Genomic DNA, 64,543 nt, shown 5'->3' with positions numbered 1-64,543 from the left:
GGAGGGGGAGGGATAGAGCCAAGAGCTGGCCAGGTGATTGGCAAAAGGGGATACAAGAGGATCATGGGACAGGAGGCCTAAGGAGAAAGAAAAGGGGGAGGGGGGAAAACCCAGAGGATGGGCAAGGGGTATAGTGAGAGGGACAGAGGGAGAAAAAGGAGAGTGAGAGAAAGAATGTGTGTATATAAATAAATAACGGATGGGGTACGAGGGGGAGGTGGGGCATTAGCGGAAGTTTGAGAAGTCAATGTTCATGCCATCAGGTTGGAGGCTACCCAGACGGAATATAAATGCCCCACCTTCCCCTCGTACCCCATCCATTATTTATTTATATACACACATTCTCTCTCTCTCTCCCTCTCTCTCTCTCTCTCTCTCCTTTTTCTCCCTCTGTCCCTCTCACTATACCCCTTGCCCATCCTCTGGTTTTTCCCCCCCTTCCCCTTTTCTTTCTCCCTAGGCCTCCTGTCCCATGATCCTCTCATATCCCTTTTGCCAATCAACTGTCCAGCTCTTGCCTCCATCCCTCCCCCTCCTGTCTTCTCCTATCATTTTGGATCTCCCCCTCCCCTCCCACTTTCAAATCTCTTACTAGCTCTTCTTTCAGTTAGTCCTGACGAGGGGTCTCGGCCCGAAGCGTCAACTGTACCTCTTCCTAGAGATGCTGCCTGGCCTGCTGCATTCACTAGCAACTTTGATGTGTGTTGCTTGAATTTCCAGCATCTGCAGAATTCCTCGTGTTTGCGGTTTTAAAATCTGCAGATGCTGGAAACCTCAGCAACACACACAAAAGTCCTGCCAAAGGGTTTTGACCTGAAATGTCGACTGTACTTTTTCCCATCGATGCTGCCTGGCCTGATGAGTTCCTCCAGCATTTTGTGTGTATTGTCCGGTAGATTCAAGCCTGTTTAGCCTTCCCTCATGTTATTGGTCAGCTGTCGCGTAGCAGTTAGTGCAATGCTATTACAGCTCGGAGAGTTGGAGTTCAATTTCAATGTCACCTGTAAGGAGGCTGTATGTCTTCCCCATGGAATGCACAGGTTTTCTCTGGGTGCTTCAGTTTCCTCCCATAGCCCCAAAATGTACTGGTTAGTAGATTAATTGGTAATCGTAAATTGTCCCGTGATTAGGCTGGGGTAAATTGATGGTTGCTAGGCAGCCCACCTCAAAGGGTTGGAAGGGCCTATTCCACGCTGTATCTCTTTCTTTTTCAATCTTTTTATTAAGTTTCAAGATTAATAAATGTAACAATAATAGTAATGATACATAGAGATTGGGATTACAATAATAACAGTTAACATGTACAAGCATGATTCCAAGTAATAAATATAGTTTCACCTCCCAATCTCATAGTAACTGACCGTGAAAAAGGTATTTTATAAAGAAAGAAAAAAGAAACCCCCTAAAACTAAAAAGAAAAAAGTAAACTAAAAAAAAGAGAAACAAAGCTTGGGCTGTCATATTACATCGGCTAAAATTATTATGTGTTGTTAACTCCGCTCCTCTATACTTGAACAAAAAATTACTACAAAGGATTTAGAAAGGGTCAACTTACATCATCTGAAAATATTGCATAAATGGCCTCCAAGTTTCTTCAAATTTAACCGAAGGATCCATAGCACCACTCCTAATTTTTTCCAAGTTTAGGCATGCTAACATTTGGGAAAACCATTGAAATGTAGTGGGGGGATTAGAATCTTTCCATTTATATAAAATGGATCTTCGAGCTATTAATGTAACAAATGCAATTTTAGACGACAAGCTGACAAGAATAAATGACTAGAGTCTTTCACTGGCAGTCCAAAAATTGCAGTAATAGGATGAGGTTGAAGATCAATATGCAGAACTGCTGAAATAATATCAAAAATATCTTTCCAATATTTTTCTAGAAGAGGACAAGTCCAGAACATACGTGTCAAGGAAGCTACCTCAGAATTTCATCTACCACAAACAGGATTTATATGGTAATAAAAGAGAGCGAACTTATCCTTGGACATATGAGCCCTGTGAACCACCTTAAATTGTATCAAGGCGTGTCTGGCACACATTGAGGAAGTATTGACTAATTGAAGAATTTTTTCCCATTTCTCTGTAGATAAAAATATTTGAAGTTCTCTTTCCCATTCTTACTTAATTTTATCAGATGTACCTAGAAGTATTTCTGTAATCAGATCATAAATAATTGCTATTAAGCTCTTCTGATAGGGATTTAAACCTAAAATTTTTTCTGTAACTTCAATTTGATGCGATATCGGAAAGGTAGATAAAGTAGCATTCAAAAAGTTTCTAATCTGTAAATATCAAAGGGTTGGAAGGGCCTATTCCATGCTGTATCTCAATAAGTAAATAAATACATTTGCTCTGACTTGTTCCTATCCTTTGTTAAATAAGGAAACCAATATTGTGCTTAGTAATCCAGATTTAGCTTAATCAATGTCCTATTTGAATGCAGCATAACCTCCCTGGGTTTTAGAATTTCCCTAGCAATGAACTATAACACTCCTTTAACTCTCCTAATTGCATATTGTATTTACATGTTATATTTTTGCATATTTTTGGATATTGGTTAAATACGGGCAGCAGGGACTAGCGTAGATGGGCATGTTGATTAGCATTGTTTGAGTTGGGCCAAAGGTCCTGGTTCTGAGCTGTGTGAATCTATGGCTCTAAAAACACTTAAAATTCCCGAAGAAGGGTCTCAGCCCGAAACATCGACTGTTTATACATTTCCATAGAAGTTCCTTCAGCATTTTGTATGAGTTGCTTTGGATTTCCAGCATCTACAGAATTTTCCTTTCTGTCTGACAGAGATTTGTATCCTTTATTTTGGTGAGTACAGGCACCAATTATTATTTTGTGCCGTCATCTAAATAAGTTTCAATAGAAATTGAACATAGTTGTGACTTATTTGCATGTCTGCTCATTCCCTCCATTATTCATGGTCAAATCTGTACCATGCCTCATTTGACTCCTTTGTCAATTCCACCCCACCTCCTGCAATACCATAACCACATTAATCTTTTGTTACCTTGTGTGGCACACAAGTTCAAAGGCTTAATGCTGTAACAGTCACAAGAAACCGAGAAGCCCTCAAATAATGTCTAGGCCTCAGATAATAGACAGTACAAACTCTGTAAAGCCCTGACCAGAATTCCCTGAGGGCCTTTAGAGAGCTTGTCCTGTCAAAGGAAAAAGAAGTTGCTGGAGGAACTCCACAGCATGTGGGGAGGAAATGCTGACATTTCAGGTCAAGACCCTACGACAGGACTGAGAGTGAAGAGAAAACAGTGGAGAGGAGAGGGATGAGACAGAGGACCAAGGAGAGGTGAAGGATGATGGACAGATGGAGCTGTCAAATTTCTTCTTAGATCTTTGAATATATTTCAAATAACCGAAGGCTTGTTAAAAATGATGAAATTGATATAAATTAAAATGATCAACTTTTAAAAATTAACACTTAATTAATTAACCTCTTAATTAATTAAAATCATTAGAATTAAGTAAAAGAAGGACTTATTGTAGGAGCCATCCAATTGCACTTATCTTTTCAATCCAGGTTAGTGACCCTGCATAAATGAATGAGGTCATTCTTCAGGGACCAGCCACGGATGGAAGTCAAGGAGCAGAATACACTCAGCATGTCTGAGCTCTGCCTCGAATGTAGTGTTGAGACCAGAGAAAGAGCGGAAAGTTGGAGGTGTTGGCGTCTGACCTGTAGCCCATTCTTAACTTCAACGCAACTATGTAAGAATGTGCTGACTTATGCAGGGGCATTAGCCAGTAGTTTTGTCAGACTTTAAAATTTTACACTGTCGCCATACAGTTCATGAAAATTTCAGCCTTTTCTGTTCAGTTCCTCATTCTGGATACTGTCCCACAGCAAGACCCGTATCATTATCTTCTCACTCTGAACAATAATGAAAGAAAAGCTTCAACAGTTATAATCACATTAAAAGCAGCAAGATGTCAGTAATATGAACTGAAACTCCTTTGTCTTGCTCTATTATGATCTACTTAAAAAAAACATACTGAGCAATTCTATCCAAAGCTTTTCAGGAACATTATGTGGAACAAACTAATTAAATACAAAGATTTTGGTGTAATCTGTTCACTAATAATAGATTCAAATGAAAAATAGTTAGTTAAAATAGCTAGGAGCTTAGAACGTGGTTCTTTAACCATTTCATAAACTTGTGAAAGTGAAATCTCTTGGGCCACAGCATAGTTGTGCAGAATCAGAATAAGTCTTCAATTCAACATGAAACTGTGCCTTCTAATTGTGATTCTGGTTGATAAATTGTCAGGAAGGAAGTACTGAAAATCTTAAACCCCAGCTCTGTCTGCTGTGTGCACAAACACCAAGTTGGACTTTTCAGGGGATTTCCCCTCATCTGAGGCGGTCTATTCATATTCTTATGAGATTAGCTCATGAATTTGTGTTTTAAGAACACTTACTGTTAATGCTGTCAGGGAGTGCTAAATTGCATAATCCTCTCTAGAGTTTGAATAGCTTTCCAACTAGCTGTCAAGATTTACAAATTACACTGTGTCACCTAAAACTGAATTTTTAAAAAACTTTTCTCCAAACACTATTTTCTTTGTTTTGAAGCATAGGGCTGGGAATTTCCATGAAGCTGCTCCTGCTCCACCAGTGCAACTTGCCCACTGCAATTGTAACTGACCCTGGAATTGCATCTCACCTAAAAATCCTGTGAAAAGCATGTTCCAGACTAACGGAGTGCTCTGTGCATCCCAGTCATCCGTACGTCTGATTCACTGACACGTTATGGATCCTGGGCAATCACAAAAAACGTTCAAGTGCATGCAAGGTTGCCTGTTCAGTGATTTCTCATAGCACATGTAACCCACAGCTGGTGTAGACAACTCGTAGAAAAACAGGCCTGTAATGGGCATAGGAGAGTTCTCAAGCTATTCAGCCATGCACTCAAAACCTACATTAGGGTGGACATTTTAAATTAAAAACTTACTCATTGCAACCGTCTGCCTTAATGCCACTGAACTGCCCACCTTGTGCTACTCCACTAAAACTGAACATTATCCTTACTTTCCCATTCCACCCTGCAGCTTATTGCCCGACACCAACTGTTGAGATCCTAACTATCCTCACCCGACAGAGAGAACGATCCCAGAAATGAGAGGGTTAGCACAAGATGCCTCTGCGCCAGTACTCACTGGAGTTTAGAAGAATTGGGGGGGGGGGGATGACATTGAAAGCTATCAAATATTGAAAGGCCTAGATAGAGTGTATGTGGAGAAGGTATTTCCTTAGTGGGGGACTCTAGGACCAGAGGGCACTGTCTCAGACTACAAGGACATTGCTTTAGAACAGAGATAAGGAGGAATTTCTTTAGCCGGAGTTGGGGGGGGGGTTGAATCTGTGGAATTCATTGCCACCAACAGCTGTGAAAGCCAAGTCATTGGATATACTTAAAGTGGAGGTTGATAGATTCTTGATTAGTAAGTGCATCAAACGTTATGGGGAGAAAGCAGGAGAATGGAGTTGAGAGGGACAAGATCGCAGCCATGATGGAATGGCAGAGCTGACGCGATGGGCTGAATTCTGCTCCAAGGCTTATTGTATTATGGACAGGTGCCCAGACGTCTCTACTCCTAACTTCATTCCCAGGTAATCCAACTTCCCATGACCCAGAACATGATCTAACCGTTTCCTCGGTGCATTATGTAATGACAATGTTGAGTTCATTGTCATATACAAAAGTACATGAATGCAGAGGTGCAATGAAAGCTTACTTGCAGCTACAAAGGTAATGTGTCTACAAGAAGGCCTTATTGTAAGAGACTGATATTATGGTGCATGATTCCTGGCACTTCAATAAAAACTTGCAGCTGAAGGCCCTCTCCAGGCATCTTCTACTTAATGTACCTCTCCAGTCCCCAAAGAATTTCTCAGTCACAGATCCTCCAGCAATGTAGTGCTATAGACATGGCCCAAAAACAGAGCATTAGTTGAATATGTTTGATAATTTCTTTAAAATATCTAGACGAATGAATTCACTAGAATAACACCCACCAAATTGGATGTAAGCTCATTAAGCAGTACACCATGTGAGAAAATGAAACTCAATGTGGATGCTTTTCCCAAATTCAAAACACAATAGTCATAGTCATAGTCATAGTCATACTTTTTTAATCCCGAGGGAAATTGGGTTTCGTTACAGTTGCACCAACCAAGAATAGAGTATAAATATAGCAATATAAAACTATAAATAATTAAATAATAATTTGTAAATTATGCCAGATGGAAGTAAGTCCAGGACCAGCCTATTGGCTCAGGGTGTCTGACCCTCCAAGGGAGGAGTTGTAAAGTTTGATGGCCACAGGCAGGAATGACCTCCTATGACGCTCTGTGTTGCATCTCGGTGGAATGAGTCTCTGGCTGAATGTACTCCTGTGCTTAACCAGACCATTATGTAGTGGATGGGAGACATTGTCCAAGATGGCAGGCAACTTGGACAGCATTCTCTTTTTAGACACCACCGTCAGAGAGTCCAGTTCCATCCCCACAACATCACTGGCCTTACGAATGAGTTTGTTGATTCTGTTGGTGTTGATTCTGTTGGTGTGCCCCAGCACACTACAGCAAACATGATAGCACTGTCCACCACAGACTCAATGCTCAAAATCTTCAATCTAAATAGAAATCTCTGCAATGATTCAGAAGATCAGGCAGCGCGGGAAGATATCTTTGCTTCTGTGCTATCATCCCATCTCAGTATATGATTATCAGTCTAATTTCAAAATAAAGACAGGATAACACTATTCAACTTTGGTTGAGTTCACACAGTAAAAGAGCTGCTATATAAGACTGAATATCTTGTGTCATTTCCATTCAAGCACTTATCTCACCAATCAAGTTGGTTTTTCAAAAGTGAACAAGAAAATCCTTCACTATACTTCCTAAAGGACCCAATAGAGTCAAAATGCTAATGCTATGTATTTGGGATTATTTTCTTAAAATAGGTCTAATAATAATAAACTTTGTAAATAATTTTACTTCACTCTTTTCCCCTAACATTTTGAAATGCATGTTTCTTCTTCTCAGGACATTTCTCTGGTCCAGTTCTGAATATAATAACTTATGATTTGACAGCAGGAATGGGACATCTGGGCGTTCAAGCTTGCTCTGCCATTTATCAAGTTAGAAATATAGAAACATAGAAAAACTACAGCACAATACAGGCCCTTCGGCCCACAAATTTGTGCCGAACATGTCCCTACCTTAGACCTACCTAGCCTTTATCCATAGCCCTCTATTTTCCTAAGCTCCATGTACCTATCGAAAAGTCTCTTAAAAGACCCTATCGTATCCACCTCCACCACCGTTGCTGGCAGCCCATTCCACGAACTCACCACTCTCTGAGTAAAAAACTTACCCCTGGCATCTCCTCTGTACCTACTCCCCAGCACCTTAAACCTGTGTCCTCTTGTGGCAACCATTTCAGCCCTGGGAAAAAGCCTCTGAGTATCCACATGATCAATGCCTCTCATCATCTTATACACGTCTATCAGGTCAGCTCTCACCCTCCGTCGCTCCAAGGAGAAGAGGCCGAGTTCACTCAACCTATTCTCATAAGGCATGCTCCCCAATCCGGGAAACTTCGTAGTAAATCTCCTCTGCACCCTTTCTATGGCTTCCACATCCTTCCTGTAGTGAGGTGACCAGATCTGAGCACGGTACTCCAAGTGGGGTCTGACCAGGGTCCTATATAGCTGTAACATTACCTCTCAGCTCCTAATGCAATTCCATGATTGATGAAGGCCAATACACCGTACACCTTTTTAACCACAGAGTCAACCTGCGCAGCTGCTTTGAGCGTCCTATGGACTTGGACCCCCAGATCCCTCTGATCTTCCACTCTACCAAGAGTCTTACCATTAATACTATATTCTGCCATCATACTTGATCTACCAAAATGAACCACTTCACGCTTATCTGGGTTGAACTCCATCTGCCGCTTCTCAGCCCAGTTTTGCATCCTATCAATGTCCCGCTGTAACCTCTGACACTATCCACAACACCTCCATTCTTTGTGTCATCATCAAACTTACTAATCCATCCCTCCACTTCCTCATCCAGGTCATTTATAAAAATCACCAAGAGTAAGGGTCCCAGAACAGATCCCTGAGGCACACCACTGGTGACCGACCTCAATGCAGAATATGACCTGTCTACAACCACTCTTTGCCTTCTGTGGGCAAGCCAGTTCTGGATCCACAAAGCAATGTCCCCTTTGATCCCATGCCTCCTTACTTTCTCAATAAGCCTTGCATGGTGTACCTTATCAATGCCTTGCTGAAATCCATGTACACTACATCTACTGCTCTTCCTTCAAAAATACCTCTCCAAATGTTCATAAATCCTGCCTCTCAGGATCTTTTCCATCAACTTACCAACCACTGAGGTAAGATCCACTGGTCTATAATTTCCTGGGCTATCTCTACTCCCTTTCTTGAATAAAGGAACAACATCCACAACCCTCCAATCCTCCGGAACATCTCCTGTCCCCATTGATGATGCAAAGATCATCGCTAGAGGCTCAGCAATCTCCTCCCTTGCCTCTCACAGTAGCCTGGGGTACATCTTATCCGGTCCCGGCGACTTATCCAACTTGATGCTTTGCAAAAGCTCCAGCACATGCTCTTTCTTAATACCTACATGCTCAAGCTTTTCAGTCTGCTGCAAGTCATCACTACAATCACCAAGATCCTTTTCCATAGTGAATACTGAAGTAAAGTATTCATAAAGTACCCCTGCTATTTCCTCCGGTTCCATACACACTTCCCCACTGTCACAATTGATAGGCCCTATTCTCTCACGGCATATCCTCTTGCTCTTCACATACTTGTAGAATGCCTTCGGGTTTTCCTTAATCCTGCCCACCAAGGCCTTCTCATGGCCCCTTCTGGCCCTCCTAATTTCCTTCTTAAGCTCCTTCCTATTAGCCTTATAATCTTCTAGATCTCTAACATTACCAAGCTCTCTGAACCTTTTGTAAGCTTTTCTTTTCTTCTTGACTACATTTATCACAATCTTTGTACACCACAGTTCCTGTACCCTACCATAACTTCCCTGTCTCATTGGAACATACCTATGCAGAACTCCACACAAACATTCCCTGAACATTTGCCACATTTCTTCTGTACTTTTCCCTGAGAACATCTGTTTCCAATTTAAGCTTCCAATTTCCTGCCTGATAGCCTCATAATTCCCCTTACTCCAATTAAATGCTCTTCTAACTTGTCTGTTCCTATCTCTCTCCAATGCTATTGTAAAGGAGATAGAATTATGATCACTATCTCCAAAATGCTCTCCCACTGAGAGATCTGACACCTGACCAGGTTCATTTCCCAATTCCGAACCAAGTACAGCCTCTCCTCTTGTAGGTTTATCTACATATTGTGTCAAAAAACCTTACTGAACACACCTAACAAACTCCACCCCATCTAAACCCCTTGCTCTAGGGAGATTCCAATCGATATTTGGGAAATTAAAATCTCCCATCACGACAACTCTGTTATTATTACACCTTTCCAGGATCTGCTTTCCTATCTGCTCCTCGATATCCCTGTTACTATTGGGTGGCCTATAAAAAACACCCAGTAAAGTTATTGACCCCCTCCTGTTCCTAACCTCCACCCATAGAGACTCTGTAGACAATCTCTCCATGGTGTCCATTTTTTCTGCAGCCATGACTCTATCTCTGATCAACAGTGCCACGCCCCCACCTCTTTTGCCTTCTTCCCTGTCCTTTCTGAAACATCCAAAACCCGACACTTGAAGTAACCATTCCTGCCCCTGAGCCATCCAAGTCTCTGTAATGGCCACCTCATCATATCTCCAAGTACTGATCCACGCTCTAAGATCATCCACTTTGTTCACAACACTCCTTGCGTTAAAATAGACGCCTCAGACCTTTGGTCTGAGCGTGTCTCTTCTCTATCACTTGCCTATCCTCCCTCTCGCACTGTCCACAAGCTTTCTTTATTTGGGAGCCAACCTCCTCTTCCCCAGTCTCTTCAGTTCAGTTCCCACCCCCCAACTATTCTAGTTTAAACTCTCTCCAGTAGCCTTCGTAAACCTCCCCACCAGGATGTCGATCCCCCTGGGATTCAACTGCAACCCGTCCTTTTTGTACAGGTCACACCTGCCCCAAAAGAGGTCCCAATGATCCAGAAATCCGAATCCCTGCCCCCTGCTCCAATCCCTCAGCCATACATTTATCCTCCACCTCATCCTATTCCTATTCTCACTATCGTGTGGCACAGGCAGTAATCTTGAGATTACTACCTTTGCGGTCCTGCTTCTCAACTTCCTTCCTAACTCCCTGTACTCTTTTTTCAGGACCTCTTCCCTTTTCCTACCTGTCATTGGTACCAATATGTACCACGACCTCTGGCTGTTCTCCCTCCCACTGCAGGATATCTTGGACACGATCTGAAACATCCCGGACCCTGGCACCTGGGAGGCAAACTACCATCCGAGTTTCTTTCCTGCGTCCCCAGAATCGCCTGTCTGACCCCTAACTATAGAGTCCCCAATCACTACTGCCTTCCTCTTCCTTTCCCTACCTTTCAGAGTCACAGGGCCAGACTCTGTGCCAGAGGCACAGCACCTTTCACAGCAATAGACACTTGCTCAGTCTAAGCAGCCACTTCTATTAGTCCTATGGTGACAATGGATGGGTTATCGATAGTAGTAGGATCAATACTGACCTAGATCCAGTCCTGGCATAACACTGATGTACTTCCACTTCCCAACAGGGATTCTTTGACAGAAATCTTACTATGTCTTTTTATCCCACTCAAGCCAAAAAAAGTACTTTCTCTCTACCCTAACTACAGTTAACCAGTTTAACAGGGATTTGGAGTGAAACTTTGGCTCTTCTCTACCTCTTTTCCACATTGACAAAAATCTGTAAAAGTCCATCAATGAAAATTTAAATAATCACAATATTTTACCACTTTTCTTTCGAAGAATTTGTTATGCTTTCGTAAAGTTGCATCATTGTGAAGAAAATTTCTGTCTGCAGCTCACGTGTCAAAGTTGCTTTCAATCATGAGGGAAACCTCAACTAGTAATTTAATCAATGTGAAACAGCATTCTAATTCAAGTGATAAGGAAACAAATTTGTTAACGTTCTGATCTGAACATTGCACCCACAACATTTGACATAAGATTCAATAACAAGGGCATCAAGAAGAGACCTCTCACTATAGTCATTGTGTGAACAGCCTTCAATAACAGCCAGTATCTTATTCTGAAAAGTGGAATGCTTTAAATGGGAAATATTCAGGCAATGACGTGTGAACAAAAACAATTCTGTACTGTATTGATCACTGGTGCACCAGCACAAACTGAAAATCAATTCAAGTTACGTTTATTGCTGATTGATGGGAAGATCAGTCCCCTTGCAATAGACCGTGAAGTAATGTATTTTTGCTGGTCCTTATTTAAAGAGGTGGGGGAAGGAGGGACACTCAACAATCAGGTTCTGCACTCATAACTTTTAGCTATTTTTCCCTCAAACTTCAGTATCATACCTCTTATCACTAGATATCACTGTGGTAGAGATATTATACCTCTCAACCCTGACCTAGCTCTACTCGTAGGGATGCCACTTGTACTGAAGGAATGCAGGTTGGGCATTCATCTTCCATAAAAAACAGATCCAAAGAGATCAGGCTTCCCAAATCAAACTAACACCAGAGATTAAGTCAATATTGAATAAACTATCCAAATGTCAAAACTATCTTGGGATCCACCTACAGTTGGAACTTACAACTGAAAGTTGTCTGCTTAGACATTTTAAACCAGCAGAATTCAAGTTTGCAGTGTCATGGTGAGGTGATACAAATACCTTCGATGCCTTAAAGCTGGGATGAAGATCAGCAGGTGTTTGTGTTCTTCATTGCTATGCTCTACGTGGCAGATGACTTTAACTTTTGTCAATGGTATAAAATTAGGGATTTTTGGGTGGATTATATATTGAAATGAAATGAATGTTATATATGGGTTTATAATGGAAATATTTTTGATTTTTTATTGGAATTAGACTATAAAGTATTCCATAATCAAAAAGTCATTGGCTGGGCTAGTTGAGTAAGGCACCAGAAGTTCGCTGATCTCCTGTATCATAACCCAGTTTAAAATGTAAGTTCAGGACAAATAAAGGCATGGCATTTATCTGGGGTTGGGGAATGTTTAGGCAGGGGTAGAAAAAAAATGTTAGGAAAAGTTTTAAACTATGCAAAGGAAGATCAATTATTTGTTTGTGTCCTTGACCACATTCCTTTTGGCCTTATAAATATTGATTTTACCTCTGGATCCTAGGTCACCATCACTAGCAAAGCATATTGTAAAACCCATATCTGGGAATCACCCTTGTACATTCAAAGATTCAAAGCACATTTATTATCAAAGAATGTATAAATTATACCCCTTGAAATTTGTCTGCCTATAGGCAGTCACAAAGCAAGAAACTCGAATAATCCAATTAAAATTTCCAGAGAATACTCAGTCTTGTGAATGAATCAATTTAACTATATTTGTTGCTGTCTCCTCCCAAACAAGGGATAGATGTTTATTACTATTAGCAATAAAATCCATTTATTAGCCTCTGATAAAACCTTCACTGCACCAGAATGAGAAGTGGAACTACAACAACAAGCACAAAACACAGGAGCAATTCAGCAGGTCAGGCAGCATCTATGGAGGGAGACAGATAGTTGACGTTTCTGGCCAAGATCCTTCATCAGGACTGGAAAGGAAGAGAGCAGAATTCTTTTTATTTTGTGTTGTTCATCCTAGGCTGACTCACACTCATTACGCTGTAAACAGCACTCAGCTATTGACATCGCTGGCAACTACTTGGCTCGGGTTCAAGCTTTTGGATTAGGGGAAACTCAGATAAATTTATTCTGAGATGAAAGGATTAAAATTACCACTTTCCAAAATTTATAGTGAATCTTTTAAGAGATTTTAATGCACAGCTAAAGCTTTGTAAGAACATACTAATAGAAGGATTTCATTCCATTGGTAGAGTAAAAGTCAATATAAGAAAGTTTGCATGTAAATTTGTTCGATTGAGTGTGCTGACAAGTTGAATTCCAATTTGCTCAACTTGCCTTAGAGTCAGAGTTGTACATCTAGGCCATCATGTCAATGCCCATGATTACGCCTGTCTCTACTAATCCCACTTCTCTGCATTAACTCCATATCATTTTACACCATACTCATTTGAGTACTGGTCCAGAAGCCTCTTAAATGCTGTAAAAATTCCTGCCTCTACCACCTCCTCTAGCAGCACATTCCAGATATCAATTATTCTTTGTGCTGAAAAATTTACTTCTCGGACCCCATTTAGTTTTCCTTCCTCTCAATATAAATGTATGACCTTCAATTTTAGTCATGCTTACCTTGTGTAACAGATTTGGCTTTTCCATCCATGCCTCTCACAAATTCTCTATCGTGCCCTCTCTTAGTCAACTTTGATTCAGAAAAAAAACAGACACAGCCAATCCAAACTCTCCTTATAGTTCAAGCCCACTACCCAGGCAACATCCTTATGGATCATTTCTGCACCCTCTCTAGCATATCATATCTTTCCTGTAGAGATCTGACCAGAACTGCTCCAAGTGTAGCCTAACTAACATTTTGTACGACTGCAACATGATGGCCTAACTCTTGTGCTCAATTCCTCAGTGGTGCATTCACCACCCTATCTGTGTCACCACATTTAGGGAACAATGTCTACACCCTTGGTCTCTTTTCAACAATACTCCCCAATATCTTGCTATTCATTGTGAATGTCCATTTTATCACTAACTTTGCAAAATGCACCACATTGCACTTATCTGGGTTAAATTTAATCTACCACTCCATTGCGCACTTTCCCATTTGATCAATAGCCTACATAACCACAGACAACCTTCTTCACTACCCACTGTTCCAGCAATTTTGGCATCATCTCAGACTTTCTACTTATGCTACATTCTCCTCCACAAGTGTATAAAGGATCCAGTATATGTCCCTGTGGCACACCACTGGTCACAGTCTTTCACTCTAAAAAAAAGGTTCTCCAGACAATCCTCTGCCTCCTAACATTATGCAAAATTTGTATATAATTAGCTAGCCCACCCTGGATCCCATGTGATCTAACATTTTGGTCTAGCCTACCATGTGGAACCTTACTAAAGTCCACGTAGGCAATGTTTACCTTCCTGCTTTCATTAGTCCTCTTGGCTGCCTTATAATAAAAAAATCAATCAAGTTCATGAGACATGATTTCCCATGTGTAAAGCTGAACTGACTATCTCTAATCAGTGTTCCATAGGTCACAACTTTGTGGTAAGATGTGTTTGAATCATCACGTATTACAGGACATATATAACATGGCACAGCTCCATTAAAACCAGCTTGAATTATAATATTTGTCCTGCCCTTTTGACATTTCCTGCTGCCAATTTTAGTTAATAATTGCTCTTCTGTCATTATACCTATGCTTGATACATCCTTTGTTTCTTTATTTGTTTAACTCCACCTTGTACCTTACCCTATCACCCATGTCCTGAGGAATGATTACATTTCCTTTCACCAGAGGAAGGCAGGGATTAGTATGGTGAGTGTCTGTGTCTTTGCAATTCCTACAGGAGTTGCAGAGAGGTAAATCCTCACCACTCTCAGGCAGTGCTTGGATGTACACTTGCTGAAAGGTGGAATTAGACTGCAGTACCAAAGACACAATGGGCTGAACGGCCTACATCTGCATCGCAGATTTTAGGACTCTATGATTGTCACTTGAGGGGCAAAGATGGGGTCAATAATTCTCAAGGGAGTTGAGAAAAAGGACCGCAAAGGTAGTAATCTCGGGATTACTGCCTGTGCCACGCGACAGTGAGAGTAGGAATGCGATGAGGTGGAGGATAAATGCGTGGCTGAGGGATTGGAGCAGGGGGCAGGGATTCAAGTTTTTGGATCATTGGGACCTCTTTTGGCGCAGGCGTGACCTGTACAAAAAGGACAGGTTGCACTTGAATCCTAGGGGGACCAATATCCTGGCAGGGAGATTAGCGGGGGCTACTGAGGTGACTTTAAACTAGAATGGTTGGGGGGTGGGAATCAAATTAAAGAGGCTAGGCGTGAGGAGGTTAGTTCACAACAGGGGGATGGGAACCAGTGCAGAGAGACAGAGGGGTGTAAAGTGAGGGTAGAAGCAAAAAGCACTATGGAGAAAAGTAAAAGTGGCAGGCTGACAAATCCAGGGCAAGCATTAAAAAGGGCCACTTTTCAGCATAATTGTATAAGGGCTAAGAGAGTTGTAAAAGAGCGCCTGAAGGCTTTGTGTGTCAATGCAAGGAGCATTCGTAATAAGGTGGATGAATTGAAAGTGCAGATTGTTATTAGTGATTATGATATAGTTGGGATCACAGAGACATGGCTCCAGGGTGACCAGGGATGGGAGCTCAACGTTCAGGGATATTCAATATTCAGGAGGGATAGACATGAAGGAAGGGGAGGTGGGGTGGCATTGCTGGTTAAAGAAGAGATTAACGCAATAGAAAGGAAGGACATAAGCCGGGAAGATGTGGAATCGATATGGGTAGAGCTGCGTAACACTAAGGGGCAGAAGACGCTGGTGGGAGTTGTGTACAGGCCACCTAACAGTAGTAGTGAGGTCGGAGATGGTATTAAACAGGAAATTAGAAATGTGTGCAATAAAGGAACAGCAGTTATAATGGGTGACTTCAATCTACATGTAGATTGGGTGAACCAAATTGGTAAAGGTGCTGAGGAAGAGGATTTCTTGGAATGTATGCGGGATGGTGTTTTGAACCAACATGTCGAGGAACCAACTAGAGAGCAGGCTATTCTGGACTGGGTTTTGAGCAATGAGTAAGGGTTAATTAGCAATCTTGTCGTGAGAGGCCCCTTGGGTAAGAGTGACCATAATATGGTGGAATTCTTCATTAAGATGGAGAGTGACATAGTTAATTCAGAAACAAAGGTTCTGAACTTAAAGAGGGGTAACTTTGAAGGTATGAGACGTGAATTAGCTAAGATAGACTGGCAAATGACACTTGAAGAATTGACGGTGGATATGCAATGGCAAGCATTTAAAGGTTGCATGGATGAACTACAACAATTGTTCATCCCAGTTTGGCAAAAGAATAAATCAAGGAAGGTAGTGCACCCGTGGCTGACAAGAGAAATTAGGGATAGTATCAATTCCAAAGAAGAAGCATACAAATTAGCCAGAGAAAGTGGCTCACCTGAGGACTGGGAGAAATTCAGAGTTCAGCAGAGGAGGACAAAGGGCTTAATTAGGAAGGGGAAAAAAGATTATGAGAGAAAACTGGCAGGGAACATAAAAACTGACTGTAAAAGCTTTTATAGATATGTAAAAAGGAAAAGACTGGTAAAGACAAATGTAGGTCCCCTGCAGACAGAAACAGGTGAATTGATTATGGGGAGCAAGGACATGGCAGACCAATTGAATAATTACTTTGGTTCTGTCTTCACTAAGGAGGACATAAATAATCTTCCAGAAATAGTAGGGGACAGAGGGTCCAGTGAGATGGAGGAACTGAGCGAAATACATGTTAGTAGGGAAGTGGTGTTAGGTAAATTGAAGGGATTGAAGGCAGATAAATCCCCAGGGCCAGATGGTCTGCATCCCAGAGTGCTTAAGGAAGTAGCCTAAGAAATAGTGGATGCATTAGTGATAATTTTTCAAAACTCGTTAGATTCTGGACTAGTTCCTGAGGATTGGAGGGTGGCTAATGTAACTCCACTTTTTAAAAAAGGGGGGAGAGAGAAACCGGGGAATTATAGACCGGTTAGCCTAACGTCGGTGGTGGGGAAACTGCTGGAGTCAGTTGTCAAGGATGTGATAACAGCACATTTGGAAAGCGATGAAATGATCGGACAAAGGCAGCATGGATTTGTGAAAGGAAAATCATGTCTGACGAATCTCATAGAATTTTTTGAGGATGTAACTAGTAGAGTGGATAGGGGAGAACCAGTGGATGTGGTATATTTGGATTTTCAGAAGGCTTTTGACAAGGTCCCACACAGGAGATTAGTGTGCAAACTTAAAGCACACGGTATTGGGGGTAAGGTATTGGTGTGGGTGGAGAGTTGGTTAGCAGACAGGAAGCAAAGAGTGGGAATAAACGGGACCTTTTCAGAATGGCAGGCGGTGACTAGTGGGGTACCGCAAGGCTCAGTGCTGGGACCCCAGTTGTTTACAATATATATTAATGACTTGGATGAGGGAATTAAATGCAGCATCTCCAAGTTTGCGGATGACACGAAGCTGGGTGGCGGTGTTAGCTGTGAGGAGGATGCTAAGAGGATGCAGGGTGACTTGGATAGGTTGGGTGAGTGGGCAAATTCATGGCAGATGCAATTTAATGTGGATAAATGTGAAGTTATCCACTTTGGTGGCAAAAATAGGAAAACAGATTATTATCTGAATGGTGGCCGATTAGGAAAAGGGGAGGTGCAACGAGACCTGGGTGTCATTATACACCAGTCATTGAAAGTGGGCATGCAGGTACAGCAGGCGGTGAAAAAGGCGAATGGTATGCTGGCATTTATAGCGAGAGGATTCGAGTACAGGAGCAGGGAGGTACTACTGCAGTTGTACAAGGCCTTGGTGAGACCACACCTGGAGTATTGTGTGCAGTTTTGGTCCCCTAATCTGAGGAAAGACATTCTTGCCATAGAGGGAGTACAAAGAAGGTTCACCAGATTGAGTCCTGGGATGGCAGGACTTTCATATGAAGAAAGACTGGATGAACTGGGCTTGTACTCGTTGGAATTTAGAAGATTGAGGGGGGATCTGATTGAAACGTATAAGATCCTAAAGGGATTGGACAGGCTAGATGCAGGAAGATTGTTCCCGATGTTGGGGAAGTCCAGAACGAGGGGCCACAGTTTGAGGATAGAGGGGAAGCCTTTTAGGACCGAGATTAGGAAAAACTTCTTCACACAGAGAGTGGTGAATCTGTGGAATTCTCTGCCACAGGAAACAGTTGCGGCCAGTTCATTGGCTATATTTAAGAGGGAGTTAGATATGACCCTTGTGGCTACGGGGGTCAGGGGGTATGGAGGGAAGGCTGGGGCGGGGTTCTGAGTTGGATGATCAGCCATGATCATAATAAATGGCGGTGCAGGCTCGAAGGGCCGAATGGCCTACTCCTGCACCTATTTTCTATGTTTCTATGTAATAAGCTTAGTCTTTTTCCCCACGGTTGGGGAATCAAGAATTAGAGGTCATAAATTTAATGTAACAGAAAAAAGGTAAAAAAGGTAAAGTCCTTCCACCCACCTTGTTTAGCAACAACCTGGCCGTTCCTTTAGCATTTGCCTGTTTTAAGTGATGAAGTTGCCAGCTTGACATTCAACCGGGCACAGATGGACTATGTGCAAGGAGCCAGCCAAGTTCAAACTGGTGACCTCTTGTTCCAAAGTCCAGGTACAGGTACCACTACACCACCAGTAAAGACAGTGTAAGAGGAGAGAGATTTAATTGAATCCTGAGAGCATATGTTCAGTATATTGAATAAGCTGTCAGAGGAAATGGATGGGGAAGCTTCACCAATGACACTTAAAAGGTACTCGGATAGGTTCATGTATAAGGGAAGTTTAGAGGGAAGCCAATCAAATGAAGGTAAATGGGAATCTTGATCAACTTGGTGCAGTTGGGCTGATAAGCCTGTTACTGTGTTGTATCACTGTATAAACTCTCTTAACTAACTTCCATCAACAATCTTTCCTGTGGGTCTCTCCTCTTCCCCACATTCCCTGTTTAATCTTTAACTTTTCCCAGTCCTGCTGAAAGGTCTGCATTGTGCAACATACACTCAGTGGCCACTTCATTAGGTACCTCCTGTATCTAATAAGATGGCCACTGAATGTACGTTCGTGGTCTTGTGTCCATCCACTTCAAAGCTTGATGTGTTGCGCATTCAGAGATGCTCTCCTGCACACCACTGTTGTAACATATTACCGTTAACTTGAATTACCGTTACCTTCCTGTCTGCTTGAACTAGTCCAGCCATTCTCCTCTGACCTCTCTCAATAACAGGGCTTTTTTTGTCCATGAAATTGCCACTCACTGGGTGGTTTTTGTTTTGCATACCATTCTCTGTAAACTCTAGAGATTGGTAATTATAAATATCCCAGGAGAACAGCAGTTTCTGAGATACTCAGACTCCCCCATCTGGAACCAACGATCATTCCATGAACAAAGTATCCTAGATCACATCTTTTCCCCTATTTTTCCTGGCCATGACTGGATGATTTAATGCATTGAGTTGCTGCGACATGATTGGTCGATAAGATATTTGAATTAACAAGCAGGTGTACAGGTGTACCTAATGTAGTGGCCACTGAATATATAACATTAACTCTGTCTTTCCCTGTCTCTGCAATGGTTGTCAGATCTTCTTGAATATTTGAAAACTGTTCTTCCTATTCAGGTATTCAGCAGATTAAATAAGATAAACAGCAATTTTGTGCTGTTGAAGTCCACAATCAAATGAGAAAAGTTCAATTGAAGAAAGAAGGGATTTGGTTCAGTTGCCAACAGGAAATTTACAAAGAGTTAATAATATGGTGGGAGAGAGAATGATTGATATAAAGCAAAGTCATAATATAGAGGGAGAGGGAGAGAAATTGAGTGAGGGAGAGGGAGAAAAAGTGTGTGAGGGAAAGAAGCAAAAACTATTTAGACAGTGAGATGACAAAGTGAAATTAAACATGCATTTTGTGGCTACATAGAAACAGGAACCTTATGCAAATAAACCAACATGAAGTAAAAGCATAACGGATCTGGGGTCATCACTAGATGCTAGACTCAGATCCTGCAAACTTAAGTAAACTGACTGCTTACTCTGCATCTTGCAGCTCTAACTTTTTCCAGATGAAAGGTGGCAATGATTGCATCAGCAGGCCATAAGCCCATGCCTTGCTTTGCAAGTCGCACTTGACCCAGAAGTATGTTAAAAATAATTGACAAAATCTGAATCACAATGGAGCCCTTTCAGAAAGGGATTGGGATAGCTGCCTCAGTGATTGAGCCAGTAGATCCAACTTTTCAACTTACAAGCTAATGGGAACCATTTGTCTGTCTTTTTGGAGTTAAAGCATGGAGTGTTTTAGCTTATTGGTCAACCATATTTAAAATGAATTTAGAATAACCTCACTTTTATTCGTGTTCATGTTCCTTTCTTGTGTTCGTTTACACCGTGGTCTCAGCCTTCCCTTTTCTTATAAGTTCATCCAGCGCATTTAGAGGATCTTGCGTTTCTGGCCCACCCCAATCCCCCTTTAACCTATTTGTGGCCTTACCTTTAGTTCAAACAGGGGTTTCCCTGCTCTACACCTCTCCTTTCTTATACCCATGTAAATATAAAACCAAGCTTTCAGTCGCCTCTCCCAATGCCTGCTTATCTGTCTTCATGTCCAATTGATACTACCATAAGAAATATGTAATGGAAGTTATTTTTATTAATATTTTATTGATGCTTTCCCTGTTAAATATTTCTCAGAAATTCTCTCTTGCTTACAGAATTTGATTTCTAAAGTTATGTTTTCTGCTTAATGTAATGTTGAAATTAAATACTTAATATGAAATATCTTTGAATTACATTTTCACGTATCTGTGTTATATTTTCCTCAGTGTAACATTAGTTAAATTGTTTCTCTAATGCCTTTTGCCTCTGCACAGTTGTTGTGAGTAGATGTATCATGAGCTGCAACAAGTGTCCATCATAACAAATATTTTGAGGATGCCAATTGACAGTAGTGGAGTGGAGAAGGGAGAGTAATTTATGAGGGGAAACAAAGAAAAGCTTATGTATCTCAGCCATGATCTTCCAGGGACAGAGATCTAAGACCCAGTGATCCACATGTGTTGTCTGAAGAGGCTCCTTTTTTTCCTGTTGTTTAAAGCACAAAGCAGTGAAGCATCAGCTTAGCTCCCACCTGTGGAGTTAACCCAACCAACAAGTCTTTAGTGGAGCCGGAATTGTAGGCTTTGGTGCTCCTTAAATTAAGAGGGTAAACCTGGGACAAAGTTCGTGCTAGCCCGCAAGTTCATTCTTCAAGTTAAATTATTTCAACAAGAGTTGACTGTAAGGATAATAGCTGGAAACATCACGCAGCTAAGTAGGACCTAGCTACTATTGATATGGTGGTCTAGATATTTATTCATGCGCAACATATTTATGTGCTGCATGATTCATTTTAAGTTGAAAACCGTGAAATGCAGGTTGTACTTCTGAGAACCAAATTGTGATTTAAATAGCATCTGACAAACTTGTTAACCAAATGGTGAGAAGCAAATGTCTGCACTTTCCCTGCACCTTCCAGTGTTGGTAGTCTGACTGATGCCTGCCATTTAATGCTGGTTCAAAGTCAAAGTAAATTTATTATCAAAATAAAAACATGTCATCATATACGTACTACCTTGAGATTAATTTTCTTGCAGACAATAATTAAGAAATATAATAGAATTTATGAAAAACTTTACATAAACGAAGACTGACAACAACCAAATGTGCAAGAGAAGAGCAATTGTCTGAAAAAAATACTCAGAATGTGAATTGTAGAGTTACATAGAAACATAGAAAGCCTACAGCACAATACAGGCCCTTCGACCCACAAAGCCATGGCAAACATGTCGTTAACTGAGAAATTACCTAGGCTTACCCATAGCCCTCTATTTTTCTAAGCTCCATGTACCTGTCCAGGAGTCTCTTAAAAGTCCCTATTGTATCTGCCTCCACCACCGTCGCCGGCAGCCCATTCCACACACTCACCACTCTCTGTGTGAAAAATTTAACCCTGACATCTCCTCTGTACTTACTTCCAAGCACCTTAAAACTGTGTCCTCTTGTGGTAGCCATTGCAGCCCCTGGGAAAAGCCTCTGACTATCCACACGATCAATGCCTCTCATCATCTTATACACCTTGTTCTTGAAAGTCAGTCTCTGTATGTAGTGGAATCAGCTCAGAGTTAGGTGAGTGAAGTTATCCATGCTGGTTTAGGACCCTGATGGTTTTAGGGTAACAACTGTTCCTGAACTTGTTAATGTGGGATTGAAAAGGCTACTGTACCACTTGCCTGATGGTAGAAAGGAGAAGACCGCATGGCCTAAGTGGTGGGGGTCCTTGATTGTGGATGCTGCTTTCTTGTAAAAATGATCAATGATGGGGAGGGCTTAGTTGGTGATGGACTGGACTGTATCCACCACTTCCTGTAGCTTTTTCCATTCCTTTACAAGATCTACAAGGATGTTGCCTGGATTGGGGAACATGCCTTAAGAGAATAGATTGAGTGAACTTGGCCTTTTCTCCTTGGAGTGACAGAGGATGAGAGGTGACTTGACAGAGGTGTACAAGATAATGAGAGGCATTGATCGTGTGGATAGTCAGAGGCTTTTCCCCAGGACTGAAGTGGCTAGCACGAGAGGGCATAGTTTTAAGGTGCTTGGAAGTATGTACAGAGGAGATGTCAGGAAGAGTGAAGAGGTCCTGGACAGTGAGTATAGGGAGCTTGGTAGGAAATTGAAAAGCAGGACCTCAAGGGTGGTAATCTCAGGATTGCTACCTGTGCTAGGTGCAAGTGAGGGTAGGAATAGGATGCTCTGTAGGAGGAACAAGTGGCTGAGGAACTGGTGTAGGGGGCAGGGTTTCAGATTTCAGGATCATTGGGACCTCTTCTGGGGCAGGTGGGACCTGTACAAGAGAAACGGGTTACACTTGAACCACAGGGGGACCAATATCCTTTCAGGGAGGTTTGTTAGTGCTATTGGGGAGGCATTAAACTAGATTTGCAGAGGGTTGGAACCAGAGTGCCAGAGCTGACAGTGTGGCTGGGGTGAAAATAAATGATATTGAAAGTTTAACCAAATCCGCTGATAGAAAGGTTGTGAGTGGTGGTAAAAATCTTCTGAGCTGTATATATTTCACTGCTAGGAGTATTGCGGGGAAGGCGGATGAGTTGAGGCCGTGGATTGACACGTGGAATTATGATGTTGTAGCAATTAGTGAAACTTGGCTACACGAGGGGCAGGACTGGCAGCTTAATATTCCAGGGTTCCGATGTTTCAGATGTGATTGAGGCAGAGGAATGAAAGGTGGGGGAGTAGCATTGCTTGTTAGGGAAAATATTACAGCAATGCTCAGGCAGGACAGATTAGAGGGCTTGTCTACTGAGTCCGTATGGGTGGAGCTGAGAAACAGGAAAGGTATGGCCACGTTAGTAGGATTGTATTACAGACCACCCAATAGTCAACGAGACTTGGAAGAGCAAATCTGCAGAGAGATAGCAGGCAACTGCAGGAAACATAAAGTTGTGGTGGTAGGGGATTTTAATTTTCCATACATTGATTGGGACTCCCATACTGTTAGGGGTCTAGATGGTTTAGAGTTTGTAAAATGTGTTCAGGAAAGTTTTCTAAATCAGTATATAGAGGGACCAATTAGAGGGGATGCAATATTGGATCTCCTGTTAGGAAACGAATTAGGGCAAGTGACAGAAGTCTGTGTAGGGGAGCACTTTGGTTCTAGTGATCATAACACCATTAGTTTCAATTTGATCATGGACAAGGATAGATCTGGTCCTAGGGTTGAGGTTCTGAACTGGATGAAGGCCAAATTTGAAGAAATGAGAAAGGATCTAAAAAGCGTGGATTGGGACAGGTTGTTCTCTGGCAAAGATGTGATTGGTAGGTGGGAAGCCTTCAAAGGGGAAATTTTGAGAGTGCAGAGTTTGTATGTTCCTGTCAGGATTAAAGGCAAATTGAATAGGAATAAGGAACCTTGGATCTCAAGGGATATTGCAACTCTGATAAAGAAGAAGAGGGAGTTGTATGAAATGTATAGGAAACAGGGGGTAAATCAGGTGCTTGAGGAGTACAAGAAGTGCAAGAAAATACTTAAGAAAAAAATCAGGAGGGCAAAAAGAAGACATGAGGTTGCCTTGGCAGTCAAAGTGAAGGATAATCCAAAGAGCTTTTAAAAGCATAATAAGAGCAAAAGGAGTGTAAGGGATAAAATTGGTCCTCTTGAAGATCAGAGTGGTCGGCTTTGTGCAGAACCAAAGGAAATGGGGGAGATCTTAAATAGGTTTTTGGTGTCTGTATTTACTAAGGAAGCTGGCATGAAATCTATGGAATTGAGGGAATCAAGTAGTGAGACCATGGAAACTGTACAGATTGAAAAGGAGGAGGTGCTTGCTGTCTTGAGGAAAATTAAAGTGGATAAATCCCCGGGACCTGACAGGGTGTTCCCTCGGACCTTGAAGGAGACTAGTGTTGAAATTGCGGGGGCCCTGGCAGAAATATTTAAAATGTCGCTGTCTACGGGTGAAGTGCCGGAGGATTGGAGAGTGACTCATGTGGTTCCGTTGTTTAAAAAAGGATCGAAAAGTAATCTGGGAAATTATAGGCCGGTGAGTTTAACGTCAGTAGTAGGTAAATTATTGGAGGGAGTACTAAGAGACAGAATCTACAAGCATTTGGATAGACAGGGGCTTATTAGGGAGAGTCAACATGGCTTTGTGCGTGGTAGGTCATGTTTGACCAATCTGTTGGAGTTTTTCAAGGAGGTTACCAGGAAAGTGGATGAAGGGAAGGCAGTGGATATTGTCTACATGGACTTCAGTAAGGCCTTTGACAAGGTCCTGCATGGGAGGTTAGTTAGGAAAATTCAGTCGCTAGGTATACATGGAGAGGTGGTAAATTGGATTAGACATTGGCTCGTTGGAAGAAGCCAGAGAGTGGTGGTAGAGAATTGCTTCTCTGAGTGGAGGCCTGTGACTAGTGGTGTGCCACAGGGATCAGTGCTGGGTCCATTGTTATTTGTCATCTATATCAATGATCTGGATGATAATGTGGTAAATTGGATCAGCAAGTTTTCTGATGATACAAAGATTGGAGGTGTAGTAGACAGTGAGGAAGGTTTTCAGAGCCTGCAGAGGGACTTGGACCAGCTGGAAAAATGGGCTGAAAAATGGCAGATGGAGTTTAATACTGACAAGTGTGAGGTATTGCACGTTGGAAGGACAAACCAACGTAGATGGGTATAGATAGAGTGAATGCAAGCAGGCTTTTTCCACTGAGGCAAGGGGTTAATGGTAAGGCACTGAGGAGTGGAACAGAGGGATCTGGGAATACAGATACAAAATTCCCTAAAAGTGTCGTCACAGGTAGATAGGGTCGTAAAGAGAGCTTTTGGTACATTGGCCTTTATTAATCGAAGTATTGAGTATAAGAGCTGGAATGTTATGATGAGGTTGTATAAGGCATTGGTGAGGCCGAATCTGGAGTATTGTGTTCAGTTTCGGTCACCAAATTACAGGAAGGATATAAATAAGGTTGAAAGAGTGCAGAGAAGGTTTACAAGGCTGTTGCCAGGACTTGAGAAACTCAGTTACAGAGAAAGGTTGAATAGGTTGGGACTTTATTCCCTGGAGCGTAGAAGAATGAGGGGAGATTTGATAGGGGTATATAAAATTATGATGGGTATAGATAAAGTGAATGCAAGTAGCCTTGTTCCACTCAGGCAAGGGGAGAAAAAAACCAGAGGACATGGGTTAAGGGTGAGGGGGGAAAAGTTTAAAGGGAACATTAGGGGGGGCTTCTTCACACAGAGAGTGGTGGGAGTATGGAATGAGCTGCCAGTTGAGGTGGTAAATGCAGGTTCTTTTTTAACATTTAAGAATGAATTGGACAGATACATGGATGGGAGGTGTATGGAGGGATATGGTCCGTGTGCAGGTCAGTGGGACTAGGCAGAAAATGGTTCAGCACAGCCAAGAAGGGCCAAAGGGCCTGTTTCTGTGCTGTAGTTTCTATGGTTCTATGGTAAGTTTTTTTACACAGAGAATGGTGCGCGCGTGGAATGGGCTGCCGGTGGCGGCGGAAATGATGGGGTCTTTTAAGAGAGACTCCTGGATGGGTACATGGAGCTTAGAAAAATAGAGGGCTATGGATAAGGCCTAGGTAGTTCTAAGGTAGGGACATGTTCGGCACAGCTTTGTGGGCTGAAGGGCCTGTATTGTGCTGTATGTTTTCTATGTTTCGATGTTTCTATGTCTCCTGGGCATTTGTATGCTCTGTGCAGGGTATAGGTGTGTCAACAGTGCTGTTGTTTTAAATTATTGTGTTGCAAATCAGCAGGATTGTGTGTGATCAAGGTTCCCATCACCACATTAGTAGTCTTAGCTGGTCTTATGAAGAAAATCTTATAAAGAAAGCTTAATTATTTTCTCTAAAGCGGCAATGGAAATGTAAAAGAGAATCACGGCCTCTCTCATGCTTTTGCGTGCAGATACAGAGGACTAGCGCCTATGTTGCTTACGCAAAATGCTGGAGGAACTCAACAGGTCAGGCAGCATCTATGAAAATGAATAATCATTTTGACGTTTCTCGGGCCAAGATCCTTCATCAGGACTTGCTTACTCAGGTTGGAACAGGACTGAATTAACATTTGGCCTTTTGACTTCTTTGGCAAGGATTTGTAATCAATTTCTATTAAATCATTGACAGACAACACAGGCTATTTACTTAGTGAGCTGTTTTAAAGTGCAATGTTCAAACTTTGTACTCTGGTGGTCAGTAATTCATGTGACACAGTGCACTTTTATAACGATAGATTTACACTGTTGGAAAGTGGTTCTATGTTTATGAACTGTGCTGGTAGTTGGCAAGGCAACTCACTGGGAGTGTAAAGTTAAGGAGTGATCCAGCTTGATGGGAGAATTCAGAATATATGCAATTAATCTTCAGATAAGTGTCTGACCTAATACTTAAAGGAATTTTACCCAACCATTATAAAAGAAAGAAAATTACATTTGTACCAATATCCAGTTACTGCATGACAATTTACTTTAATCATTTACCAATTCTGAATGGGAAGGCTGAAGAAAGTATGATGTGGCAGCAAGGATCAGTGAAATAGGAAGAAAATATGAAGGACAATAGTACTTAAAACTACCTCTGCCAATATAGACGGATTTACAGCTTTCATTTACACAAGAGATCCTGCAATCCTGAAGCAGTATCTTAGCCTGAAACTTCAACTGTTTATTCATTTCCATAGATGCTGCCTGATCTGTCGAGTTGAACCAGCATTTTGTGGGTATTTTCATTTGCTAGGCTTGTAAATGATGCTTTTAAAACAAGACTAGCAGCTGATGTTTTATAATGAACAGAGTTCATAGATTAGGTAACTTTCTAAATGTGGCTGATGACACTACTTCATTGATTGGTTAGCCAGTGATTTCCTGTAGCGTTTACACTTTTAATATGAGATCCACAAAATCCCTCAGAACGCCATTGTGATGGGCTCATCTGTAAGGTCTATCATAATACAGCTGTGGTTCTTCCAAGATGTATTAAACTTACAGTAAACCACAATTGGTCTTCCTCCTCTTTGATGTTCAAGACTACCTGGATACAATATATTTCTAGGTAAACCCCAATGATTATGGTAGTCTGTTATTTGTGATCTGCAGTGGTCAATGAAAACATTTGTCTGAAAGGACTGAAGCTTGCTGGGATGGTGGACATTTCAACATAAACTGCTGAAAATTCTCCTCATAAACCGCACTCTGGCTGCTTTGTGGAGGCTCTGCCCTCTTCTTTTAATTTTATGTACAGGGAGACATACCTGTATGCACAGGGAGACATCACCTGCATGTTTTTCTTTTAATGCATGCACAGGTCTGAGCTGAAGAATTTTGCTCTACTGCACTGTTATTTCAGGGTGCTGATCCTGCCAGGGCTGGTACTGAGGAAACTGGTAGCGGGGAATCTTTCAGGATGAATCATTCTTCCTTAAAGTTGGTTCCCGTTTTCTTTTACGAACCTCAACAATAGACCACACACCTCTAACTCCACAATTTGGCTCCGTTTCATAGCTTCTCTTTTCACTCCCTGTGCTGCTTGCCTCCACCACATCCATCATCTCAGTCTCCTCTTGCTGCTGTCTTTCCCTGCTACCCAAAGTATTCTCTCTGACCCATGGGTCCTCTGACTCATTGAATACAACGTTGGTAAATGCGAGATCATCCACTTCGGAAGGAATAATAGAAGAGCAGGTTATTGTTTAGATAGTGAAAGATTGCAGCATGCTGTTGTGCAGAGGGACTTGGGAGTGCTTATGCATGAAAGCAAAAAGTTAGCTTGCAGTTACAACGGGTTATTAGGAAGGCAAATGGAATGTCGCTTTCATTGCAAGAGGGATTGAATTCAAGAGCAGGGAGGTCATTCTGCAACTATACAGGGTACTGTGTGTACTGTACGCACCTGGAGTACTGTGTGCAGGTCTGGTCTCCATACCTGAGGAAGGATATATTGGCTTTAGAGACAGTGCAGAGGAGGTTCACCAGGTTGATTCCAGAGACGAAGGGGTTAAGCTATGAGGAGGCATTGAGTCGCCTGGGACCATACTCTCCGGAATTCAGAAGAATGCGAGGGGATCTTATAGAAACATACAAAATTTTGAAAAGGATAGATAAGATAGAAGTAGGAAAGTTGCTTCCATTAGTAGGTGAGACTAGAACAAATCTTCTCCCCTGCCTCAAGATTCAGGGGAGAAGATTTAGGACGGAGATGAGGAGAAACTGTTTTTCCCAGAGAGTGGTGAATCTGTGGAATTTTCTGCCCAGGGAAGCTGTTGAGGCTTCTTCACTAAATATATTTAAGATACAGTTCAATAGATTTTTACATAATAGGGGAATTAAGGGTTATGAGGAAAAGTCAGGTAGATGTAGCTGAGTTTATAGACAGATCAGCCATGATCTTATTGAATAGCAGGGCAAGCTTGATGGGCCGGATGGCCTACTCCTGCTCCTATGTTCTTATTTTCTTATGTTCCCCATCCCAGAAGTTTCTTCATCCCCTCCCATCTTCTCTCTTAAACTATCTCTGAACCCCCCTCCAATTCTCTCCCCTCTGCTTCCACTAGTCTTCCCGTCATCCTCAACCAATTATTTCTCTGAATCCCCATTCCATTCCTAATTATCTCTTCATTGCTTTCCCCAATCTCTCCTTTTAGCAAGTCTACAGATTACAGGGGAAGCTCCACATGAATGCAATGCCAGTTCCACAATGTCATGCACATAGAATATTAGACTCTGCAGCCACTTGTAAGATTGGCTCATGAAATCAGATTTGACAGATTTATAGTTTTTTTTAATTTAAAAAGTTGCTTTGGTTTTTATTCTGATGTCCATCTAAGTGCAACATGTTAAAGCACAAGGAGCTGGATTTGTGCAGTGATGTCAATCAATAGGCAACACCCATATTATGCAATGATTTAAGAATAGTCTGTAAGCTTCTCATGGAGAGTTTGGTTTCCACTACAACTATGAAGTCTGCTTCTCTGTGACCTAGTGGGAGCCCCACTGGAATAATCTGCAGGTTACCTCTATTAAACAGGACATGCTATAATATGGAGCAAAAAATCAAACTGCTGAAGGAACTCAGCCAGGCAGTATCTGTGGATAGAAAGGGCCATCGATATTATGGATCAAGATCTTCAACTGGTGCGAAAGATAGAGGGGAGATAGCAATATAAAGAGAGGAGGAGAAGAGGTCGAACAAGAGCAGGCAAGTGATAGGTCGATCTAGGTGAGGAGAGGTGATAGACAGTTGGATAGGGTAAAGCAGAAATAGTGATTGAGTCTGGGAGGAGATAGGTAGAGGCAACAATGGGCTGCAGATGAGCTGCTGACTTTCCCTAGCAATTTGTCTCTTGCTCCCACCTCAGTTATTTGCTTATGTGAATTTCTGCACACTCTCCTTGCCAATGCACTACTTTCCTAACATTCTGCAATGTCTGAATACTCATCCAGCTACAGATATCCCAGTAATATTTCACTCCTGATTACTGAACTGCTACCTCAGCACCCAAACTTCAGCTCCTGATTTGAATACCCTCACCTCCAATGCTGATCATACACAGCCCTCACCACTCCCATTCCAATATTTGATTGCATCCCACAGTTTGAATGCATCCACCTTTAACTGACTGGCCCACTATTCTCAAACCGACCCAGGCAGTCAACCCATACTCAAGACCCTCAAATCTTGCCTAGAATTCCTCTTCCAAGCTTGATCTCTGCTTCCTTCCTCATCTCCAGGGCATTGTGTATCCTTGTCCTCCAACCACCCTTTTCCACTGTGACTCAGACCTGAAGTCACCCCATTTCTTTTATGCCCTTTTGCATTTAGTCACTACAATCTACTCAGTTACACAGTGTTGCATTTTCTAGCAGGCTGATGAAGAAAAACCTTGTTGGCCTCCTGATTAGCAACCGATCCTTCAATAGACTCTAGTGTCTACAAATACAATGAGTTAAATGTTTCACGTAGTTCTGTAATATAATTTTTCGTGATAATCTTATATCTGGTTATTCACCAGTGAATAAGGTGCTCTTATTAAGCATTTGTGTCTTTGGCAATGCATTAATTTCTGGATGCATTAAGAAAACCTATACTAAATTACATTTACAATTTTAGATGCCAAGAAAAGCTAAAATGTGTTTCAATTATACCTCCTCATTGCTAGAAAAATTATGTTGTCTACTTTATAGGAAATGTGTCCGTTAACTTCACCACAGCAATTTCATATCAAGTTCACAGTTCATTCATTATCAAAGTATGTGTATGTCACCACATACTGCACAGAGATTCATTTTCTTACAGGCAGTATAACAAAGAAATGCAACAGAATCAATGAAAAACTGCATGCAAACACTGACAATCAATGAAGATAGAGACAAAAACTGGCCAAATACAAAACAAAAGAAAAATATTTTAAAAAGTAAGTAAATAAATAAATAACACAGAACGTGTTGTAGAGTCCTCGCAAGTGCATCCATAGGTTGTGGAATCAGTTCAGTATTGAGTGAAGTTATCCACGTAGGCGAACTTAAAGATTCTTTTTTAGAATTTTGCTGTTGCATCCACAACATGTTATACCTGAAGAAAAAATGATTGGGAATTTAGTAAACTTAGAAGGTAAAGCTTCAGAAATGAATGTAAAATGCACAGATTCACAATATTTTATAATATTATATTTGACAATATGCAAAAAGCAAAACTAAATCAATTTTCTATTCCATTATTTATCTTGCAGTTCCAAATGTTTTCAGTTTGCAGGAGCCAAATGCAGAGTAAAAGTCGATCCACTGGCTAATATCAAAACAGTTTCATGACAGAAGGGAATGGGGGCAGCTCACAGCATTGGAAGCAGTTTGAGACTCAGGCAGACTAATTGCATGGTGTAATGTGGATGATTGATCAGTTTACAAAGTCCACCCATTGTTTTCCAGAGATACCAGTTTATGAAATCGGTTCTTTATAGCTGCCCAGTGTCACTCAACCACAATAGAAATAAAGGACACGTGTATGACTCATAATGAAAAATTATATGTTAGTAGAAAGGAAGACATACTGGAGTGGAACACGGGCAAAGTAAGGTTTGTGCTTTGTCCTTGGCTGATTTAAAATTGGTTTAAGATAAATGATACTCCCTCCGCAACTTGTGAAATTCAGGTTATTTCCTCTTTTGCGGAGAGGTTTGCTACAGTACACAAGACAGGAAGCACAGTGCTAACTAAGGCAGCTTTATTCAACATGAAACAAGCTGATAAACAAATTCCACAAGAATTTACTCCAAAGTTGTCAGTTAGCAGAAGAAGGAAAAAAGACAAGTAGCACCGACTTTCAAAAAAAAGAATTCACCATCAGAAGCCATACTCATTTGCAATTCCAAAAGTCAAACGGAGTGATGGGGCAGCTAATTGGTTGGAGCAGGGCTATCCAAAAGCCTTATTCCTACAGACTCCAAATAATTCAAATTTAAAAAACAAACTTGCAATCCACACCTTGTAAAATAGTCGCAAAACTTTAAAAAAACAAACCCAATTGCAGTTATAATGAGTGTAACTGGCAACATTGATTCTGCCTTGTACAAGATAATGTGTTCTGCTATTGATATATATCAGGGGTTCCCAACCGTTTTTATGCCCTGGACCAATGCCATTAAACAAGGGGTCCATGGACCCAGGTTGGGAAACCCCGATCTATATGGTCTTGGTAGTTTCATCTGGAAAATTAGAACACATGAGATCCAAGTGAGCTAGCCAACTGGATACAAAATTGGTTTGGTGGTAGGAGGTAGAGGGTGGTATAGGAGGAATATGGGCCAAATGTAGGGAAATGAGACTAATTCAAGAACACAGCTAGGTCAGCATGGACAAATAGGCCCAAATGGCCTATTTCAGTTTTGCTTAACTCTATGTTGTATGATTCCATTAGAGAAGCATTGTGGGTTTATCTTTGCAAAACTGTAGTTAATGGAATAATGCATAGTAACTAATAAAGAAGTATTCATGACATAAATTAACGTGTTTTTTTTGACATGGGATCTCATTAAGTACCAAGGGACACACATGAATTACAAACCCTGAACGTCAATGGCAAGCCTTTTTATGAGCAATGAGATTCAAGTTACTTCTGACTAAATTTATTAATGTAATATCCTCACTACTATATTTTGTTTTAATTTCCATCTGAGTTCTCTTTGTGAAGCAACCAATAACAGGGTGACAGTGAATTTATTCCAATAACCAGTGCATCTCTAAATATGCTCCAAAGGATGAAGTGTCTTTCTGTCTGGCTGTTGGTTGAACATACCTCTTAATTGAAACTATGAATAAAATATAGTTTAGGACCTTGATAAAAGAAAAGATCTCCATGTGAGTTTAAAATGAGCAAGTACAAGGTGTTGCACTTTGAGAGGTCAAATTTAAGGGGAAAGTACAGAGTTAATGGCAGGATTCTTAACAGCATGGATGTCCAGATAGATCTTGGGGTCCAAGTCCATAGTTACCTGAAAGTGTTCATGGCAGTAGATGAAGAAGGCATCTAGCATGCTTGCCTTTGGCTGGAGCACTGAGTATAGGAATAGGAAGTTAGGAAGTCATGTTGCAGCTACTTAAGACTTTGGTTAGGCTGCATATGGAGTGTTTTGTGCAATTCTGGTCACCCCATTACAGGAAGGATGTAGAGGATTTGGAAAAGATGCATAAGAGGTTTTTCAGGATTCGAGGCTATGAGCTATAAGGGAACCTGAGCTGCTTTATAGTCATAGTCATACTTTATTGATCCCGGGGGAAATTGGTTTTCATTACAGTTGCACCATAAATAATAAATAGTAATAAAACCATAAATAGTTAAATAGTAATATGTAAATTATGCCAGTAAATTATGAAATAAGTCCAGGACCAGCCTATTGGCTCAGGGTGTCTGACCCTCCAAGGGAGGAGTTGTAAAGTTTGATGGCCACAGGCAGGAATGACTTCCTATGACGCTCTGTGTTGCATCTCGGTGGAATGAGTCTCTGGCTGAATGTATTCCTGTACATTATGTAGTGGATGGGAGACATTGACCAAGATGGCATGCAACTTAGACAGCATCCTCTTTTCAGACACCACTGTGAGAGAGTCCAGTTCCATCCCCACAATATCACTGGCCTTACGAATGAGTTTGTTGATTCTGTTGGTGTCTGCTACCCTCAGCCTGCTGCCCCAGCATACAACAGCAAACATGATAGCACTGGGCACCACAGACTCGTAGAACATCCTCAGCATCGTCCGGCAGATGTTAAAGGACCTCAGTCTCCTCAGGAAATAGAGATGGCTCTGACCTTTCTTGTAGACAGCCTCAGTGTTTTTTGACCAGTCCAGTTTATTGTCAGTTCGTATCCCCAGGTATTTGTAATCCTCCACCATGTCCACACTGACCCCCTGGATGGAAACAGGGGTCACCGGTACCTTAGCTCTCCTCAGGTCTACCACCAGCTCCTTGGTCTTTTTCACATTAAACTGCAGCTAATTCTGCTCACACCATGTGACAAAGTTTCCTACCGTAGCCCTGTACTCAGCCTCATCTCCCTTGCTGATGCATCCAACAATGGCAGAGTCATCTGAAAACTTCTGAAGATGACAAGACTCTGTGCAGTAGTTGAAGTCCGAGGTGTAAGTGGTGAAGAGAAAGGGAGACAAGACAGTCCCCTGTGGAGCCCCAGTGCTGCTGATCACTCTGTTGGACACACAGTGTTGCAAGCACACGTACTGTGGTCTGCCAGTCAGGTAATCGAGAATCCATGACACCAGGGAAGCATCCACCTGCATCGCTGTCAGCTTCTCCCCCAGCAGAGCAGGGCGGATGGTGTTGAATGCACTGGAGGAGTCAAAAAACATGACCCTCACAGTGCTCGTTGGCTTGTCCAGGTGGGCGTAGACACGGTTCAGCAGGTAGACGATGGCATCCTCAACTCCTAGTCAGGGCTGGTAGGCGAACTGGAGGGGATCTAAGTGTGGAGTGTTTCTCTGGAGTGTTGTTGCTGAGGGTAGACATGATAGAATTTTATGAATAAATAAATAGGCAAACAGAATCATTTCCCAGGGTGAAAATGTCAAGTACTAGAGAACATGTATTTAAAGCAAAAGGGGAAAACTTTAAAGGAGATGTGCGGAAACAGATACAATACTATCATAAGGAGGTGGCTGGGAATGGACCCAAGTGCAAGCACAGACACTGAAGTACTAGGGACAGGACTAGGATACAGGGCGAGGGCAAGGACATGGACAGGAAAACCGGGAACCTGGAACAGGACTGGACAAGAGAGCTAGGAGCCCGGGCTTGAACCCAGTACCTGGGTCTTGCCTCTGGCTCAGACCCCAGAACTAGACAAGGATGAGGCTTGGCTGGCAGGCAGGACGTGGCTGGAGTCTTCAGGCTTGAGGCTAGAGACTAGAGGCAAGGCTTGGCAGGAGGCAGGAGGGTGAAGTCTTCAGGCTTGAGGCTAGAGGCTAGAGACTTGAGGCGAGGCTTGGCTGGAAACAAGAGGCTGGAGTCTTCAGGCTTGAGGCTAGAGATTTGAGGCGAGGCTTGGCAGGAGGCAGGAGGCTGGAGTCTTCAGGCTAGAGGCTCCTCCTGGGCAGTGTGCGGTACTCCTGGGCAGGGCGCGGTTCACCACCTGACAGAGGCAAGGGACAGGAAGGGACTGAACCAACCGCAGGTAACGGCAAGACGGCCTGGCTTACCCGATGGAGGCAAGGGTTAGGAGGGACAGAAGGGACAGAATCAACAGTAGGTAACGTCAATACGGCCTGGCTTACCCGACGGAGGCAAGGGTTAGGAAGGGACAGAACCAACCGTAGCTAACGGCAATACGGCCTGGCTTACCCGACGGAGGCAAGGGTTAGGAAGGGATAGAACCAACCGTAGGTAATGGCAATACGGCCTGTCTTATCTGGGCGGAGGCAAGGGACAGGAAGGGAGCTAGGTACAGGGTGGCTCCAGGACAAGACTGCAGGCGAGACGAGGTGAGAATTACCAGCAAGACAAGGCAAGGCTTCAGGCAATGCAAGGCAAGACGAGAACTTCAGGTGAGGCGAGAGTTACCGGCAAGACAAGGCAAGGATTCTGGCAAAGCAAGGCGAGACGAGAATTTCAGGCGAGGCAAGAGTTACTGGCAAGGCTTCAGGCGAGGAAACAGAAGGTAGAGGAAGGGATACAAGGAGTACGGACAAGAACAATCCAGCAGCCACGCACCGGTCTCTAAAGGTATTTATGCAGCCAGCCCCAACGAGCATCAGCTGCCTCAATTAGAGCTCAACAAGAACAGAAACAGGGTAGACAAGAAAACCTGGAGCAAGGGTCGATGGACCGGACCAGGAACCGGAATACGGACTTTACGGACCGGACCATGACAAACAGTGGCACTTAAGAGGATTTTAGGCAGACAAAGATGCAGGAAATAGAGGGATATGTGTACTGTACATGCAGAAGAAATAAAGTTCATTGTGTTCAGTGCAGACATTGTTGGTCGAGTGGTCATTTCCTGTATTGTTTCATGTTCTATTTAATGAAAATGCTTAAAAATTGGAATAATCTCTTCCAATTTTTGGAGGTCTTGGGGATTGATTATATTAACAAGGTTTTGAGGTAACTGCTTCAACCTCAAAACCTGACTAAAATAGTCAATCCCCACAGCTTCAAAAATTGTGCAAATGAATTGATTAATATTTACAGCAATTAGGTACAGTATTCTATAGAATATGCCCAATAAAGAAATGTAATGCATTTAATTAAGGTATTTGAGTTTGTTAGATGAGTTGAGGATTAGAGTTATAAAGAGATACCACATGGTTCTTTGAATCTGCACTGATCATCAGTCACCCATTTTATGCTAATCCTGCAATCATCACAATTATAGAATCTGTTTTCCAGCTTCCACTACTCACTTATGCACTAGGAGCAATTAAGCTGCTCTTTTTAAAGACTGTTGGAGTCATCTTTCTTCCTTCTAAAGCCTTCTTCCCTAGTCAACATCCAGGTTGTTTGTTGTTCATTTATTTGTCCTCTACAGGATAGATATTACACATATATTGGACCCTGATTAATGCTGTGCATTAAGCGGTCTCACACTCAAGCGTGTTGCATCCACGGATTTATCAATTCATATGTGTGGTAAAAAAATCTGAAAAGAAATAAATTTTACATTTCTATTAAAGCACGCAGCAAGAATTAAATTTCTATAATGTGAAGTCTCAGAAGTTCACTTGCATCATAGCAATATATAATAATAATAATGTATAATAACACTCAGCACCAACAACTTAGATGCATATGATATGTTTAGTACCGTGAAAATTCCCAAAGCATTTCCAATGAGAGGTAGATCCTAAGTAATATTATAAAGGTGGAAAGGGAGATAAAGAGCCAGATGTACAGTACAGGTAAGGAAACCCAGAACTCAAAGCCCCAAAATCCTTGCAAGATATGAAAGGATTGAGGGGATTTTCAATGGATTGTTATTAAAGAAAACTTAACATTAAGTTACTGAAGGTTAGCCAGGATCAAATAGCTAGATATTACAGAGTTTCTTTGAAGAGGAAATACTGGGTATCAAGACAGAAAAATTTACAGAAGTACGCAGAAAATCCTTGTTTTTAATAGTTAATAATTGTCACCAACTGTTTGAGCAATTCTCCAAAACCTCCTTTCAATCATTGACTTTCTGCTAAATAAGTCTACACCTTAATTTAAATTAACAGCAGTTTCCAGGGGTTACTGGTCTGCTCAAATTTCACAACAGAATTAGTCATCATAAACCAGATTCTACTGAATGCATTAACTTATTGATTTATTTATTATTTTATTTAGAGATATAACAAGGAATAGGATCTTCTAATCCTTCAAGCTGCATCACCCAGCAACCCACTGATTTAAAACTAGCCTAATCTCAGGAAAATTTACGATGACAAATTAACCCTATTAACTGGTATGTCTTTCAACTATGGGAGGAAACCAAAGCACCTGGTGGAAGCCTACGTGCATATGGGAAGGAATGTACAAACTTGCTTACAGAAGATGCTGGAATTGAACTCTGAAGTCTGACACCCTGAGCTGTACTAACTGCTACACTGCTCTGGTTCCCCAGTGATGGAATAGGAGAATATGTATTTACATGGTTATCAACTGCCTATCACCTATTTTTGGTGTGATAAATTATACTGTGTTTGCCCTAATGCCGAAATGAATATAATCAAAACATTATGAAACAGACCATCCTTGCTTTACAAACAATTCTGTTATTACACCTACCGCTTTCAGGAGTGTTGGAGCTGACCTGCGCCATTAGTCGGCAGCTGGCATGCCATTCACACATGCACTCTTGGGAGATGAGCTACAGGAAGCCCTTTGTGGAGACTGTTGCAGCAAGTGTCAATCTTACCTGTTCATTGAAAGCTGCTCCCTTGTGCTAGCAAGGGGTTGGCTTGTTTAAGGGGCATTGCAGCCCCACTAGCTGCCGTTTATCTGATGATGTCATGGCGCCGGAAGAGTTTAAATCTAACGTGCTGAAACCATGCGTTCTCTCTGGATAGCTATGGGCTGAGGATGAAGGCCAGTGCAGTAGAAACAGTAAACAGGAGCGATGTGCAGCAGTAAAGAGGGCCTGGGTGCACACTTTAGATAAGTATTTGCTACTGTGTGAATGCTTAATGTCTGTTTTGTCCTGCCACTTCAGACATTCAGTTTTGATGAATATTTACAATTGAGAGTAACTTGAAGGATTTACTGAATGTTTAATGTCTGTTTTGTTTGGTAAATAAACTGTTAACCTCCTTGCTGGTAGTGAGTGGTTTCTGAGCCCACTAACCAAACACATGAACTTTGTTGTGTATTTAATATTTCAGTAAATTTGAGTGATCTTGTATATATTGTTTGATTAATCATTCTTGTTTCTTTAATTAATTAAGGGTGATATGTAAAGATAAATGAATTGTATATGTAATTTAATACGTAATTGTTCGATGTAAAAATAATTATGGATTATATGTAAAAATAAGTGAATTGCATCCGTCATCACATTACCACATCATATGTGCATGCATCATTTAAAGGCAAACTCAAAGTTAGACCCGCATTCTCAGACTCCTGTTTCTTCTTTTGAATTAGTTTAATGTTTTGAAGTTTCAAAATGTAACAAACCTGATTTCACATAACAATTGGCACTGTGAGTAGAGTTCGGTGCTTGTACAGAAGGTGAATATCTTTATAAGGGAACATAAGAGGCAGACCCCCCCCCCCCCCCCACACTCCCCCACTATGTGAAGAGTGCAGAGCCCTAGGGTAGATCAACAACAATGCAGGATTTCGTAGTCTCACCAACCTACTGGTGAACTATGGGATGCCCATAAACTGGTCAGACAAGTTTGACTCCTGCTGGGTGAAAATGGGGCACCACATCATGTCTGTGCTTAGTGAGAAAGGGTTCCCCCAGAGGAATGGGTTCTTCTGCCTGCTGGCAGCCATAGAAAAGCAGCAGTATGAGACAATCTTACTGAAGGAGAAAGAGATACAGGGCCCTCCACTTGTCAGGATTGACCATGGATATTGAATCCTATCTGTCTATGTCACTGGTGCAGCGCCGTCAGTCGATCCGCAAGCCAATAGACAAGTCAAGGTAGTACAATATGGAGAGCAAGCTGCTGTCCATGCAGCAGCCCTCCCCCCCACAAAACTGATAAATACAAGGAAATGGCAGAGACCAAGACATTTTGGCACCAGTGCTGCCACAGGAATTGCCAGTCAGCATTAGACTCACCGTGCAACTGCCTGGGGTTTACTCCCAAAGCCTTCCCCATGAGTGGGTATTGCCACAAGGCAGCGGAGGTTTGAGATCAGAGTTTTCCCTCTCCTAGATGAGCTGCCAACCACAAACGATGAGCTCCACCTGCCAGGAATCATCGTTTTAAGACACCAGTAACCCACCTTTGTCCCTTCTTCTGTCAGTGGAAAGAGCTCCATCGGACTTAGTAGTTAAGTCACACGTGAAGGTCAGGAACTGGACTTGGTTGTCAGAGGTTAATTGAGATGCATGCCATTGGGAGCATTTAATAGTAGTGAGAGCTTATGCCCAGTACCTTCCCCCACCCCTGGTTAAGGAACCTTAAGGAAAGAAAGAGGTAACTCGCATGCAAAACGATGTGGAAGTGCTAACCAGCGATGCATTACCATGGAGGAAGTTGTCTGGACAGCTCAGACACACGGGCTAAAGATTTAGAGGATAGGAGCACAGAGGTGGCGTGTCAGCTGGTAAAAGTGCATCAGTTAGAAGCTTCCCACAGGGCGAATTGGTGACTGGACCCCATTAAGGTTTCAGACCTGAAGCTGTGGAGAGGTGACCACAACATGCGGATGTGGGATGGGGACTTTTGGTTAGATGGTGATGATAGGGAAGAGAGATTAGCAGGGAGCCTTGGAGTTCCCCCTCCAAGTGAGTGGTGTTTCCCTTAAGTAGTTATACAAGTACAGGCCAGACCGGTGGCCATACGGTCCCAAACCCTGCAGGAGGGCCATATGTCTATAGTCCCTCCAACCTCCATGGAACAGGGAGAGGGACCTGGAGATGATAACACAACCTGTCTCGTGGAGATGACTACCATCAGAGAGTTCTCCACAAAGGAATAGGAGATTTGGGAGACAGCTATAGACGAAGCCAGGACACCCTCTGCCTACATGGTTGCTGAGGATCTGGGGTGCAGTGGGTACTGGAGTGAGGTTATCAAATGGAAGATGAGTGTTCTGGGGGGAGGTGTCGTCCCACCATGTGATTAGCAATGCTCTGAGAGTGCCACCTGCCCCCACAGGGGTGATGGATTGCTGTGGGACAGAGTGATAGTGGTGGATAAGGTCAGGTATCCCTCACTCTTCAGGTGCGATTTGACCGTGGGGTATTTAGTTAAAGCAGCAGCTCCCTGTTTACAGGGAGTGATGCTGCTCTTTTTGGGATCAGCATCAGGGAGTACCACAGACGTCATCATCAGATTATTGGAGAGATTAGAGTACTTGAGGGAAAGTCCCAGTAGTCAGGTGCACAACTTAGACAAGTAGCCTTGGTGTGGTGGGTCTCATAAGGAAATGTTTTTGGGTTTGCAGGGAGCTGGGGTCCTGAGAGAACAGGTAAATGGATTCCCACTCCCACCCCTATGCCATGTGGAGGGAGTACTACTGCCGGGGAAATGAGGCAAGGAGGCCATTAAGAGAGAAAGGTCATTGTTCTGTCCTCTCAAGGCGCAACTTGTTTTGTATGAACATCACCTCCTGTATGTCATTTCCTGCATGGATTAATTTGGATTCAACTTGAAGCACATAGTGGAAAGACATACATCTCCATCCTCTCTTTATTTGCCCTTGAAACAGCAATACTTTTTCACAAGTAAGATCTCATTAAAAATCCTGAAGGAAGCTTCCAGCTTGGGTAATTTTTGGAAGGTGTTGAGCTCACAGCATAGTGTAGTACATACACATTGCAAGGGCAGTAGATTGATACAGTAACTTGTATTCAAAGGTATCGCCCATGGACTGAGACATATCTGAACACTGTACATGACAAGGTCAGCTACCAACCCAGACAACGTAGATTGCCGAGACCTGGAAGTCAGGTCAGAACATGGTGAATCGATTGCGTCTTCGTGGCGCTCAAACAAAACCACGATTAGCATTGCTGCAGTACGAGCCCATGCCAGAGCCAGAATGGCAAGAACGCGAGCAGCTTATGCTAAACACAAAGTTGAGTTGCAAAAGGAGAAAGCTTGTATAGACATGGAGAGAGCATGTGTAGAGGCCATGTTAAGTACTCTCAGGGAAGAGCATGAAGCTGAGGCTGCCTCGGCAGAGACAAACGTGTGTGAAGCAGCTGCTGACTTCGACAGTGGTGAGTCTACAACGACAGTCAGTTATGCTGTGCTGCCGGAACAGCTTACTAAAGAATATCTCCAAATGCTTTTTTGCTATAGAAAAGACAATGCGCCAACTCTACAAGTAGAAGCTGTCTACACCATGCAGCCAAAATGCATTTAACATAGTGCAGGTGTTGACAGTCAGTCCCAGTCTGCCAGTTATCTGTCATGGAAGTCAAGCTTTCGCAATGCTGTGGAAAGATTAAGTCTCAAACCTAGCGAACAGCTAGACCTTCACTGTACGTGACTTGGATGCTCTGCAAGAGGCACTGGCAGACTTTCAGCAGCAGTCGGAGTCAGGCAGTGGGTGGTGCCATCATGCCCCACCCCCATAAAGAGGGTTTCATTCATCCTCCAACTTTTTCCGTAATACAGTGAGAATGGTTTGTCTGAAGCATGTTGTGTGAGATGGATGTGAGTCCACGAGAGAGAGAGAGAGAATGAGAATAAGAGAATGAGAATAAGAGAATGAGTGCAAAGCCTGTCATGTATTTGTTAAATCTAATGCGGGCACGTGGCCAAGTGGTTAAGGCATTCGACTAGCGATATGAAGGTCATGAGTTCGAGCCTCAGTCGAGGCAACGTGTTGTGCCCTTGAGCAAGGCACTTAATCATACATTGCTCTGCGACGAAACTGGTGCCAAGCTGTATGGATCCTAATGCCCTTCCCTTGGACAACATCGGTGTCATGGAGAGGGGAGACTTGCAACATGGGCAACTGCTGGTCTTCCATACAACCTTGCCCAGGCCTGCGCCCTGGAGAGTGAAGACCTTCCAGGCGCAGATCCATGGTCTCGCAAGACTAACGGATGCCTTAAAATTTGTTAAATCTGTATTGGAACGGTGTTTGAATTAATCCAAGAAGATTTTGTTACTTGAAGGTAAATAAATGTACAGGTTGACTTACCTTAAGAAGAAACCTCTAAGCAATTGTGGGGGGAGGGTGGGAGGTGGGGGAATTCTCATCCATCCATCTTTACATGTTTGAAGTCCAGCATGTGTCGGCTAAAATGTGAACGAAAGTTCACCATTGCTGACCACAGAGAACCAGTGGGAGAAGACAGACCAAGAGAGTCAGCCCATTAACGATTTCATTTACAGGAAACTTAAATAACAACCGTCAGCCTTCTAACTGAAGAAGACCTGTGAATGAAAAGGAACCAGGAATGCAAGATGCAGAAGACACAAAGCAAGAGCAACAGCAACAGCAAGCAGTGAATCATGCGTTAAGTATAACAGGAATGATACTCTGTAATGAAGGCAGGCTCTTGAAGGCCAGTGCCATGGAATCAGTAAACAGTGGAGGTGTACTGCAGTAAAGAGAATCTGGAAGCACACTTTAGATAAATATTTGCCACTGTATATATGTTTAGTGCATATTTTGTTCTGCCACTTTGGATGCTCAGATTAGATGAGTACTTGTAACTGAGCATAACTTCAAGGGTTTACTGAATATTTAGTGTTTGTCTTGTCCTGTAAGTGAACTATTAACCTATTTTCCGGTAGGGAGTGTCTTCTATCCCCACTCATCGAACCCCCAAACCTGGTTTCACACAGCAGAAATAAAGAAATATTCTACAGGGAGGTGGTGGGTAAAAATTGCAGAAAATGGAAGGAGGGAGTCGTGAAAATTGAGCGAAGGGGGCAAATGTGAAAGGAGGTTCATGGTGCATGGATGTCCTTCTCATACTTGGGTCAAAGCCACTGCAGATAGTGAGAGCATCAGGACTGAGGCGGCCATGACTCTCTGAGACCAATGCACCCGAGTTAAGTCTGTGCTCAGGATTGTCAGCAATGAACATTTTGAGATACTTCTAAGTTTGGGTTTATCAAAATGAGTACAATGCCACAACATGGATAATTCACTACTTTCAGCATGATGTTTCATTGAGGGGTAAAATGGTGGTGGAGATCATGTTGGTTTGATTCATTTTCTATCACGGCATAATTAGCAAGTGCTCCCGGTTACGATAGCACATCATGCTCATGTGTAAAGTGACCACCACTTTAGGATATATCCCACCAAAAATGCAAGTTAAATGTGCAGAGTTTCAACAGGAAGTTGTGCAAATAATTCAAAACATGTGCAGCGAACTTTCTGTTTCATGATTAATCCATAAAACAATTACAAATGGAAATAGCTTCATCTTCCAGGTAATAATCCACAAAGCCATCATTGTAACCAGTGTGCAAGTTCACTCATTGTAACCAGTGTGCAAGTTCACTCATTGTGAGATCTTGCCTGTTACTGTTAACATTTACTGATTTGTAGTCTAGACCAGATATTCATTCATAGCTGTTATGTTGGTCAGGTGACAGACTGTCCCAAACAGTGGGTAGTCCTATCATCTACCTAGCTTCGCAGAGCAAATGCAGCTGAGTGGAGAGAAGAAGAGATTTCTGCATGCTTAATATACAGTAAATATCTAGATCAACAAAATTCAACACTTACAGGTTAAAAATATCCAGGTTTGGCTATCTATAGGCTGCTTGGCTCAAAAAATGTTTATCTTAAAGGAAAGAGTACAATTAATTTCAAATTATTGTTGAAATGAATAGAACTTCACTGTATATTACCCATATAGTTAAATGAAGTACAAGAGAAAAAGGGTTTTCAAAATTCACAGTTAAGTCTTTTTATATGACAGTGATAGGCACCTTCATAATCCTTTGTCCTTTCCTAAGATAATTGATTATTTTGCAAGTGGATTAAAAGAGAAACTTATTCCAAAAGCCAAGAAACCTGTAAGCATGATAGTCCAGTGGTTAGCACGGTACCAAAGGCCCGGTTCATTTCCCACCACTGTCTGTAAGGAGTTTGCACATATGCCCCACGAGCACATGGGTTTTCTATGGGTGCTCCGGTTTCTCCCCACACTCCAAAGACACACCAGTTGGTTACTGTAAATTGTCCTATAATTAGGCTAGGATTAAATTGGGTGATTGCTGGATGGCACAACGCAAAGGGTCGGAAATGCCTATTCTACACTGTATCTTGGTATCTCTCTATATATATCTGTATTTTAGGACCTGTTGCAGTCAATTAAATTAACAATTGATTTTAAACAGTTGCAGAAATTAGGTCAAAGCTGATACTTCCTCCTGTTCTTTCCTGAAACTCTGAATTCAGATTTATTACATTTCTGTGATATTATATTTTAAGACCATTTTAGAAAATGTGAGGTGAAATAAAATCAAAATCTGAAGGTGAAAACAATATTACATCTCCACCAAAAATAAAATTGCAACTTAAGCTTGTTTTAAATGCAAGCTTGCATGAGTACAACTACAGCATTTTTAAATTGTGCAGCCCACTCATTTCTTTGTCAGCCAAAGATCAGTGGTCTGAACAACCATTACTTACGGTCACAAGGCAGCACAGAAAGCAGGTGTACTTTTATTCAGCTTCATCATCAATATTGGTCACCACATAAGACACTGCTAGTTAACCCTTTTGTTCCCACTGATTTGTATATATTATTTACAGTTTAATTATATTGTATCCTAAATTTAGATTAGTATATCTTTAAAAATGCAACAAATTATAAAGCAGTTTTATCCAAGTTCTGGGAAATTGATATATACAGTGCCTATAAAAAGTAGTCACCCCCAACAGAAAAGACTCCTTCGTGTCAAAGTGAAAAAAATTCTACAAATTGGGCTAAATTTATTACAATTATTAAACACAATATAATTGATAGCATAAATTCTCACCTCCTTCAAGTCAGTATTTAATAGATACACCTTTGGCAGCAATTACAGCCTTGAGTCTGTGTGGATAGGTCTCTGTCAGCTTTGCACTTCTGTACACTGCAATTTTTTCCCATTCTTCTTCGCAAAACTGCTCAGGCTCTTTCAGATTGCATGGGGATTGTGAGGGAACAGACCTTTTCAAGTCCAGCCACAAATTCTCAATTAAATTGAGGTCTAGACTCTGACTTGACCACTCCAGGACATTGACTTTGTTGTTTTTAAGCCATTCCTTTGTAGCTTTGGCTTTATGCTTGGGGTCATTGTTTTGCTGGAAAACAAATCTTCTCCCAAGTTGCAGTTCTTTTGCAGACTGCATCAGGTTTTCCTCCAGGATTTCCCCATATTTTGCTGCATTCATTTTACTCTTTACCATCACAAACCTTCCAGGGCCTGCTGCACTGCTTCATGGTAGGGATGGTGTTGTTTTGATGATGTGCAGTGTTTGGCTTACTCCAAACATAGTGTTTAGTCTGATGACCAAAAAGCTCAATTTTGGCTTCATCAGGCCATAGAACCTTCTTCCAGCTGACTTCAGAGTCTCCCACATTTCTCCTGGCTAACTTCAGCCACGATTTCCTGTGAGTGTTTCTTCAACAGTATCTCTCTCTTTGCCACTCTTCCATAAAGCTGCAACTGGTGAAGCACCTGGGCAACAGTTGTTGTTAGCACAAACTCTCCCATCTCAACCATTGAAGCTTTAACTACTCCAGAGTTGTCATAGGTCTCTTGGTGGCCTCCCTAACTAGTCCACTTCTTGCACGGTCTCTCAGTTTTTGAGGATGTCCTGATCTAGGCAGATTTACAGCTGTGCTATATTCTTTCCATTTCTTGATGATTGACTGAGCTGTACGCCAAGGGATATTTAGTGACTCGGAAATTTTCTTGTATCCATCTCCTCACTTGTGCTTTTCAATAACCTTCTTCACAGAGTAGATTGGAGTGTTCTTTTGTCTTCATGTTGTAGTTTTTGCTGGGATACTGACTCACCAGCAGTTGGACCTGCCAGATACAGGTGTATTTTTACTACAATCAATTGAAACATCTTGACTGCACACAGGTATCCAAAATTAGATCGCCATTTAACTAATCATGTGACTTCTAAATCCAATTGGCTGTACCAATGATGATTTGGTGTGTCATATTAAGGGGGGGGTGAATATTTATGCAATCAATTATTTTGTGCTTTATATTTGTAATTAATTTAGATCACTCTGTAGATTTCTGTTTTCACTTTGTTGCAAAAGTCCTTTTCTGTTGATCAGTGTAAAAAAAAGCCAAATTAAACCTATTGTGATTCAATATTGTAAAACAATAAAACATGAAAACTTCCAAAGGGGCTGAATTCTTTTTATAGATATTGTGGCAAGAAAAAAAGAAATATCTGCATTTATAAAGCTCCTTTCACATTCTTTCTTGATGTCCCAAAGCACTCTATTGTCATTGAAGGTCACTGTTGTAATACAGAAAATTAAACGGTTAATTTTTGTAAGAAAAGATCACAAGATGATAACTAGAGGCCATAGCACCAAAGAATTATTTCTCCAAAATGGGATTGATTATACCTATTTTAAGAGACAAATCAGGGCATTCAGCAAAGCAGTCCAGCTGTCAAGTTTCAGCCTAAAATCATGGTCAACTCAGAGAAGTACAACTTGAAGCCACAGCATTCCAACTCAGAGTAATTCATCTTGCTGAGAAGTCAAGACCATCACAACCACAGATTCGGCAGCACAGCAGATACGGCAATTGTGCTCGTGAACATGCACGTGTCAGCTAATCATCATTTAATTGTGATGGTATTTAACTCCATTCTTTTCATCGTAATGCTTGGCAAGACTTTAGCAAAGCACTGCAACGTTTTGTTGCCTGCTTGCCTTCGGACTTGCCTGAGAAATTAGACTTTTGAGTCAACTGACTCTGAAGACTAGCAGTATTCGTTTTATATTTAATTATTCCTTTCAGTCGCAGGTTTGGCTTTATTCTCCATTTGAGAGTTTTGGTGAATGGCTCTGTTTGGCCCTGTTTTCTTTTCCCTCATTCACCTTAAAGTCTGTGAACTATCGACCCATTTCAGGGTCTCTGGCTCCGCACTTGGGCCATATCTGAATGTAGTGGCAAAAACACAGCAGGCAAAAGCCAACCATAGAAACAGAAATAATACTTGTAGAACACATATATTTATCATCATTCTCATGTGAGGTTTTAATGAAATGAATCCAATTCAATGAAAGATGAAAACAGTATTTATTTTTAATTATTTTCGTTTGGTTTATGGCGTAGCTAGCACTTAATGCCCACCCTAATTTCCCTCAAAAAGGTGGTGGTGAGACACTTCCTTCAACTGGTGTGCACCCAACACAAACTTTTTCCCTCTTCAGTAGTTTTCTTAGCACAGACATTCTAATTTCACTACCTTCATCTCGTTCACATGAGAAAAGGGAAGTGAGATAATCTTCTAGCAATACATAATCGATTATCTGTAACATAAAGATCTGGATTAATGATAGATTGTGAATGGGACACAAGTGCATTATAGCTCTGCAGGTTACATTGAACTAACCCACACAAAAGTTGACTTGTTTTTGATTTGTTTTGTTTAGCTCTGTGCTTTGCTTATCGAGGAGGAGTACATGTCTTGTGTACTTCAGCAGGCCAGCAAACCGTGGGAGGACATACAATGTCATATGCCTGAACTTACAGCATGTTTACTTCCTGCGTAGTTTCGTTATCGGCCAACCATGATTCTGGCTTGTTTATCATCCAAGTGCATTGTTGGAGGAAGGGAAGGAACAGCAGGGTGGGGGAGTGGAATTAACTCTTTGGTGGACTGTTTAAAATGATCTGGTTAATTTAGCCAACCTGATATTCCAACTATCTATCATAATGAAATGTGTTGAAAGTTTGGTTGTGGCTAGAATTAACTCCTGCCTGAGCAGGGGCATGGATCTCATGTAGTTTGTCTACTGCTGCAATAAATCTACTGTGGATGCAATCAAACTGGCTCTCCAATGGGCTCTGGAGCACCGACAGATATCAGATTACAACTCAGCTTTCAACACCATCATTCCCTGAGAGATGATAAACTTGATCTACTGCACTGCCCTATGTAACTGGATCCTCAATTTTCCCATTGGAAGCCCACAGCCAGTGTGAACCAATGATACCTTCTCCATCCTGACAATCAACACAAGGATGCATGATTGGCCCACTACTCTACTCCCTCTACACTCGTGACCGTCTGGCCAAGCACAGCTCAATTGCCATCTATAAATTCACAAATTACACCGCTGTTATTGCTAACATCTCAGATGGCAATGAGACGTCGAACAGGAGTGAGATGGATCAGATGGTTGAGTGGTGTCACAACAACAACCTCACACTCAACGTCAGCAAGACCGAGAAATTCATTGTGGTTCCAAGAAGTGGGAGTTGGGAGAAGACACATCAGTCCTCATTGAAGGGTCAGCAATGGGAAGGGTGAGCAGCTTTAAGTCCGTGGGTGTTAACATTTCAGAAGACCTGTCCTAGGCCCAACACATTGATTCAATAACAAAGGAGGCACATCAGTTTGAGAAGATTTGGTATGTCGCTAAAGATTCGTACATATGTCTAAGCTCTGTAGGACAGAGAGCATTCTGATTGGTTGCATCATAGAGTGGTATGGAGACAGCAATACATAGGGTCACAAGAGACTGCAAAGCGTTGCAGACATAGCCAACTCCATCACAGACACAACACCCGCCACCATTGAGGACGTCTTCAAGACCTGGTACCTCAAGAAGATAGCATCCATCATTGGTAATCTTATATCTTTGGCCTGTACTTCTGCCTCAAAACATCAAACTTCACATCATATAAGACCTGATTTTGATGCTAATTAAAGAATGATGATTTTGGCCTGTGAAGGGACAGCAGGTCCTGTGTAATATGGGGAAAATAGAGAAACTGAAAGGTCCCTCTCATGAAGCTCTTTCCCATCTTTCCCCTGAGGAAATGTGAATATTCCCCTAAACTACCCTATTTCCTTCCAACGTGATCCCCGAACTCCATAATGAGTAGCCAAGACCTTTCAGATTTTATAAAGGTAGGCAGCTACTTTGCATGCACATTCAGAATGTCAGATCAGTGACAATTAAAATCACTAGTGCCTCGTAATATTGCAGGTGGGCACCTAGCTGACAGAAACTGCAATTTCCCACAGTAAGCACATTAGCATTAAAAAGGTCTAGATTATTTTGAGATAGCAGGTTCAATGCATAGAGACCAGGAGCATAAATATAGTTTACTGATCTTTTTCCTTGTCTCCATCTTATAAGATATGTGATCCATTGTTGAGTACACACTACAAGCCAAGTTTAGATGGATTTTCTCAACACACAACAAGAAATGAACACAAGATCTACTTGGTTTTATGACTCACCACCACACATCACCATACCTTCACTCAAGGAAACTTTTGAAAGTACTTTTAATTTCTCATCAGGGTAGTGACAACTTACCAATGTCTGAGACAGTCATTTCTGAATACTTAACCAAAGCCAAGATTAAGAGGCTCCAAAGCTGAAATTACAATCTACAACTTGTGCCTTTACTATCAATTTTGGTTTTGTTTTCTTCTCTTGTTTAATTAGCACTCTGCCTTAATAGTTCAAAGTTCAAAGTATATTAGCTATCAAAGTACACATATGTCACCATTCACCATATACTGATTCATTTTCTTGCAAGCAATTATAATAAATACAAGAAACACAATAGAATGAATGAAAGACTGCACAGAAAAGGACGAACAAACAACCAATGTGCAAAAGACAACAAACTGTGCAAATACAAAAAGAAAGAATAAATTATAACAATGGTAACAAATAAACAAGCAATAAATATTGAGTACCTGATACAAAGAGTCCTTGAAGCTGAGTCCATAGGATGTGAGAACATTTTAATGGTGGGCAAGTGAAGTTGATATCCCCTCTGGTTCAAGATCCTGATGGTTGAAGGGTAATAACAGTTCCTGAACCTGGTGTTGTGAGGCTCCTGTGCCTTCTTCCCGCCCCCAGCAGTGAGAACAGAGCATGACCTGGGTGGAGGGGGTCCCTGATGATGGATGCTGCTTTCCTGCAGCAGTGCTCTGTATAGATGTACTCACTGGTGGGGGAGGGTCTTCATCCATGATGGACTAGGCAAAATGATTACAGTAAAAAAATTGATTACCATTTGTGCTGTATTTTAGTATATTTTAAGCAGGTTTATACCCTTGATATGGATTTGTATGTAGGAATCATCTTTACATGTCCTTTAGAGCAAACTGAAGTTCTCCCTTTAAACAATCAATTTTAAGTGTATCCTCAAGGGCAGTGGAGATTCCTGTTGATGGTGTCAAGTCTTGAAATCAGCCTTCTAAATGCGACCATTCATAACAGAACCATTTTATATTGCTTTGCCCAAATTAATTCTATCTTCTTTAGCCCAGCATTAATGAGGTGATAAAAATGGTGGTCAGTATCATTGATAGTGAGGTGGCCATGGCATCTACATATTATGAGGGTCCTTTAAGAATGTACTTAGAATCCTAGGATCTCAGATCAGCATGGGTCACAAGTTGCCCTTGGTGTGCAGCAGCAAAGGTGCTGTTTCCTCACCATGCTGATCAATTAAAAAAAAGGCAAAAAATCACCCTAAGCTTCACCCAATATGCTTGACCTTTGAGAAAACTTAGCACAGCATATGCAAAATGTTATCAGACGTGAGTGTGAATACTGAAAAATGCACAGGATTCGCTCAAAATAAACATGACTAAATTAAAACCACCATTTCTTTTACGAATGCTGAAAACATCTGCATGTTTCCCTTTGAGATTTGACAGTAAAGCCTTAGTTTCTCTCGGCTGACCTCCCAACATTACTCACCACTGCTGCCCATTTCCCCAGCCTGTCCCCAAAACTTTAAATTTGAAGGGAATGAAATGTTGTGCTTATTCAGTGACTCTGAACTGCTGTCAATGATTCCCTTTCTATTTGCAGTGAAGATTCAGGTGCTTTTCTATAATGAGTATACTGTTTACTGAACTTTAATGACCTTTCCTGGAATAAGCCCTGCTTCCCAGAAGTTCCAGTAATACTGCTCCAATTGTACATAGCGTAGCATGATACAGCACTCTCTGTGACAGTCTTCCTCTTACGCAGGGCCACAGAGCTGCCAGCCAGCAAGCAAAATGGACACAATGAAGCAACCGGCCTAATGTGGAAGAACAGGAAGTCAGCAACTGAGTGAAACGTGTTGCAATCATCAGAAGCAAAACTGCTGTAATCTGAGTGGAAGAATTAAGCAGAAGTTGACTTCAGTTTCATCATTTTCTACAAAAATATTTTAAATTAGGCTTCTGAACTCCCTGCCTACATCGTATTCGAAGTGTCACTGGTTAATCTGTTCCATACCTTACAATATTTAATATTAATGCACCTTAGTTTATTTATGAGTGATTCATCTGTAGATTTTATCCTTGCCTTCATCGTGTGTTATGTCTACTATTAAGCTTTGCACCCTGGTTCGGAGAAACATTGTCTCATTTCTATATACATTATATGGTTATATATGTTATATACATATATATAGTTAAATGACAATAAACTTGACTTGGCTGACTTAAAGTTGGCATACTTTTCAAAGGAAACTATATATGAAGGCTTACTGGGTTAGCTCTGTGTCATTGAGAAAGCCTATAATTTAGCATTCTCTATGTGTTTTTTGAAAATAAAGGGTGCAAAGATTATTAGCTGTTTGCTATTTTAAGTGAAGAGACTGGACCCTATATAACATCCCTCCTTTTCAACACATCAGCGATCTCCATCAAGCAAACATATACTTACTCTCTTAATCGAGTGAGGCAGCTAGGATGTCAGTACTATTTTTATCCAAGCTGATTTTGATTGTTCTTTGTGAATTGTGACATTTTGGTTGCACTGCTAAGTATTTTTAGCAACTTTGTGAATAAAGTACATATTTTGAAATAATATCCCTGCGTGGAAATCAGATTTCTTCTATTTTCAGAGTTTAGAGACATTCTTGCATTTAGCATTCATGCAAAATTGAGCCCAATTATGAAAAAAATTGAAAACTAAATCCAAAAGATATTTGAAATGTGATTGCTTTGCAGGAAATTGAAATAAGACAATGAATTAATCCATTGTTGCAACCCAAGTGAATCATGCTGCTTTTTCCATTAATGTCACATTGTGCACCTTTACGGTGCCTTGGCTTAAAATGAGTGTCAGTTGGTGTTTTATGAGGGGTTTATCATTGCTGAACCATTGCGGGCTTCATTAGTTTGAAATGCTATGTTATCACTGCAGCCAACATAATCAATGATCCCATTCACCACAGATATTCTTTTTTCTCCTCTCTCCCATTGGGGAGGTTCCTAAGGTTGCCATAGCTGGGGTGGTAGTGGGGATAAGCTCCCGCTACCTGTAAAGTGCACCAAATGGCGTGAGTCTCTAACAGCCTCTGACAACCAAGTCCAACCTTTGGCATTCACATGTGGCTTAGCTACTAGGCCTGGTGGAACTGTTTCTACCGACAAGAGAAGAGGCAAAGGTGTACCTTTGTTGTGTATTTAATATTTCAGTTATCATCATCATGGCTTGGCTTCACAAACAAAGACTTAGGAAGGGGGTTGCACACGTCTTCTGCAGGCTTGCTGGTGGCTGACGAGGCCAATACGGGACAGGCAGGCCCGGCTACAGCAGCTGCAAGGAAAATTCTGTTCTGGGTTTAGTGCTGCTGTGTCTTCTTCCTTCTCCTTTTGTCCTCAATGCCAGCCCTGTGTGCATTCTTGGAGGAGGAGACAGACCTCGCGATCAGAGGCTAGACTGGACGACTGGCGATGGTCAATGTGACAGGCACCAAGGGATTTCTTCAGAGAGTCCTTGTACCTCTTCTTCAGTGCCCCTCTGTCACAGTGGCCAGTGGAGAGTTTGCCATACAGCACAACCTTGGGCAGGCGAAGATCCTCCATCCTGGAGACGTGCCCTGCCCAGCACAGCCGATGGTGCAGAGGCAGCGCTTGTGGAAACGCTCAAGGAGTCGTAGGTGGTGACGGTAGGTGATCCACGACTCAGAGCCGTACAGGAGCGTGGTCTGTATAATGGCTCTGTACACGCCGATCTTTGTGCCTTTCTTCAAATGCTTGTTGTTCCAGACTCTTTTGTACAGCCTGCCGAATGCGCTGTTTGCCTTTGCCAGTCTGTTGTCAATCTCTTTGTCGATCTTGGCATCTGACGAGATGGTGCACCCCAGGTAGCTGAACTGGTGGACCATCTTCAGCTCTACCTCACCGATGTGCAGATTCCTGAGGTGTGGGCTGATGGGGAGCTTCTGTCTTCTTCAAGCTGACTTCTGGTCCGAAGAGCTCGGCAGCCTCTGCGAAGCAGGATGTTATACTCTGCAATGCTGTCTCTGTGTGGGCAATGAGGGCAGCATCGTCGGCGAAGAGTAGCTCTCGGATGAGTTGCTCCAATGTCTTGGTGTGGGACTGTAATCACCTCAGGATGAACAGGCTGCCATCAGTGAGGTATCGGATGTAGACACCGTCCTCGTCATCAAGGTCTTCTGTGGCCCTTTCATGCTGAAGAAGATAGTGAATAGAGTCGGTGGGAGGACGCATCCTTGCTTTAATCCATTGCCTGTTGGGAAGGGTTCTGGAAGGTCGTTGTTGTGTGTGACTTGGCCACCCTGATCTTCATGTAGCTGGACGACTGCATCCCAGCCGTTCCATGATTTGCCGCAGACCTACCCTGCTCATAGTGTCGAACGCTTTGGTAAGATCGACAAACGTCACGTACAATCCTTTGTTCTGTTCCCTACATTTCTCTTGGAGCTGCCTGAGAACAAATACCATGTCGGTGGTGCTCCTGTTGGCTCTGAAGACACACTGGGTCTCTGGGAGGTGCTCTTCTGCATATGATGGGCTCCAATCTGATCAGGAGTACTCTTGCGAGGATTCTTCCTGCAATAAAGAGCAGAGTTATCCCCCGATAGTTGGAGCAGTTGGACTTTTCTCCCTTGTTCTTATACAGGATAAAGATGACTGCATCACAGAACTCATGGAGTTTGATGTGTAACGCTGTGCCCCCATGCTTCCAAATCTCAGGTGGGATTCCATCAACTCCCGCTGCCTTGCCACTTTTCAGCTGCTCTATGGCCTTGACTGTCTCCCCTAGGGTTGGAATCTTGTCCAGTTCTGTTTTCTCTGGCTGTTGTGGGATGCAATGAATTGCTGAGACTTGGACCATGTGGTTGGCGCTGAAGAGAGTCTGGAAATGTTCTGACCACCGGTTCAGGATGGACGCCTTGTCTGTGAAGAGTGCCTGACCATCTGCACTGCGCAAGGGATTCTGGACTTGGTGTGAAGGGCCGTACACTGCTCTCAATGCTTCATAAAACCCTCTGTAGTCACCAGTGTCTGCGCAAAGCTGAGTTCCCTTTCTGAGGTTGGTCCACCACACGTTCTGAATCTCTCGAAACTTGAGCTAGAGGTTACTGCATACAAGGCGGAAGGCTACTTTCTTATCAGGACGAGACGGCTGAGCAAGGTGCTCCTGGTGGGCGGATCTCTTCTTTGCCAGCAGTTCTTGGATATCCTGGTTGTTTTCATCGAACCAGTCCTTGTTCTTCTTTGTGGAAAATCCTAGGACTTCTTCAGAGGTTTGCAGGATGGTGGTTTTTAGCTGTTCCCAAAGCACTTCTGGAGAGGAGTCTGTAGGGAAACTGGGATCCTGAAGCCCCGACTGAAGGTTCGTCTGAAAGTCAGCTTTCACTTCAGCTGGCTGGAGGTTGCCAGCCTGAAACTTCTCCCTTGGAGCACCTCCTCTCTTTGGCTTGGAGACTGAGTTTGCAGCAGACAAGATGATAGTCCATACGACACTCTGCGCTGGGCATCACTCGGGTGAGTAAGACGTCCCAAGGGTCCCTCTGGCACACCAAGTCGTAGTCTATGAGGTGCCAATGCTTGGACCGAGGATGCATCCAGGTTGTCTTCAGACTGTCTTTCTGCCAGAAAATGGTGTTAATGATGGTGAGTTGCTGCACCATGCAAAACTCTAACAGAAGGCGCCCCAAGGATGAAGACCTTGTCATCTGCAGGGGCGTTCCATATGAGGTTGCGCAGATCAGTGTAAAACTTGTCCTTTTCTGCAGGATCCGCTTGAAGAGTGGGGGCGTACATACTGAAGAGTGTGGAATGCTGCTTGGTTCGAAGTGGGAGGCCCATGGAGATGATGCGGTCGGAGTGACCTGTTGGCAATTTTTCAAGTTTGGGGGCAATGGAGTTCCTGACCATAAAGCCAACGCCAGAAAGGTGTCTCTCAGTCTCTGGCTTGCCCGACCAGTAGAGGGTGTAGCCAGCGCCATGTTCTTGAATGTTGCCTTCCTCTGGGAAGTGGACTTCATCGAGAGCAGCCATGTGGACAATCAGTCTTGAAAGTTCATGCGCAACTAGAACGGAGTGTCGTTCTGGGCGACCACTGTCTACTGTATCGAGCATGGTTCTGATGTTCCAGCATGCGAGCTTTAGTCCTTGCACTCCTTGCGAGGCAGGTGTGCAACTTTTCTTTTTTGTTGTTGTTCGACCGCATTTGAGGATGCCCGTTGACCACGGCTAGCCAACTGAGGGAAATGGAAACAAGCTTTGGTTAGGCCACCTTTTCTAGGCCCCTCTCCATGTGGAGCAAGCAGTGCTGTCCCTAGAGAAGGCTGCTTGGTCGCTCAGGGTGCTGCTGAATGATATCTTCGTCTCCGGGGTCAACATCAGACAACCCACACACCTGAACCACCTGCATGCAGGATCGGAACTGCGGCTTCTAGTGTCATCTTCCACCTGCCATTTTCGCCCCTTTCCCATCACTGCAGGGCTTGATGAATGGTCAGGGAGGATGGTCGTAGATGTGGGCATGTCCTTCGGCCTGCGCAATGGTACTTTAGGTGGAGTGCAGTGTGCGCGGTATTGGGCCACCCGTTACACCCAGGGTTCATCTGCCATAGCCTAGCAAGCTGGGACAGTGACAGCGAGGTCCTCGGGTCGTAGGATTTATGTCAGAGTGTCCTTCTCCTAGGTGGATGGCCTGACAAGGCTAACGAGCCCCACTTGCCTGGGTTTGGATTCAGAGTTGTTCTTCTCTTAGGCTGGCTGCCAACCAAGGCTAACGAGCCCAGCCAACCCAATATTTCAGTAACATATGAGTAATTTGGTAAATATATTGCTTGAGTAAGCATTCTTAATTTATTTAAATAATTCATTACGGGTTACATGTAAAAATACGTGAATTCCATACATCGTGACTTTGTAAAACACCAGTGGGACCTCACTTGGAGTATTGTGAGCAGTTTTGCGCCCCTTATCTTAGAAAGGATGTGCTGAAATTGGAATGGGTTCAAAGGAAGTTCATGAGAATGATTCCAGGATTGAATGGCTTGTCATATGTAGAGCGTTTGGAATTCAGAAGAATAAGAGTGACCTCATTGAAACCTATCGAAAAGTGAAAGGCCTTGATAGAGTGGATGTGGGGAGGGTGTTTCCTACCATGGGAGAATCTAAGACCAGGGGATATTGCCTCAGGATAGTGGGATGTCATTTTAGAATGGAGATGAGGAAGAATTTCTTTAGCCAGAGAGTGGTGAATCTATGGAATTCTTTGCCACAGGCAGCTGTGGAGCTCAAGTCTTTATGCTTATTTAAGACAAAGGTTGATAGATTCTTGATTGGTCAGGGCATGAAGGGTTAAGGGGAGAAGGCAGGAGTTTGGGGCTGAGAGGAAAATTGGATCAGCCATGATGAAATGGTGGAGCAGGCTTGATGGGCCAAATGGCCTAATTCTGCTCCTATATCTTATGGTCTTATGACACTACAAAGTGATAACTGCACATCTTACTAAAATAAAAATGAAACCAAAACACATTCTCCACGTATTTTTAAAATGAACCAGAGATGACTACCTATCAGACAGTGAAATGTTTGAGTTTAAAAAAAATCAGCACAGCATGTGTCTCTTTGCAAGGAAACGAGAGAAGTGGTCGAGTTAATAAAATAGTTGGGAAATGGACAAATTCATGTGTTCATAAACAGTGATATACATGTAATATTGGATCATTTTTCTCAATAAACTAATCAACAAGAATAATGTTTTTGTGTTATTTATTTAATTGGGTTCTCTTTATCTAGTTTTGGAACTTACATGACAATCTGATTAAATTTGAGGTCATATTTATGCAGAAATAGAGAAAATTCCACAGGGTTCACAAACTTTCTAGCACCAATGTATATTCTAGTCCTATTTAACTTCCCAAAATGTATTACTTCACAATTATCAGCGTTAAATTTCACTTGCCAGTGCTTTGCTAAACTTTGTAACTGCTGCATATACTGCTGTAGATTAAAACAAACTTCCCTGCTACTCACAACAACACCAATTATTATGGCAACTTAAGAATCAACTTGCCTATGTTCAGGGTTGTTGCCTCCATGGAGTTCAAGATTTCATTGGCTCTTCTGAGCAGATGCATCAAACCTTTATTCCTCCATTAGGGAGGAAGAGTGATTGTCATAAACTGTTAGAGGTAGTATTTACTAACTCCAACAAGAACAAATCTTCAAATTGATTTAATTGGTCGACATCAGGCCCCAGAAAAGGATCAAGGGAAGTTTTAGTTGGGCTATTTTGCCACTTAGATCACTAAGCATGATTATAGCCAGATTTTGTACTCAGTAGTTGCCCACAAAATCTCTTGGTAAATGGGTTATTGTTGTCACATGTACTGAGGATTTTCATGCCATTCAGACAAATGATTTCAAAAAATTGTACAATGAGGTAGCACAAAAGAAAGTTCAGAATGCAGAATATAGTGTTTATAGTTACAGAGAAAATGTAGTGTAGGCAGATCATAGGGTACAAGCACATAATAAGATTTCCATGGTAGTTCACACAGAGTCTGTAGAGAAGATGCTGGTTCTTATGATGTGCTGAGTTGTATACATGACTCTCTGCAATTTCTTGCAGTCTGGGACAAAACGCTTCTACACTACAGCTCCTGGCACCAACATAATTCAAATCAAGTCAAGTCAAGTCACATTTTATTGTCATTTCGACCATAACTGCTGGTACAGTACACAGTAAAAACGAGACGTTTTTCAGGACTATGGTGCTACATGAAACAATACAAAAACTACACTGAACTACGTAAAACAACACAAAAACTACACTAGACTACAGACCTATCCAGGACTGCATAAAGTGCACAAAACAGTGCAGGCATTGCAATAAATAATAAACAAGACAATAGGCACAGGAGAGGGCAGTAGGTTGGTGTCAGTCCAGGCTTTGGGTATTGAGGAGTCTGATAGCTTGGGGGAAGAAACTGTTACATAGTCTGGTCGTGAAAGCCCGAACGCTTCAGTGCCTTTTGCCAGATGGCAGGAGGGAGAAGAGTTTGTATGAGGGGTGCGTGGGGTCCTTCATAATGCTGTTCACTTTATGGATGCAGCGTGTGGTGTAAATGTCTGTAATGGCGGGAAGAGAAACCCCGATGATCTTCTCAGCTGACCTCACTATCCGCTGCAGGGTCTTGCGATCTGAGATGGTGAAATTTCCGAACCAGGCAGTGATGCAGCTGCTCAGGATGCTCTCAATACAACCTCTGTAGAATGTGGTGAGGATGGGGGAGTGGGAAATGGACTTTTCTCAGCCTTCGCAGAAAGTAGAGATGCTGCTGAGCTTTCTTTGCTATGGAGCTGACAAACAATCAGTTGGCATGGGGGTGATAAATTGGAAATATAGGTACATTAGTTTATTACTGTCGCTTGTACAAGGGTACAGATAAAATCTTTGTTTTGCACGCCACCCACAGAATTCATTTCATTACAACAGTGCAATATGGTGGTACAAGATAAAACAACACCAGAATGCAGAATAAAGTATTACAGATTACAGAAGAAGTGCAGTGCAGGCAGATAATAAGGTGCAAGGCCATAACGAGGTAGCTTGTGAGGTCAAGAAGCTGTCCTTCAGCCTGGTGTTACAATATATGCTTTCAGGTTTTTATCCCTGCTATGTTTTGTAACCCCAAAACATAACACTACTTGCAAGAAAAAGACACGAGCCCAGGAGAAAGGGTCATAGTTTCATTTTTACTTTAGTGAGACAGGCACCTTTCACACGGTCACATCATAACATATGCAGTTCACATATTTTTACATATAACTCATAATAAATTAATTAAACAAATAAAGAATGCTAAGTAGTATTTTGAATAACAGAGTCCAAATATATAGTTCCCCGAAAGTGACACAATCATTGAGATGGGATGGTGAAGGAGGAATATTGCATGCTTTTCGTGTTGCAAATTTACAAAACATTGATAAAGCCATAGCTCGGTACATAGCTGAAATATTGTGTGCAGTTCTGGTGACACGTTATAGGAAGGATGTGATTGTCCTGGAGAAAGTTACAAGGATGTTTACTGAATTGGAGAACTTTATAGTTAGAGTGGGGTTGTTTACCCGAAGCATAGGAGACAGATGGATAAGCAGATAGAAATATTTAAGATTATGTAGGGGTAGATAGTCAAAATTATTTTCCATTGTGGTGGTATAAAAACAAGAAGGCATAAAATTAAGGTGGAGAGAGACCTGATGTGAATCAGAGACTGTTTTATTTTTGGAGTGCATTGCTAGATCAGATGCTGAAATCAGCTACAGTGGCTTTGATTAAATGGTATTTAGAGAGATACTTAAATAAGTAAGACATGGACAGATAATGTCCGAATGCAGGTAAATGAGATTAGTGTGTGTGGGGGTGGGTGGGGGGGGGGGCGGATGGACAAAATCACAGTGAGCCAAAGGGCCAGTTTTTGTATGACTACTTGAAATGTCAAATATATCAGTGATACAGCCTTAGAGAGCCTGAAACTGAAAAATAACATAAGCCTCATCAGTCTGAAACTGTCTAATGTAAACAGTGCTGCAAACAGTTAAAGTTATGTTTATGGGAGATAGATTAACAGACAGGATGCCTTTTTGGCTTTTAAGATCTGGATTTGAATTATGTCCAGACAGATGGTTGTCAAGTTTGTCATATGATAAATGTTTGGTCAGTAACTGAACCCAACTAAACCTTATTGGATACATGCTCTCAGCAAAAAAATCTATCTAGAAAATCAGAACTAATTCATAATTTCAATCAGATGAACCACGAGCATGGTTGGTGTGAGAGATGGAAACATCAAATTATAAACGATCAAAGAAAACTAAAGCTGCACAGCTTCTGAAAAGATTTCTAGTCTGAACTAACTAGAGAACTGATTCGATACTCATGCATGCAATCATAACTCTTCCAGGCATTCTCAACAAACAGCATCAATCAAACAGAATTGGGTTGTCAAGATGCATAACACAACACAGAATGAAGTTGTTGTGTAGATTTACTTGATAAATTTCCAAAATAGGGTTTGGCTCTTGAAAGTGTATTATAAATTAAAATCTATTAGCATTGTTTTCTCTCTGTACATGCTCCCTGCTCTTGCTGTTACACATATCTTGAAAAAAAAATTAAAAAACTGCCAGAGCAGAAAATCCAAAATTTAAAACAGAAAAACTGGACAAACTTGGCAGATCAGGCTGTATCGGTGGAAAGAGAACAATTAATAGTTCAGCTCAAAGATCTTCATCAGAACTGAGCAAAATAGGCAGCAATAATATAGCCATTAAGTACCTCATCTCCTCTGTTACCCTAGCTAACCTGGTCTCATGAGTCATTGAGTTTTAGAGCATAAAGATAGGATATTCATCCCACTGTGTCTGTGCTAAACAGTGCGAATCTGACTAGGTTCATCCCATTTTCCAGCACTTGGCCTGTAGTCTTCAATGCTTAGGTGATTGTAATTCTCATCTTGGTGCCTCTTAAGTGTCACTAGTGACTGTTTTCATCACTGTCCCATCAGTGCATTCCAGATACTCACCACTCTTTGGATTTTAAAAGAGTTCCTATCAGATCCTCTCCATATCTCTTACACCTTACCTTAAATCTGTCTTCTAGTTTTATCCACTTCCCATAATGAAAACATTTACTGTTCTTTATTCTATCTATATCCCTCATAACTTTATTTATCTCCATCATAGCCTCTCTTAACATCTTCACAACAGGGAAAACAGGAACATTCTCACCTTATAACTAAAATGTGTCATTCCATACAACATCCTGGTGAATATCCTCTTCACTTCTCCAGTAATATCACATCCTTCCAGTAGTGTGGTGACCAATACTTCAGCTGAGGGCCAACTAATGTTTTATAACATTGGCACGCAGACTCCCTGCCCTTATACTCAATACCCTTGAATAATGAAGGTCAGTCGTCAAACTTTTTTAGCATGATGAAAGGTCTTCAACCTGAAACATCAACCATTTCTCTTTCCACATAATGCTGCTAGACATGCTGAGTTTTTCCAACACTTTTCTTGAAAAACAGGATTTGCTATTGATTATAGAACACAGTCAAGTGATCTGCCTGGATTAGTCCAGGATTCAGGTGGTCAATTCAAAATTGCAAAGAGATAACAAACTTCAAATCCGCTATTTATATTTCTCTTTCCTTAGGTCTCAGAGTGAGTGACTGCCGTCTGTTACTGTAGAAGGTTTCACATTCTACACTACCATTAAATAATAAACTTCACTGAACTTTAACCACATCCTGAATGCTCAGACTTTGTTCAGACCTCCAGAACATAGTGATATAATTATGCCCGAAATCAATATGATGGTTCACTGGTGCAAATGTGCACACAAGCTGGTGAACAAAATACCTACAGGTTTACCATTGCCTGCAAATGAAATGAACCACATCATGTGAACATGGCTCTGATGAACACACACTGGATCATCTTAAACAAATCAACAGCTGCAACTTCCATTCACATAGCACTTTCAACTTCCCAAAGCACAGCACAGAAACGTAATTAAACAAAGATCACCACACTATCCTCCATAAACCCCTGACAAACAAATCCTCAGCAAAATAACCAAGTGAAGAATTTCTAGTCTTTTTCACAACTTTTGAAACAGTGGGCTACAATTCCATATTTATAATCTAAGGTTATACGAATGCACTAAATAGAAATGTAATATATCGTAAATATGTGTCTAGAAATTGGACAGTGGTTTTAGAGGCAACAATGCTACTGGGAAATCAACAAGCTCAGGAGGCCTCAGGCTCCAGTGAAGAGACAGCAGAGGAAATCAGATAAATTAGTTCTATGTTCTAAGTTCTAAATAGTATGTATCAATAAGAGCTCAGCATTTAATTCCTACCCCCTCAAAATTAATCAGTAAACTCCAAGACCTGGGCCTCAATACCCCCTTGTGCAATTGGATCCTGGATTTCCTCACTTGTAGACCCCAGTGAGTTTGGATTGGCAAAAGCATCTCCTCACAATCTCCATTAGCACAGGAGCACCACAAGGATGTGTACTTTGGCCCTTGCTCTACTTGTTTTACACCTATTACTGTGTGGCTAGGTACAGGTCCAATACCATATTCAAGTTTGCTGATGACACCACTGTTGTGGGCTGTATCAAAGGTGGTGATGAATCAGCATACAGGAGAGAAATTGCAAATTTGGCTGAGTGGTGTAATAACAACAACCTCTCACTCAATGTCAATAAGACCAAGGAACTGATTGTAGAGTTCAGGAGAGGGAAACCAGAGCCAGTAATCATCTGAGGATCAGAGGTGGAGAGGGTCAGTAACTTTAAAGTTACTGACGCTCTCCACCTAGAATGTCACTATCTCAGAGGGCTGTCCTGGACCCATCATATAAACATAATTGCAAAGAAAGCATGACAGCACCTGTTCTTCCTTAGGATTCCGTGGAGATTTGGCAAGTCATCAAAAACCTTGGCAAACTTCTACAGATGTGCGGTGGAAAGTGTGCTGAATGGCTACGTAACAGCCTGCTATGGGAATACTAAATCTAATCAGCAGAAAATCCTACAAAGGTAGTGGATTCAGACCAGTACAACACGGCAATACTATCTCAGCAATTGAGCACATCTACATGAAACGTTGCCATGGAAAAGCAGTATCCATTATCAAAGATCCTCACCACTCAGGCTATGCTCTTTCCTCATTACCGCCATCAGTCATCAGTTAGAAGGTACAAGAGCCTCAGGATTTGCACCACCAGATTCAAGAACAGTTACTACCCCTCAGCCATCAGGCTCTTGAACAAAGTGGATAACTACACTTATTCTGTTTCTGTTGTTCCCACATCAATGGTCTCACTCTAAGGACCTTTTATCTTGTTATTTCATGCTGGCTATTTATTGCTATTTATTTATATTTGCATTTTCACAGTTTGTTGTTTATTGATCCTGTTTACAGTTATTGTTATATAGATTTGTTAAGTATACCTGCAGGAAAAAGAATTTTATTGTTCTACGTGGTGACATGTACGTAATCTGATAATAAATTGTATTTTGAACTTTGAGGATTTAGGTCCGGGATAAGTCTCGAGCATCAGGATAATCAATGGACAAAGGGGCTGGGGTGAGGGCTAGCTGCACAGGAACCTGGAGGCGGGGAGTGGAGATGGTTGCTGGGATCAGTAGTCCACGTGAATCAGTTGTCAGGAGGAGTCATCGATGTGACAGGAGGCCATCAGGAAATGTGAAATTTATAGGCTGGGTTATCATTTGACACAATCAACAGTCACAGGGTGTGACAGGTAGTGAGAAGCCAGGTTCAGCTGATGAATTGGTTGAATTGGTGAAGGGGGTAAGTATGGCAAGATGAGGATCATCATGTGAAGTAGTTGATTAAAAAGGCCGCCACATATCTGCGTAATATATTAAGTCCATAGGGACAGACAGACAAGAACCAAATCCCTTTAAGTCACCCCAGGAGCAGGCCAGGATTCAGGTGTGGCTCACAGACAGCTTTTTCACTAAAATTAGATCAAAGAGCACACAGATTTTATAACGGGAACATTTTATTTCTTTCTTATTTTACGTTTGTACAATAGTTCCAAAGAACATATCATAAGTTTCAAAATTTCTGAGCAACCCAAGATTTGAAAATTATATCTGTGCCAAAAAGCATGCCAATGTTTGAACACAGACCAAGTTTCAAGCACAGAGCGGAACAGCAGCAAGGTGGCTAGTGCAGGGCTCTTACAGCTCGCAGCGTCGGAGTCCGGGGTTCAATTCCCACACCGCCTGTAAGGGGTTTGTTCATTCTGCTCAAGAGAACCTGGGTTTCCTCCAGGTGCTCCAGTTTCCTCCCACATTCCAAAGGTGTACCAGTTAGTAGGTGAACTGGTCATTGTAAATTGTCCTGTGATTAAGCTAGGGTGCGTTGTTGGCCAGTGTG

General features: G+C 42.0%; 1 long non-coding RNA gene across 1 annotated transcript; it reads right to left on the bottom strand.

The window, feature by feature from the left end:
- Positions 1–30,686: 30,686 nt before the first annotated feature.
- Positions 30,687–51,295, bottom strand: LOC140186133 (uncharacterized). Its single transcript, XR_011882792.1, has 2 exons — positions 50,026–51,295; positions 30,687–31,044 (listed from the first exon to the last, which is right to left on the bottom strand). It is a non-coding gene; the product is annotated as an uncharacterized lncRNA (long non-coding RNA).
- Between the last annotated feature and the right edge of the window lie 13,248 nt (positions 51,296–64,543).

Source organism: Mobula birostris, chromosome 2 (genome assembly GCF_030028105.1).
Source record: "Mobula birostris isolate sMobBir1 chromosome 2, sMobBir1.hap1, whole genome shotgun sequence".
Lineage (NCBI taxonomy): Eukaryota > Metazoa > Chordata > Chondrichthyes > Myliobatiformes > Myliobatidae > Mobula > Mobula birostris.
The sequence above is the reverse complement of the archived record's forward strand: the minus strand, read 5'-3'. Positions and strand labels throughout refer to the sequence as shown.